At 31.1% G+C, this 59,509-nt stretch overlaps 4 protein-coding genes and 2 long non-coding RNA genes across 6 annotated transcripts; 4 read left to right on the forward strand and 2 right to left on the reverse strand.

Moving 5' to 3' along the window:
* Nucleotides 1-8,633: 8,633 nt before the first annotated feature.
* Nucleotides 8,634-14,325, reverse strand: LOC146918909 (vacuole membrane protein KMS1-like). Its single transcript, XM_085712138.1, has 8 exons — nucleotides 13,965-14,325; nucleotides 13,009-13,220; nucleotides 12,497-12,575; nucleotides 11,916-12,215; nucleotides 10,439-10,575; nucleotides 9,743-9,859; nucleotides 9,216-9,395; nucleotides 8,634-9,126 (listed from the first exon to the last, which is right to left on the reverse strand). The coding sequence occupies exons 1-8, from the start codon at nucleotides 14,020-14,022 to the stop codon at nucleotides 8,956-8,958; spliced, it is 1,254 nt and encodes a 417-aa protein (XP_085568264.1). The 5' UTR covers nucleotides 14,023-14,325; the 3' UTR covers nucleotides 8,634-8,955.
* A 5,722-nt stretch (nucleotides 14,326-20,047) lies between these two features.
* On the forward strand, nucleotides 20,048-20,758 carry LOC146918910 (uncharacterized). Its single transcript, XR_015010649.1, has 2 exons — nucleotides 20,048-20,290; nucleotides 20,467-20,758. It is a non-coding gene; the product is annotated as an uncharacterized LOC146918910 (long non-coding RNA).
* A 17,663-nt stretch (nucleotides 20,759-38,421) lies between these two features.
* LOC146918911 (photosystem I reaction center subunit II, chloroplastic-like) lies at nucleotides 38,422-39,263 on the forward strand. Its single transcript, XM_085712140.1, has one exon. The coding sequence runs from the start codon at nucleotides 38,466-38,468 to the stop codon at nucleotides 39,096-39,098; it is 633 nt and encodes a 210-aa protein (XP_085568266.1). The 5' UTR covers nucleotides 38,422-38,465; the 3' UTR covers nucleotides 39,099-39,263.
* Nucleotides 39,264-39,763: 500 nt separating this feature from the next.
* LOC146918912 (thermospermine synthase ACL5-like) lies at nucleotides 39,764-42,417 on the reverse strand. Its single transcript, XM_085712139.1, has 10 exons — nucleotides 42,165-42,417; nucleotides 41,525-41,591; nucleotides 41,327-41,421; nucleotides 41,137-41,239; nucleotides 40,969-41,057; nucleotides 40,720-40,876; nucleotides 40,534-40,609; nucleotides 40,365-40,423; nucleotides 40,129-40,265; nucleotides 39,764-40,036 (listed from the first exon to the last, which is right to left on the reverse strand). The coding sequence occupies exons 1-10, from the start codon at nucleotides 42,317-42,319 to the stop codon at nucleotides 39,964-39,966; spliced, it is 1,011 nt and encodes a 336-aa protein (XP_085568265.1). The 5' UTR covers nucleotides 42,320-42,417; the 3' UTR covers nucleotides 39,764-39,963.
* Nucleotides 42,418-55,318: 12,901 nt separating this feature from the next.
* LOC146918913 (uncharacterized) lies at nucleotides 55,319-56,200 on the forward strand. The gene is made up of 2 exons (XR_015011264.1): nucleotides 55,319-55,576; nucleotides 55,924-56,200. It is a non-coding gene; the product is annotated as an uncharacterized LOC146918913 (long non-coding RNA).
* A 2,041-nt stretch (nucleotides 56,201-58,241) lies between these two features.
* LOC146918914 (uncharacterized) lies at nucleotides 58,242-58,827 on the forward strand. The gene has a single exon (XM_085712133.1). It carries the CDS (start codon nucleotides 58,304-58,306, stop codon nucleotides 58,592-58,594), a length of 291 nt encoding a protein of 96 aa, XP_085568259.1. The 5' UTR covers nucleotides 58,242-58,303; the 3' UTR covers nucleotides 58,595-58,827.
* The last annotated feature ends 682 nt before the right edge of the window (nucleotides 58,828-59,509 follow it).

Below are 59,509 nucleotides of genomic sequence, written 5' to 3' on the forward strand. Positions count from 1 at the left end.
TTTACCCACTTCATATTAAATACACTTTTTTGATCTAAATCTCTTGTCTTTCTTACATTTTCGCCCTCCTTGATATCTAAGGATTGGTATAACCCCTCAAAAGCTTGAATTCTAGCTTCCCTAACTTCCTTTTTGATCTCTTTCTCAGCTCTTGTAATTTTTCCAAATTTTGGCATTTAATTTTTACACTTTGACCAACCTTTAAAACATACCCTTTGGATTTGCACTTTACTTTGAAAATTTTAGTTCCACCGCCAAGATTATCTGCCTCATAGATCCAAAACCTCTTGATTATCCCATTATCTCCTTTGCTACATTTCTAACCTCATGTGTCATCTTGTCTCATATATCATTTGTACTTCCTTGTAGCTTCGCACAAATTCCCTCTAAAATCTTGTGTTGAAAAACTCTTTGCTTTTAACCCTTTAAATGATGCCACTTGATCTTAGGAGTCTCATCGTAACTTCTTCTCTTCACTCTTACATTCTCTGTTTCAAAATGAGTGTCGTTTTAGCCAATTGCACACATATTAAGGAATTGAATGAAATAATCATTAGATATAACACTTTTACTAAATTACCCTTACTTTATAAGAAAAAAGACAAACTTATAAAGTTGCATTGAAAATTGTGAGAGAAAAGTTTGAGAGGGTAAAGTTGGAAGAAAAAAATTAAAGTTGTATTGGAAATGTAAAGTGACATTCATTTTGAAAAAAAAAAAAATTGCTAAAGTGACACTCATTTTGAAACGGAGGGAGTAATATTCTATGTGGGTAGTCAAACTCTCTCTAGTTATGATTTTACAGTCCAAACAAATCTTTATGTCTGATATCCTAGTAAAAAATAAATATTTTTGAGAACATGTCACTCCACTTTTCTATGTGATAAGGCGCTCATATTTTTCCTAAAGAAACTTTTAGTTATAGTAAAATTAAAAGCAAACAAAATGACTATAGGTAATGTTTTTAAAATATTTAGATTAATTTACCAGATTGGATATATGGTTCGGAAGATATATAAGGGTTAAATAAGTTTTTCATCCTTAAAAATAAAGCGAATTCTTATTTTAGTTGTAAAAAATAAAACGAGATGTTTCATCCTCACAAAAATTTTGGTCTTTTTTTTTTTTTTAGTCAAGTAGCCTATCGGCTATAGCTCACACATTTTTTTTTAGTCAAGTAGCCTATCGGCTAGAGCTCACACAATTAAATGGTCTTGTTTGTTTTTTTTTTAGTCAAGTAGCCTATCGGCTATAGCTCACACATTTTTTTTTTTAGTCAAGTAGCCTATCGGCTAGAGCTCACACAATTAAATTATGGAGAAGTGAAGTGTCTGGGGTTCGAACCTCGGCCCTTGCATATAATATGCAATATCCCTACCAACTGAGCTAATTAAGCTCACGGGGATTTTTTTTATTCTTAATGGATATAATTTTGACATATTTTTTACATTTCTTTAACATAATAATATGGATATACAAAGGTTAAACATAATATATGAGTATATGATGGACACATCTTAAACATAAAAAATGATAGTATATGAATATAAATTGGTCATTATGGACAAAAAAAAAATATGAGGATGGAAATATTTCGTTTTATTTTTTAAAGACCAAAATCAAAATTTGTTTTATTTTTAAGTATAAAAAAAATTATTTAACCATGTATACAATAACATTCTAACTTAAATGAATTGCAAGAGAATGTAACAATTTTTCGTGTCTTTTTTGGGTATGGTTAAAATGAAGAGCATGACAAATTAATTGAAGTTTTTTCTTGTTCTCAAATGCATAATTTAAAATTAGACTTACGACTTTGTTCAACCAAACAAAGTTAGACTTACGACTTAATTAGAGTCGGGCCAGAACTGACCTCTAGCTACTTAAAAAAATAAACTTGAATTCGAAGAGTAACATCAAGAGAAAACAGTGTTTTTTTAATTAATTTGTCGATACCGTGTGTAAACAAGAAGAAAAAGAAGAGTACAAAATAAGCATTTTCCAAATCATATACTATTAAGTATTAACTATATGCCAAGTTGTTAATTTGAGCTGCTAATGTGTCATGGTCAAACTCTGCAAGTGGATCCGTTTTCTACTGCCAAAACCTCTAATGACTAATCAGTGTATCACACACAATATTACAAATCTGCTGTTTAGTTTTGTGAACACCACGTGTGAAAACAAGTTGCCACCACAGCATTTTGTTTTGCTGACATAGGACACATATAATTCATACGTACTGTACTGTGTGTAGTCACAAAAAATACAAATCAGTGACCATAACAAATTATAACTTTTCTTTTCTTTTCATTTGTGAAATTAAAAATAGTTTATGGTCAAATTTCGTTTTTTAAAGAAAGCAAGATCATTTTGTGAGCAACAAACACAACACAAGATAGATAATAATACGACAATATGATGTGGCATATATTGCTTTCACATGTGCTTATATATTTGTCACCTAAAACGTGTGATCATGTTTGGGAGGCCATCTAGAAACACGGAGATTCTTAATTAAATTAAACAGTTTTCTAATCATATTGATGTTCCATCCACTTTTCTTTTCTTTTTTGATATCAAGTGGGGGTGAACAGGACCGTTCCTAGGAAAATGGAGGCTCGGTTCTCATAAACAAGAGAGGCCTCTAATAAAAATATGTATTTTTTTTTCCGGTTCTCATATGTATTTTTTTAAAAGAGAAAAAAATTATATTATTTGTTTTATTTTATTTTTTGAGAGGATATTTATAATGTTTTCTGTTAAACTTTGCTATTTTATACGATAATTATGTGCCCAAAATTACAAGTGCTCTAAAATAATAAAAAAAATATTGTTTTTATTTGTAAAGATGTAGTTTAATAGGTTGAGCAGTGAACTGAATTAAGGACATGTGAGTATTATGGAGGACATGTGAGTATTTTGGCTGTATTATATGCTGGGAAAAAAATATTAATGAAAGAGGTAAAAAAAAATTAAATGAAGAGAGTTGAACGAACCCATAACCTCTAAAGGCTTCTTACACAATACACTGCCACTAGGCCACTTCTGCACCACTGTAAGTTTAACAGCGTTATTAATATATATTCCTATTTTACATTCATGTTACAAATAAAAAATATATATTTGGCCCCCAAATTTTAGAGGCCCGGTTCAGTAGCGCTGCTTGCACCCCTAGAGTCCGGCCCTGGGGTGAAGTACATAAAATTGGTACCCCCGTTAAATCAGCGTAAAAGATTTCGCAGAACATATGTACAATAATTTGCTTCACACCAAGAATAATCCATCTTTAACAAGTGATGAATCTTTTATGCTGAAGTCCTTCAATTTATAGGACTACCCTATGTAGGTTAAGTTGAACCAGCTCAGCTTGTAGTAACTTTAAGAGGTTGAGTTCGAATTCCTTCATACCTGTTATAACATGATCATTATTGCCACTTAAATTAGTTGTTATGAATTAGAGGATTCCATGGTTCTAGATCAAATGCAATGGAGAGATAGATTGTATAGTTCTCTCTAGGAGTCATCACAAAGATGCAAATGAATAAAAGATGTGAAATACTCCCTCCGGTCCTAAATATAAGCAAATTTCACTTTTTAGGTTCATTCAATTAATGATGTATGTGGTTCATATTATGGACCACATACATCATTAATTGAATGAATGTAAAAAGTCAAATTTGCTTATATTTAGGACCGGAGGGAGTAGTACATAGGTGTAGCTTATTTATAGTGATTTGGAGTAACTAACTCCCTAACTAACTTTCTACTAGATTACTTGCTCTCCAAGTTATCTAGATTGCTTGTACTCCAAGTTACCTTGTCACTATACTCTAATAGTCCCCCTCAAACTCAAAATGGGAAAATTCACCAATTTTGAGTTTGAAATACAAGGAAAGTACAATGATTATACAAGTAAAATGGGGGTTAAAACTAGTAAATGACAAAAAATGAAATGAAAACAGAGAAGGCCCAGATTGAGGCCCAGTAAGATTCTGATGAAGCACTTGATCAATTGAGAGAAGAGATTGCCAAAGCAAGCATGATGATTTTCTGAGTCCTCAAAAACGTGATTCTCTTCACAAAGCTACTTTCTTCTTCTTTCTTCCTAAAAGTTGCAACCAGCTTGCACAAAAAGTGATTATGCAGAAAACAACTCATTGAATCAAGTAGCTAAACCATGAACAACAAATCCCAAAAGCGCTTTTATGTTGCTTCTGCTAAAAAAAATGATTCTGGAAATTGATTCTTGCCAAACGCTTGTGCAGATGTAGCGATCCAAACACGAATTCAACATCACTTTCTTTCCAAACTTGCATCTTAATTGAATCTGAAAAAGTAACTGAACCAAAATAGCTTTTCCCAAACCGTGTCTGGAATTGAAATGAAGAAGGATAACTGAGAAACATGCGTGCTTATTTCTTTGATATGTTGCATCGAAAAAGTGATTATGCCAACAGACTTAATCGAATAATGCTTCTGCAAACAGATGCCACTGAAACATTCTTCGCCAAACACAAAACACATCGCCAAACGCACGATTCTCTCAATTGAAGTGAAATTTGTTATCTTCGTCCAGAAAAGAAAAGCTTTAAACCTGAAATTTGTTATCTTCGTTGATGCTGGTGAAGTCAAGAACGCAAGGTGTTTTCTTCCTCTATCCCAAGGCATCCACCGTAACCGAAAAGAAGTGTGACGTAGGACCTTGTAAACGTAAAACAGCGAAATCGAAGAGCTTCCACCGGGATCAAAATCAACAATGAATTCGTCATGTAGATTGAAGAACTGAAACTGATTCTTGTTGTTATCTGCAGAAGCGATTGGTTCCTGTTTTCCGACGAAGCAGCAAACGCCGTAAACAGGTCCAGAGCATGAGAAAACCGTATTGATGATGAGATGCTTCGAGTTCTTGGCAACGGCTACAGAAACTGTGAACTCAGATTCGCGATTGTTCGAATTCTTGGATTCGGCAGAAACAGTTAACTCTGAATCACGATCTTGAATCTTCTGGTTTTCATCCGAAACATCAAACACAGATTCATGATCGATGCCACAAGAATCTTCCAGAAAACAAGGGATGTCACCGATCTTGATGGTGAATCCATCAACGACTGGTGCGATCCATGGTGAAGGAGGAGGAGGAGGAGAAACCGATTCACCGAAACTACCGAAAACGATGGAAACTTGTGAAGCTGAAGAACACAAGGTTGCTGATGCGGAAGCTTCAAGATCTTCTTCTTCATCACCATCGGAATCTTCTTCTTCATCAGAAACTGGATCAAATTCGCTATCTCCATAGCGCTCTGATACCATGTTATGAATTAGAGGATTCCATGGTTCTAGATCAAATGCAATGGAGAGATAGATTGTATAGTTCTCTCTAGGAGTCATCACAAAGATGCAAATGAATAAAAGATGTGAAATAGTACATAGGTGTAGCTTATTTATAGTGATTTGGAGTAACTAACTCCCTAACTAACTTTCTACTAGATTACTTGCTCTCCAAGTTATCTAGATTGCTTGTACTCCAAGTTACCTTGTCACTATACTCTAATATTAGTAATCCCTCCGGTTACATTTATAAGTAAAAAACTAATTTTTTAGGTTCATTGAATAACTATTGTATTTGACCTATATATAGATCGGATACATTATTTATTCAATGAACTAAAAAAAATGGATTGAATTAAGATAAATTAATCTATATTTATCCATTAGCCGTATTTTTTTTTTCTTCTTAATATGTGTTAAAACATAAAAGAACAAAAGATCAATAACTTATGGAGTAAGAAAGGATTTCAACAGCAAATTCCTTATAATGACAACAAATTTAAATATACAATATTTATAGGATGTTCGCATCAAATTCAAACCAACCAACTAGATTAACTTTCTATCATTTCAATTTGAGCTTTTACTATTAATGCCAATTCTCACCTTCCCTGACTATAACTACAACTACATCTAACAGATAATGCTGTGAATTAGTTGTACCAACACCGACCAGGAAAGTTAAAAAATAATGCAGAGATATAAACATTATCCATAATAACTGTAATAGTAGCAATAAAGCCGAAAATTGAACTTAAGTAATGATTTGGATTTTTTGCCATTTAGCACTCATTTCCCTTTTTTGGTATTCCATCAAAAGTCAAATGTTAAAATAAGTCAAATATTAATGATACGATGCATCTGAAACATAAAGCAATTTTAAAGTTGAACAACTATTTTATTTACAGTTGTAGTAAAAAAAAACTATTTTATTTACCATTTTTATTGCGAATTCACGGTAGTCACCCATAAAAGTGTTACGTGTTTTTTTATAAATATTTTTAGAATTTAAAATTCCCAAAAGCCACTTATACAAATTAAGCATAAAAATAAACTCTTGTTGAACAGTCCTAAACAAACAATTCAAAATTAAGATAATAATATGACCCCAAATATGAGGATTCACACTGTGGAGGCTGAGTATTTTGACTTTTTGTTTAATTTTAATCACTTTCAGTTCTTTTTAGTTTTCTTATTATTAATGACGTGTAAACCACTATAAGAAAATTGAAAAACAGAAAGTTGCTAAGTAACATTAGTAAAAAAGCATATGCATGTATAAAGTCCTCAAAATTGACCAGTTGAAAATTCCTCGTCCAAAACAATGGTAGTAGCAATATTCGAATTGGAAGAGCCTTTAGATATACTAGTATCTCCAATTTGGATAAGAGAAGATCCTAGTTGTAGTAGTTGTGATGGTAATGTCAATAAAGCATTGGTGCAAATTGGTCAAGTCATGTATTTAAAATTAAATTGTTGTTCACATGAAGAATGGGAAATTAATAAAGGATGTCACGGATAAATAATGCTCACATTGGTGCTAATCTTCCTACCCAAAAGTGTTGGTAACTTTTTCTTATCCATTAACTAACTTTGCCAATGAATGAATCAGTAATGAGTAATGGTTAATGCACAACACGTTTTCACTAAGTTTCATCTCACAATTCATCCACACATTAATTCCTACTCTATCTTTTTTGAAAGCTGTCTACACTTCATCATATTTTGGATAAGATTAATTATACGATCATTTTGGTAATTACAATAAGCCTAAGGTATTCCACTCTGTGACTAATTGGAACTCATTACTTTAAAGATAAATGCTAAAAAAATGTCTTAAAACACTTTTTTTAAGGGTTAAACACACATGTTAAAGAGCTAAATATAGTATATTATTTTATAATTGTGTGTTCACTTTTTTAAAAAGAATTAAAAAAAAAAGTTCATCAAAAAACTTATTTTTATGGTACATCATGTTAGCAAAATCCTTTAATATTTAACAGAATCAAACCCTAATTCTTTGTGAACATTAAATTAAATCGTTTAGCATGTGTTTGTTATTGGTTTTTAGTAGTAGTATTATATCAAAAAGTTAGCACTTGAGTTTCTCAACCAAAAAGAAAATAAAGTCAGCTCTTGAGTCATTATCTCGTCTATTGAAGCATAAATGGCATACAAGTATATATCTCATGGCCTAAAAAAACAATAAAAAAATCAAAATCAAAATTAGGCAACGCATGGCCTCAAGTGCTAAAATTTTTTTCCTTTTAAATAATTCATAGATAATGTATTAAGAAAAAAAAATACATATAGTTCACAAGGCATCAAAACAACAAAACACTATGCTACCCACAAGAACACAAACCAAAATTCAACACCAAGGAATGTATTAACACTTAAACATATGAGAAGTTGAATATTCCAATGATGAAAATCAAATGAAACATCATGATGAAAAAACAATAGCATTATGGTACACTTCTATATCGACAAAATTCAGATCAACCATATTGAGTGTAAGCGTTCACGCATTGCTTTACCATGATGAGTAACTAAGTCATTAAATTGAAAGTAATATAAAAAGCTATTATTGGGTAAAACACTATTAATATCCAACCAAAACAAAGCATCATACCACACCTTAAATTTATCACAAATTGATATTACTTTTACGATTTTATCCTTCTAGAGAGAAAATATGTTAATGTTCTCAACACAATATTGATTTTTGTTTGTAAAGAAATAAATTAATGTAGTTAAAATGAAGGAATGTCTCAGTTGTTTTCAAGAAAGAGAAGTAAACCATCAAACTAATGCAAAATGGTACAAATGCAAGAGTGTCTTTCATGTTTTATGTGATACAAAAGTATCCATAAAGTTGAAGGAAATTTTGTTATCATATAGTTGCAAGCAGACAATGGTGTGTGGGACACGATGGTTTATATGATATAGTGTTTGAAGATAAAGAACCAGCACGGGACACGTGGCACATTGCATAAAATGAGAAGTTTTAGTGTTCTAAACAGGTGAGGAAAAAATAGATGGAGAAAATGTTTGTTACTGACACAAAATGAGAATGTTTTGTTCGAAACTTAATCCGAGACAAGTACAAAATAGGGATTGCAAATTACCAACAATAACAAATATTTTATTTCTATACTGCCTACGTTAATGTGATAAATTAATGTTTTAATTCATCTTGTATATAACAAGTACATCTAAAATAATACCTCTCTAGCAAAAGTCGCTAAAAAAGAAATAAAACGATAGTTCTGGATGTTGTTAAATGAGAGAGTACAATCTTTAGTATATAATAATCTGCTTTCCATTGCAAAAGAATTATAGGAATCCCATGATTCCAAAATGTGATAGTAGCTAATATATATGAGGTTAAATTAAAATCTATAAATCTGATATCCAAACAATGGTTGCCCCCAAGTTACACTCTTGAAATAAAAGTGGCAACTTTTGTTACCTACTCTGTGTATTCACTATTAGAGAAGATTTTAAGGAGTAACTTCCAATAGGGGGCTTCAGGAATAGCTGAAATTTGAATCTCAACTTCGATCTTGCAGGATGAACCGCAAAAAGAATAATGCAACAGTTGCAGAACATCAAAGCATTTCATTGTGTATCTGAATCTGATTTTTTGGTTAATGCAGCTAGCTCGCTTTCCTGCTGTTTCTTCAAATGCGTCTGTGCAGTTGAATTCACTATCTTGATAAAGAAGTTCATGAGCATGAGCCACACCACAGTATTCCAGATTGAAGTAAAAGAGAAATCCCACTTTTTCCCCTGAAGATGATGATACATATGATATAACTTTTCATTAAAAAAAAGAAGTAGAAATAGATGTGTATCTAAAAATCAACGGGATTTGGTACCTTAGTATTTGGGGAAACTGGATGGGGTGCTTTCAGATACTTATCTTTCATTGCATGGAGATTAGCAGTGAGTTTAGGCAAGACGGATGCAAAACCAGGTATATGGCCGAGAACCCAAATAAATTCATTCTCTATCCAGTCGAGAAGTTGATTATTGCAAACTGAGATGATGAATATCGTCTGTTAAAAGAATATAACATTACTTGGTCAGTCAAACTTTTTGACAAAGAGGCTGCTAGCTTTGTGCCTGAGTCAATTTCTTATTCTAATGAGTGATGATAAGTAAACAACTATTTTTGTCCTCCAAAGTTATGAGTGACGTCAATTTGGTTCATATACAGACATAAAAATGGCCCTTCGGGGTCAAACTTTGACACAACTTGGTTTAATATGAGGTCAAAAATGGCCATTTTATTGCAATTAGCAAGCTATAGGTTAAAATTTGGAGTGATTGCAATGCAAATGAAAGACATCAAAAAGAATAGATTAGGAGGTGAGGGAGAAGAGAGATCCAACCCTATACAGACCTGTATGTGAGTTTTAATAATTGCCTTTCCAATCAAGGTTGCAAGAAAGAAATTCCAAAAAGGAATACCAAATTGTCCGCACATGATACCAGCAAGGTCAAATAGAGGATTTGGCACCTGAAATATATATTCAGTTATAAGCTTACATACTGATGGAGCATTATATTAGAGGTTGAACTGAACCTCAAACAAAAGAACTGCTAACTACAAATCTATTTGCTCAATCCCATATTTTATATTTTAGAGAACAGGCGGAACTAAAAAATGCTCAAAAGCACTGTGATGCTTAATAATTGGAATATTATTTACGTTCTAAGTTGTATGAAGATTTCAAACATAGTGAGCAGTTATAGTACTGATTGAGTAAAGATTTCAGCTGAAAAATGTAAGTTGTCCTACAAAACATACACTAAAGAGTATTCTACTTATATACTGAAGATTTTTTAAGTTTTAAGTGAAACTTCATATGTTGATTGGTGTGTTTTGAGTAGAAATTGTTTGCAACAATTTGTGAAAATTTTGAATAAAATACGAAATTTGAAAGTTTAGAATTGTTGGAAAGTGATGGAGGGGCTTAATAATAGCAGTTAAAAAGCTGAAGGGCTAAATTCATTCAACTAAGCTTAACTTTTATTTGCAGAGACTGTTTGACAAAGATAAGGTCATACTAGAATGAAGCATGAAGTGGATACTAACCGAAGCAAGCACTAGAATGGTAAAGAAATTCAAATGCTGTGTGTGTGAAAAAAACCAGCACTTGATTTGATTCAAGACTCCTTTATCTTCACTATCTAACTCTTCCATGGCATCCATTCTGCTCCCAGACAAACGTGCTACAGGAATGATTTGATGAGAGTTAGAATAATGTAAAAATCAAATCCAAACTAATACTGAAGACCAAATTAGGGGAATTGAACTAAAGCTTGAAACTATGGCCTTAGAGAAAGAAGGCTATTTTTGGTTTTGAAATAACAAAGCTTATTCCAACAAAACCCAAACTTGTTGCTTCCGCTCTTTCTACCCAGTAAAAAACCGCATTATAGGTATAATATAGAAAGCAATTATCCCAAATAACTTATCAAATCCCAAAAGTTTGATCATATTGTTGAGATGGAAGGAAAACATGATATATTGAGATAAAATCATAAGGAATGTCGATAAGATCGGATAGATTTTGAATAAGAGATCAATCCAAAGGCCATTATGACATAAAGTATAAATATGACTACTCTCACATACAATAACGTGAAAACATTATGCCACATTCATGATATTTTCTCTCTCCAACCACAGACAAGGCCAAACACTTTACTTTGTTTTATGCACAAATCACGTATTACCTAATTTACTTCATTATTTGCTAATGGATCCAAACTTTCAAACAAATCATGTTATTTTCATAACCAAGCCTCAAGATTAACTTTTTCATTCCTTTTTGAAGTACACTACGCAACATGATGCATTGTTTAAAGACCACATGAAAAATGTACAATCCCATGGGATTCAAAACAATATGATAATCTTTGGAGTTGAACACAATCATTTACTTGCATCATGTAGATAACCATGAGGATAAAAGCTTCCAAAGCAGGTATACACCATTGTTTTGAAAAAACAGAAGCAACAGTAAACCAGTCGTATATTTTATTGCTTAATAAGGATTTTCCTTCCTCAAAAAAAAAACTATGAAGAACTTTCCTTTTTCATTTTCACCTATAGAGGATGCAGGGCGTGTTAGGGTGAAGAACTTAATTAAGTGCTTATCAAATAGGCTATTACAAAGAGCAAATTAAGCTCTTGTTCATTAACTATTCAACGGAATTTATTGAAATAAGCTGAAAGTGAAAACAACTTATGACACGTCATAAACTATTCAATGTTATCCAAATACTAACTTGAGTATTAATGAATGTTACGAGATAAGGTCAAACAAGCTATTCCAAATATCCCTTTTGTAAATAACAGAAGTAAGTTTCAGAGCTTTGCACCGTCATATTAAAGCAGCAAGTAAAAATACAAGACAGAAGTGAAAAGTGATATTAAAGTATTCCAATGGTGAGCCTTTTTTCTGAACATTAATGTGGTACCGAAATCAAATTATCATGGCAAAATAATAATGACCTTGTTATATGTGACTAAGAAAATAGCACATGATAAACTAGTAAGGATTTACCTGCCCTGGAGATAAAGTAAGGAGGAAGCTCCCCTATCGCAGTTCCCAAACCCCATAGAACAGCCTCCATCTGAACTTGAGGCAAAATGCTGCTAAGTGGAACTCGTGTACCATATTCTGACTGGAATAAAGGTGGCCCAAACTGAGAACAATTTTTATCAAGCCATGAAGGACCTCTGTTTAACTGTATTGTATCATATGGAGCACTTTTCAAATCAACTCGGCCACACTGCATTGCTTTAATTGTAAACAATGCTATGTGGGGACCCAAATATAGGACAAATGTGTGCAAACCAGATCCTGAACCGAATAAATGGATAAGAGAACATATAATCATTTACCAAGACATATAAAAGAGGGAAAATGCAAACTCGATGACCAAGACAACATGGCATATGATGACAAAAGGAATGGTATGTCCTTACAAGAATGCAATGTACATATTGAAAAACTGCTGCTTTTTTTTTAAGATCAAGTCACATAAGCTACAAAAAGGACCGATCATTCATATTTCTATATTTTAACAAACCATTATCTGGATATGGAGATAAATTATTTTGGTGAACACCTATTGTACTTACCGAGACCAATTGAAGATGCAACCCCAAGGGCCACCCACCAGAGTCCAAAGCGGAAATATTCAAGAAACTCCTCAAGATGCTGCAAAAAGAACAAGCATTTATAGAATCCAAGTGAATATCTAAACAAAATGAACAAAACTATCTGAAAAAAAAAAAAATGAAAGTCTACTTAAATGGGTGTATTAAGATAGAAATTTAAATAAATAAAAAATTATCCAGGATCTACAGTTTCAACACTCAAAAGAATTTTCATCTTCATTACTCATTAGCTTAGTCTTCCCACAATAATATCAAATACTAATAAGAACACTTAGGCTGGTGACAAGTTTTCTACTATTACCACATTCTGCACATTTAGGAGAGTCTGAATTTCTAGATTAGATTACCAAGGTAGTCATCTGCATATAATATCCTAAACTAGTAAACAGAAATAAAGATAACTTGTTTCCAATCGAACACTTATTGGTACTGAACTACTATTTGTAAGTTACTGACTGAATACATAAAATTACCTTCTCATGAAGGCAACCAAGGGTCATAAGCACTACACCGAGAGTCCCTACCGCAACACTGAAAAGCATAAGCCACCCTCCTTTTGCCAATAAATACAACATTGTTTTCTTTATGTATTGAATAACAGCCAATGTGGAGTATTTCAATGTTTTGAAAGGTTGTGTTGTTAGAGTCAAATTTTCTAGCTCCATTTTGTGCTTCTCATGAAGCCCTACAGAATAAAGACATATCAATCAACATAATTTTACTTTCTGGAGAATTTTCAACCATAATGGCGAGCCAAGTTTGCAAATAGATTCAAAACTTCGACAATGACTAGCAAACTTAATGCTTTATCTTCAGGCCAACATTGATCATGTCAAAACTTGTTTATGTTCAAATTGTCAATCATTTCTGATCCTTACCTAGCAATTTTCCTTCTCCGCCCCCACCTACCTAGACCTCAACCTTTTTTGTGATGAAACATAGCAACAACTTCTATAACCCTTATAGACAAATTTAACCATAACACAGCCTATCATGATCTATGTAGCACAAACATTTCCTTTCGAAAGTGTGTTTGTCGTCAATGCATGTCAGTGTCAGACACCGTCATGCGTAGTTACATTCAATAACGTTCATTTTCTTAAATTATTATCGGTATCCGGTGTCCATGCATTCCTATGGATTTGGAGGAATACAAAGCTTCAAATGAACATTAAACTGAGAATCTGACAAATTTAAAACTAAAAAGTGGGTACTTTCCAATAACTATTATGAATAAAAACAACATTGAAAAAAACCAAAAACCTTCTTCCACCAACCAAAAACATTGATAAAACAATCCATTTGGCAGAAACAGATCAAAAAACCAGTTAAATTCCAAACACCACAAAATGAACAACTAAAACTAATTAATAGCAATAACAATAATATAACAGTGAATGATAAAACAGAAAGAAATAAAAATACTAACCTTCGATTGACATTTCAACGTGCCCAGAAGAAGATTGTGATAAATTTCCAGAACCCATTATTACTCACATGCTAAAGATCAAATCTTTCTTCTTGTGTATGCAAACAATAACCTTTCCAAAAAAATAATAATAAGTTTTGCGGCTTTCTAAAACGGTGAAAGACACAAGTGATTCAGTAAAGTTTCCTTGAATTAAAAGAGAAATGAAAATGGAAAGCGTTGTTTGGTTTTGGAATGGAAATTTGCAGATCTAGAACAAAAGCAACAAACACAACATAAGAATAAGATCATCGATAGATAGCTTTTGCGTAAAGATCGGGGGTTGGAAAAAAAGAAAAAAAAAACTTATTAGTTTCTGGTCGACCGACCCAACACGGCAGGCAACTAATTTAAATCTCCTAAGTTGATTTTGATGCGACATTAAATGAATATTTTATTCGTCCTCCGTCGACTAAGCTCATTTGATAACGGATGGTGCATAATGCATGGAAGGGTTGAAATTTGAACTCTGAACATCTCATTTATTCACATTTAAAATAAATTTCTCTTACTGCTAGATTACTTGAAGAAAAAAATGAATATTTTACGTAGTTTTATGAATGCAATATTGTTAAATCTATTAAACAAGAGTTTTGCAACCATTGAGGTTATACCCGATTTGAATGATTAATTTTTTAGTTTTTACATTTGCACGCTTATAAGATGATGGATTCTCACAAGAAAAATGAATATTTCGTACAAGTGGATATTAATTTATGTTCTCTCTGATCCTTATTATGAGAAACTTTAAACGCGAGTTTTCTCTTTGTTAAAAAAAATTAAGTTTTTATGTGTAGACTCCTCGTCAATGTTAATTTGTTTTAGGTTTTGATGAAGAAAGTCTAATGCGCATAAAAATATAATTTTTAACCAATACTAGACCATTGACCCGTGCTACCGCACGGGTCCTACCACATAGAAGTTAATCGAATCAATGAAAATAATGTAACCATACATAGCCGATAGAAGTTTTATATCATACATAACAAAATGAAATGGTAGTTTACAAAATTGAATAAAATTGAATACGCCCTCCGGTCACTAATATAAGCAAAAATTAACATTTTAGATTCATTCATTAAATGATGTATGTGGACTATAATAAAGACCATATACATCATTAATTGAATGAATCTAAAATGTAAATTTTTGCTTATAATAATGACCGGAGGGTGTGCTTGTTAACAGAATTGCACATAGCCCTGCACTGCTCGATCTTAAGTCACATCATAAAGAAAAACGGGGAGCATCAAAAAAAGTGTCATTACCGTAAAGAATGGAAACAGAAAATTTAACAAAAAATATACTGCATCAATTTTTTTCGTGATGCAATATTTGTTGTTAAATTTTCTGTGCATATTGATGCAAAGCTTTTCCATATAGCGTGACAAATGTGTTTAATATATTTTTTGTGGTTATTTTTTGTTATTGGAGCATATTTGATATATAACATATATAGCATAGTCGATTAACTTCTCCGTGTATTAAGTTTTTCGTGACCAATTGATATAAGTACGTCATAAATGCTTTTAATAGGTAGTAATTGGTAAAGTAATTAGTGCATAATGCATAAAAGCAATTCTTATAGGAAAATATGCAAGTTAAAAGTTTTCAATTGTCATTAACTACGCTCGTAATTGTCATTAACAGTGCGTCATTCGTTGTTAATTGCATTAAAAGTGTATTATTCGTTTTTAATTAGCATTAAGTAAGTTATTCGTTTTTTAATTAGCATTAACTATATTCTCATGGAGTAATTCAAATTTGATTTCTCATGTGACGATATACCTATTTTGTCGGTTTCTAAGAAATAAATATGTTGATCTCTTAAGACCTTATATTGCAAATCAAATGACCTTTATCGTCCATGGTTTGAGACATGGTCACTACATAATTAATCAAAGAGCCATGATGACTATTATTATTATTTCTACAAATCGGTGACTGTATTTTTTTTCACTATTTTTATTCTAGTTTTAGTATTTGTTTAGATTGCAACAATAAGATTAATAGATGAACTTATTCTGGTTTCTTTAAGAAAATATAATTAATATGGTTTTCAATCGCAATATATAAAAGTCTACAATAGATGAAAATAATGAATCAACCAAAACATAGCATTCTTCAATTGAAAATAATAAAAACATATCAAATAGGAATTACATGACATTAGATAGCACGTAATCAAAACCATCAGACAACTAAAAATCAAATGTGCAAAATAGGAATGCATTGGGGGGCCAAAGTTTTTGCTCCAAGCCTTAATGCCTTCCACTCGTACAGATTCCTTGCGATGCAAAACATTTTCCAATCCCCTCCAAACTTGATTTCGCCCTTGTCAAAAAGAATGACCACATTGAACAACCAATGATGTCCGCTATCGTCAATAATTGCCAACTCTTTGCAATTCTTGTCAACGATGCTATCAAATACTTTAGCATAGGAGAAAGTTTGTGTAAAATAAGAAAACAGACACATATGAGATCTTATAAATAAATCGACATTGACAGATAACAAACTGAAATATGTGACTAAATCTATAAAGATTATATACCAGTTGATCAGATGTTACATCTGCAAGTGTTAACCATTTGGTGACACTAAATTTAAAACAGTCGCATGTGTGGGGATAAGGAGCGGGGTAGTCGATCTGGATAGATCAAGGTGCTGCATTAGGACCGTAAATTAATTGTTCTAGCCTTAATCGTAAAGGAGGGAGATAACTCGGATACTTGATTTCATAGTTATGGCGATCGTTGTAACATCCCAGACGAGTTTCAGGATTGCCGACTGACCCCACAAATCAACACGAGTCTTTTCAGCGTGTTTTTGTCCTCACTCGCACGCTTATTGGGAAACTTCCCACTAGGTCACCCATCCAAAGACTACTCCAAGTCAAGTACGCTTAACTGTGGAGTTCTTATGGAATGGGCTACCAAAAAGAAGATGCATCTTGTTGATATAGGTAGTACCAAACAATTCTTATAAGTATTCCTTCAACCATGTAGTCCCATACCTACACGGCCTCAGGATCCCTCTCATTCCGATGTGATTCGGTTCCTCTAGAAACTGTCGGGAGCTGCTCATTGTCGTGCCTTGTGCACTGGCGATCACTCCCCTGCTCTCGTCAGCCGTGGGTGTTACAATCGTGAACCCGAATCACAAAAAGTTGAGGGAAAGCATAGATCAGAGATATCCAGCCACCATGCTCTAATTTATAAGCCTTGTTCAGTTCTTCTATTCCATGAGAGAAATACAGCTTTCCATCATATTTATCCACGACAACCTCAAATTGATTGAGTCCTGGATCGATTAAAGTGACATACCTATTCAACTCATTGTCTATCTCCTTGTTGAGAGCTGTACCCAATATCAAATGCGTCTGTATTGGATACATATATAAAAATAAATCAATTATGCTCTTTATAGCAACTAAATAGAAAAATATTTTCTTTCTTCTATTTTACTTTCTAACAGTATGATTGAGTTCCAGAATTTTTTGTATAAAATACCTCGTTTGGGTGGCACTCCACATGATATGTGTGCCACTTTAGCTTCAGCAGTTGCATAAATGCAGGATCTTCAACGTGATACTCCCATAGTGCAACATCTGCGAAGGAACAATGTTAATATATTATTGCTCTTCCATAGCTACGGTATATTTCACTCATCAAAAAATAAGAGTAATCAGATGATATTAACATAAAGTTTCTATCAAACAAAATATACATGAGCATGAGTATAGAGCGAAATCCGTGATATATTTTGCTGTCGTAAGGTCTAACATCATAGAATTACAGGATCATATGTTTTTTTAAGGCTTTGATTCGAAAATATGCACCAAAGTTATAAGGAGAAGACAACATTTTATAGAATGCTAATTAATGTGAATGATCATTGTGCTTCTATTGGTAGTAATTCCCATTCATTGCAAAAATTAAAAGCAATTAATTACCAACCTATTTTATAGAAATATTTAAAGTAATTCCTATTTAGTCGAAATACTTTTTTTTTGAGAGAAGTCGAAATACTTTTTGGACAGTGGCATATCGTTTTATTTAAAGCAATTAGTTATAGCAATTTAATTATAGTTAATGGCATATAATTTCGACTGTATTTAAAAAATGGATGTGTGAAACATTGTAATGTTAGTACGAAGAACACTTTTTGATTAGTAATTAGTTAGAGGATTGTTGACCGACTTTATTTGCATTAAATATGTCTTCAATTGCATTAACTAAGTAATATGAGAGAAAATTTGTAGACTTTGAATCAACGAGTGTGATCAAGTGTGAAAATAGAGGTTGAACGGATGGGATTAGATTAGTCATTAGTACATGTTCAGGAAGGAAAAATGCTAGGGATTAGGGCAAAGAAGGGTGAATTAGGGCAAACAGATAGTCAAGCAAGTCCAGCTTTTATAATAAAGGATAAAAATGATGGTAGGAGATGATAATGGTAGGAGGTGGTAATCTTTAAGAGTTATGGTGATTTGATTAGCATTAACTACGTTTTCAATGGCCATTATGACATATCTGTATGAGAGAGGAAATGAATAGTTTGAAAATAGACTTTGAATCAACGGCTGAGATTAAATTAGCAGTGAATTTGAATCAACGGCTGAGATTAGATACATGCTTAGGAGAAAAAAAAGTTAGTGATTAGGGCAAACATGCTAGCTAGACAACTCTAGCTTTTATAATAAAGGATGAGACTTGTGTTTAAGATTTTGTCTAACATGTTATCCACGTGGACAAGTCATTGTATTACTTAATGTGACACATCATTATCTCCAACAAAGCATTTTCGTCAGCCTTCTCTTGTACTACCCCAAAGGTTTTTGATTGTGAAGGGTTGTTGTAGTATTTATTATCCTTTACCTCCATAATCCTCTTACCAGAATGTTTGAGCAGATTGAAGAACTCATAAGCGTTGAAGTTTCCATCTCAACTTAAGGAATTTGAAACAATTTTTCAGCATTGTCTATCAATCTACCGTTAAAACACTAAGATAGATTTTCATATATGTAATCATTCCATAATGTTCCATCTTTATGGTTTTCCACATGTATTCCAGTTCGGATGGGATTATGCATATTGATTGTAACCTTGCAAAAGATCTCCGTCGAATTGTATAGGTGGTTTTAGTTTGTATTTTTTTTTTTGTGGTGGCCGGGGATCAAACCCTAGACCTTGTATATTTTATGCATTTGTCCATACCCACTGATCTAAGTTCACGAGGACAGTTTCTCTTTAAAGACTAGACATCTTTTTTCGATTGCCTTTTGAATTGTATCACTTGATGAACACAAGCATTACCGTGATGACCAAAAATATTGTGAACTTTACAATACTTCCTTCCTTGAATTTGTTCAGATGGACACATCTTTATATAATATAAAAGAATACTTTTATGAGTCAAACTACACATGACATTACATTTTTCTTCTAGCATTTATTACTTCTCCAATACAATTCTACAATGTTTCTATACACATATTCAAATTTCAATCTCAATTCAAAATAAATGAAAATGATATACACCTTTACTTATCTTTTATGGAACTTTAATTTCACGTTGTATATATGGAACTTTTATTTTGACCATATATATATATATATATGGTTTTGTTATAAGCCACCCTTTGGTGGTGTCTTTTAACAAGTCACACCTTAAGGTGTGATTTTCACTTTTTAGTTATAACTTTGCTAAAATACACCTTCATAAAAGGTGTCTTCTATCATAACCCATATATATATATATATATATATATATGGAACTTTTGTTAAAAATGAAAATGGCATTTATAATCAATTATTGTTGATTTTTTTCCGGTATTGTTGATTAAGTAGATGGAGCAAAACATCTTCATCATTGATTATTTTCTCAACCAAAATCAAATCAAATATATTTTGTTTTATTTTTTTAACTAATCAAAGTTAAACAAATCATCATATGTCTTTATAGGTAGAATTGTATTGAGCCAATCAAATTATAGTAGAATGTCACTTTTTAAAAATAAATCAATTAGAGTGTAACACGTGTCACCTTATAGGTTGTAAGTCAATCAAACATTTTATGATTAACCAATTTTGCATCATATTTTTTATTTGTTCATGATTGTTCATGATGTCGTTTGCTTTTATTATTTTCCTATATATAGCATATGTTTCTTTTATCCTTTTCACTTGCACATTTCTTCCAAATTGTGCTGTGAAACTCCAAAAAATCGTCATGACACTAAGATCTGATAACATCTGTGAGATCAACTCAATCAAAGAATCAAAGTAAGTTGTTCGAATCATTCATGTATTGTTTGTTTATAATGTCAACGGTCACATACACCTGTTCTATCTAGATATGATTCTCATGAAGACTTTTATTTGTATATAATGAATTTATTTATTTTTTCGACATTATAAATTAATCTAATTTTTGTATTTTTTTTCTTTGTACTTTCAAGGTAATATAATTCATTCCACTATGCGAAGAAGTTGTTATACAAATTTGGGCAACACCTACAAAAGAGAAAGGTGTATTCTATGAGTAACTTTGGTGGCGATGTAAATCTTGGAATGTATCGAACAGAAACAAAACGAATACAAACTCAATTGTATAAGTTTCTCAAGAATTTTTATATTTTCATTTCAATTTCAATCCGGATCAGTTATAATTATATTGTGATAGACAAATTGTGTATTTTGCAATCTCTTCTTTGTCGTTTGCTCATTTTAATAATTTAGTGATATGTAAAACGTATGTCGAACTAATTTAAATGATAAGCTTCTTATTTTAACTTATAATGTAATTTATAATCTATTAATATGAATTTAAACATATTTAGCATATTTTATTCAAGAGAATTGTACGGTTCAATGTTTGGCCGATAATCCATCCCTCCCTAACTAATTATAAGCCCTATTTGAATAATTTTCGTGTCCTTAAATATAAGCTCATTTACAATTTACTAGGTGCATTTTTTCCTACTATCAAATATACTCCTTATTAATGTTATTTTTTGTAGAGAATACTATTTGAATAACTTTAAATCCGTCATTGATCACAATTAATTTATATTGATTTTTAATATCACTATTACACATATATACAATGGTTTCTAAACGCTCTTCTACCATTGTACTCTTTGTGATGTATTTTTCAAGACCATCCTATATGATTGGTGCAAACAAAAAAATGGTGAATTTATGATTGGGGCAAATTGGTTCTACTCTATACGGTTCAATGTAATAGATTTATGAGTTTCCATATTCTAATCATTCCCAAATAATGTAGAATTTCTCTTTAATTTTTGTTATGGTTAGTGAGTAAATTTTTTACTTTCGACAAATTGAATTATTTAGATTGCATAAGATATTAATCGATACACATATGCATTACATAATATTTGTATTTGATTGCGCACATTTCTTAATAATATTTTATTTACAAAAGTTATTACCTTATTTACTACCAAATTTTTGAAATAATCTGCACACAATATATTTTTTCCTTACATACATACATCATAAAAATAAAAATAAAATCATAAAAGAGGTTTTTTTATAAAAAAAATGTTAAAAAATATGCTATTTTTTTTCCGTACAAAACAATGTTAATTTCTTCGGTTTAAAATTAAAATAAACCAAAAATACAAAGTGCAAATTAATTGAAATAATTCAAAAGAGAAAGTGCAAGTTAATAGCATTTATGTACCATAAGACCATTTCATTTTTTTTTTTTGAGTCAACTATTACGTTTTAAATTAAGTTGTTTGGTGTGCAAATGAGAAAAACTAGTATGGATACCCGTGCCAAGCACGGGCTAGAATTCAACCATACTTAAGTGAAAAAAATGTTGTATGCATCAAGTGTAAGTTACATTTCAACATTGAATAAAAGAGTGGAGGTTGGACAACATATAAGTTGGAAGACTCGTATACTTAATACCTTAAATATTCAGTGAAAATGTAATATCATTCTCACTTGGATGATTGCTCCAGCTCCAATGGATCGATCCACACCACCGTGAGTTCCCCCATAAATTCCAACGGTCGTAACAAAACTCGGTTCGACTTTGTAGCAGAAGCGCGAGTGGGAGAGTTGTTATTGTGTCAAATGTGAGTAAAAGTTCAACATTGAATTCAAGAGTAGATATTGAGCAACATAATATATCTAATGTCTTAAGATTTAGGGTGAAGATGTGGTGTCAATATCACTTGTGTGGTTTCTTTTAGTCTAAAGTGATGATTAAACTAAATGTATGATCCCCGGTAGTAAGAAAATTATGAACTATTTTGTTTTTTTTAGTTTTTAGTTGTCATGTATTTCTTTCAAATAATTCTTAATTCATTCTTTCAAACATTAATTTTAAATGAAACATGAATTAAATTTGTATGAATAAAAGCTCTCGCCAATTTGAGATTTTGAATGAGTCGCTTATACACATTACTCATTTATCTTTTAATAATAATACTTAATAAGAATGTAATTTCTTCAACAAATGAGTTCCACAAATAACTATATTTTTATATTCCAACAACACTTATTTATTTTAAAATAATTTATTTAATTAGATCTGTATAAAAGTGAAGAGAGTCATTTCATAAACATTATTTTCTATTAGGCCCACCACTGTTTATTATGGTGTTAACCCTATGGCTTTAAAGGTAAAGGGGTCCTAGTAATCTTAAGTTAAGTCGGGAGGTTAGTAAAGTTTGACCATTAACTGTTTCACCTAGAATCAAACTCATGTTCTCCATAATAATTCGTCGTTGATGGAGCTAATTAACCACATGAACAAAATTTCTTGTTTTATTTATTTAATTTTTTGATTTAACATCGTGGTGATTTTGTTTGAATCTACAACAAATACTAATCAACATTTATTTATCCTCTAAAAAAATTAACATTTATTTATTCAATATTGGTATTAGCATTTTCTTTCTATTTTCATAAACTCCTAAAACATACAACACTCATGACATTCATATTTAAAAATGGTTTTTATAATATATCGTTTCCATTTTTTTTTTGGAGAGAATATCGTTTCCATTTATATAAATTAGAGCAATTAGAAAAATATACTCATAAGATATTTTGTATTTTTTCTCTCAAATTAAAGCAATTAGAAAAATATACTCATGAGATATTTTGTATTTTTTCTCTCAAATACTCCAGCGGTTAAATTCATACAATGAGGGGCATAAGTTTGAACATTGACACATGCATATCAATATCAATGGAGCTTCCAACCGAGTTGCAATTATAGGACTGTAAAATTTATTAGAGCATTAATATGAATTATGAAATTAGAATTATTTGAAATATTTTTACTAAAAAATCATTGATTGTAATGTGATTGAACTCAAGTGGTTAGTGAGTTCCAAATTAATCAAGAAACCCGAGTTTGATTTTTCAGTAGAACAATCTTTCGATCAAACTCCGGTATACAAAGAGTCCTTTATAACAAAAATATTTTTTTCACAAAGAAAAAAATTCCTATTTTGAGAGGTAAAAATTAATTACTTCACAAATGTTTATAATTTAAATTTAATTTCAATTGAATACCGGTATTAATCATATTTATGTGGTTAAAGGTCACTGCATGAAATATAATAACAATATAAATATAAATATAAATTCCATATTAATAAAAAATGGGAATACAATCTTGGTTTAATTTCAAAGTAACTTTTTAAAAATTAGCAACAATTTGTCAAAAAAAAAATTAGCAACAAATTTGCTTAATTTTTTTTTGTAGCAATTCTCATGGTCCAAGACAAAAAATTGTAAATTATAATTAGTGATGATGGTGCTATGAATAAGAAACTTCTATAATAAGCTGAAAAAATTTAATGTATATAGTATAATATTTAAGGCTTTAGTAAAAAAATTAAGACATTTTTTTACAAAAGTTTAAAGCATTGTTGTATATACTTAGAAATATTTTATCACAAATTAATTTTAGCATATGTGGTCATATCAATGAACAAAGTTCATTTGATTAAATGTCATAATATTTTCGAATGAAATTCAAGATGATAAAAACAACAATTGGGACAAAGACTGTCACTGAAATGAATAGAAAAGACCGTGTTGGCTCTTTTTTTGGATTCGATTTATGTCCCTAATTTTTTATCAGGTTAGATTTACGTCCCCTACTTTTTTTTCCATAAATTTTATTTTTATCTTAAAAAAACTTGTTAGTGTAGATCCTTAAAATGTCAATTATTTTCTATTTTTAATTTGCAAAATGTCTATTTTTTAGGGAATTAGCAAAATGTCTTGAATACTATTTAAAATGAAAGACATAAGATTTTATTGATTATCATAGTTTAAAAGTTATATATTTAATTAAGAAAAAAGATATCCTATAAAACAAATGCTTTTTTAATGTTAAATGTTAGTAATTAGTTGTTAGATTTTTTTTCTTTCCCGAAACAAAATTAATTGTTTTCTTCTTCATCCAATTTTTTACCAAAAACTTATAACATCATGGAAAAACACATTCAAACCAAACCAATAAATACATTGAATTAAACAATTGATATAACATTAAATTCTTGCATGGTTTTCCATCTTTTGTAGAAAAATAAAAGAAAAAATGTCATGTCAACATGCTATGTTGTGGTTGAAAGTTGAGTGGAAAAACATACATTTTGCTTGTTATAAGAATTATATTTGTTGAAAAAAAAATTATATTTAGCTTATTGTTGAAAAATACGTGTATGATTGAAACCTTTCATGATTTTGTTAAATCTAATTGGTCAAAAATTAAGACAAAGGGTGGATGAATCCATTTGATTGGTTGAGAAATCAAACAATGATAATAATTTGATGGTTGTCAATGAAACATGTTTTTTTTTTTAGGGGGCAAAGTGCCATTGAAAGATATTAATAAGAAATCAAAAATTCATTTAGTTTTGTCATTATAAGACTTTTACATCTTTCCACTTATAAATAAGGTAATTAATAAAAATATTAATGCAGTTTTAAAGCATATGTGATTATTAATTTTAATAATAGAATGAATGATGGATACAAAAATATAACGTTGAATAAAACATAATATTTTTTCACTTAAAAAACATAATAATTTAATAATCTTTAATTAGGATATTAATTTTAAAAATAGTATAAACTCATTTAAATATTTAATTAGGATGAAGGAAATAAAATATAAATGATTGTATGGTTTACTATTTTTTTGAAAATGCATTTAAAATTTTAGGGTAGCACCTTGCTCCTTTTTAGTTAAAGAAAAAGGAACTTTTTGACTCAAAAAACAAAAATCAAAGGTGCCATAAAATCGGTTTTCTATTATGTATTTCTTATCTTTTTCACTCCAAAGTTATCGACTCAATCAGTTTTTTGAAAATATGATGCATTTCTTCTTGTCTGTTGACTGGTTTCCATCTCAAGCATAAAGTAGCAAAAAAAAAAAATCAAAAAGCAAAATAACATATAAAAGAGCAAGATATTCAAAGTAAAATAATAACATAAGAAACATAAGAAAAATTAAACAAAAAAGAATAGATAGATAGAAAAAGTTGTGAGTATTGAGGGATTAAAATAAAACAAAAGGGGGATGAAAGTGATTATATTTGAACGTGGTAATAGAAATCCTTCGTATATATTCTAATTTATATGTGATGCATTTCTTCTTTTCTCTTGATTGGCTTCCATGTCCAAAATAAAGATCCGAACAAAAACAAAGAACATATAAACACCAAAAGAAAATTGAAAAGAGAATATGAATAAGAAACATTAACATAAGAAATCACATAAAAAGGAACATAACAATAAGAAATGTTAAATAAACAATAAAACAATAAAAAATAAAAAAATAAAACAAAAAGATAATGAGGTTGAAAGCAGTGATTTTTTATGGGAGGAAGAGGTAGATGAAAATAATAAAAATTCAAATTGTCTATATATAGGGAAAAAATCATATCATGATCAATTTTGATTGGTTGGTGAAAAATAAGTGAGTCATGATTCAAGTAGATGAAAATAATAAAAATTCAAATTGTCTATATATAGGGAAAAAATCATATCATGATCAATTTTGATTGGTTGGTGAAAAATAAGTGAGTCATGATTCAATTTTGATTGGCTAATAGAAAATGAATGAGTCAAGATCCATTTTGATTGGTTGATGGAAAAACATTAAATGAAATGGGGAGTATGAAGATGCCACGTGTACTTTTACTCAAAGATATAAGCTTTTGTATTATACTAGTATGGATACCCGTGCCAAGCACGGGCTAGAATTCAACCATACTTAAGTAAAAAAATGTTGTATGTATCAAGTGTAAGTTACATTTCAACATTGAATAAAAGAGTGGAGGTTGGACAACATATAAGTTGGAAGACTCATATACTTAATACCTTAAATATTCGATGAAAATGTAATATCATTCTCACTTGGATGATTGGTCTAGCTCCAATGGATCAATCCACACCACCGTGAGTTCCCCCATAAATTCCAACGGTCGTAACAAAACTCGGTTCGACTTTGTAGCGGAAACGCGAGTGGGAGAGTTGTTATTGTGTCAAATGTGAGTAAAAGTTCAACATTTGAATTCAAGAGTAGATGTTGAACAACATAATATATCTAATGTCTTAAGATTTAAGGTGAAGATGTGGTGTCAATATCACTTATGTGATTTCTTTTAGTCTAAAGTGATGATTAAACTAAATGTATGATCCCCGGTAGTAAGAAAATTATGAACTATTTTTTTTTAAGTTTTTAGATGTCATGTATTTCTTTCAAACATTAATTTTAAATGAAACATGTATTAAATTTGTATGAATAAAAGCTCTCGCCAATTTGAGATTTTGAATGAGTCGCTTATACACATTATTCATTTATCTTTTAATAATAATACTTAATAAGAATGTAATTTATTTACTGTCAAAAAAAAAATAAAAATGTAATTTCTTCAACAAATGAGTTCCACAAATAACTATATTGTTATATTCCAACAACACTTATTTATTTTAAAATAAATTATTTAATTAGATCTGTATAAAAGTGAAGAGAGTCGTTCATAAACATTATTCTCTATTAGGCCCACCTCTGTTTATTATGGTGTTAACCCTATGGCTTTAAAGGTAAAGGGGTCCTAGGAATCTTAAATTAAGTCGGGAGGTTAGTAAAGTTTGACCATTAACTGTTTCACCTAGAATCAAACTCATGTTCTCCATAATAATTCGTCGTTGATGGAGCTAATTAACCACATGAACAAAATTTCTTGTTTTATTTATTTAATTTTTTAATCTAACATCATGGTGATTTTGTTTGAATCTACAACAATTAATAATCAACATTTATTTATCCTCTAAAAAAATTAACATTTATTTATTCAATATTGGTATTAGCATCCTCTTTCTATTTTCATAAACTCCTAAAACATACAACACTCATGACATTCATATTTAAAAATGGTTTTTATAATATATCATTTCCATGATTTTTTTGGAGAGAATATCCTTTCCATTTATATAAATTAGAGCAATTAGAAAAATATACTCATGAGATATTTTGTATTTTTTCTCTCAAGTACTCCAGCAGTTAAATTCACACAATGAGGGGTATAAGTTTGAACATGGACACATGCATATCAATTTCAATGGAGCTTCCAACCGAGTTGCAATTATAGGACTGTAAAATTTATTTGAGCATTAATATGAATTATGAAATTAGAATTATTTGAAATATTTTTACTAAAAAAGCATTGATTGTAATGGGATTGAACTCAAGTGGTTAGTGAGTTCCAAATTAATCAGGAAACCCGAGTTTGATTTTTCAGTAGAATAATCTTTCGATCAAACTCCGGTATACAAAGAGTCCTTTACAACAAAAATATTTTTTTTCACAATGAAAAAAATTCCTATTTTGAGAGGTAAAAAATTAATTACTTCACAAATGTTTATAATTTAAATTTAATTTCAATTGAATACCGGTATTAATCATATTTATGTGGTTAAAGGTCACTGCATGAAATATATTAACAATATAAATATAAATTCCATATTAATAAAAAAATGGGAATACAATCTTGGTTTAATTTCAAAGTAACTTTTTAAAAATTAGCAACAAATTTGCTTTATTTTTTTTGTAGCAATTCTCATGGTCCAAGACCAAAAATTGTAAATTATAATTAGTGATTATGGTGCTACGAATAAGAAACTTCTATAATAAGCTGAAAAAATTTAATGTATATAGTATAATATTTAAGGCTTTAGTAAAAAAATTAAGGCATTTTTTTTACAAAAGTTTAATCAATTGTTGTATACTTATAAATATTTTATCACAAATAAATTTTAGCATATGTGGTCATATCAATGAACAAAGTTCATTTGATTAAATGTCATAATATTTTCAAATGAAATTCAAGATGATAAAAACAACAATTGGGACAAAGACTATCACTGAAATGAATAGAAAAGACCGTGTTGGCTCTTTTTTTGGATTCGATTTATGTCCCTAATTTTTTATCGGGTTAGATTTACATCCCCAACTTTTTTTTTCTCCATAAATTTTATTTTTATCTTAAAAAAACTTGTTAGTGTAGATCCTTAAAATGCCAATTATTTTCTATTTTTAATTTGCAAAATGTCTTTTTTTTTAGGGAATTAGCAAAATGTCTTGAATAATATTTAAAATGAAAGACATAAGATTTTATTGATTATCATAGTTTAAAAGTTATATATTTAATTAAGAAAAAAGATATCCTATAAAACAAATGCTTTTTTAATGTCAAATGTTAGTAATTAGTGTTAGATTTTTTTTCTTTCCCGAAACAAAATTAATTGTTTTCTTCTTCATCCAATTTTGTACCAAAAACCTATAACATCATGGAAAAACACATTTAAACGAAACCAATAAATACATTGAATTAGACAATTGATATAACATTAAATGCTTGCATGATTTTGCATCTTTTGTAGAAAAATAGAAGAAAAAAAATGTCATGTCCACATGCTATGTTATGGTTGAATGTTGAGTGGAAAAACAAATATTTTGCTTGTTATACGAATTATATTTGTTGGAAAAAAATTATATTTAGCTTTTTGTTAAAAAATACGTGTATGATTGAAACCTTTCATGATTTTGTTAAATCTAATTGGTCAAAAATTAAGACAAAGGATGCATGAATCCATTTGATTGGTTGAAAAATCAAACAATGATAATAATTTGATGGTTGTCATTGAAACGTGTTTTTTTTCGAGGAGGCAAAGTGTCATTGAAAGATATTAATAAGAAATTAAAAATTCATTTAGTTTTGTTATTATAAGACTTTTCCAACTTTCCACTTATAAATAAGGTAATTAATAAAAATACTAATGCAGTTTTAAAGCATATGTGATTATTAATTTTAATAATAGAATGAATGATGGATAGAAAAATATGACGTTGAATAAAACATAATATTTTTTCATTTAAAAACATGATAATTTAATAATCTTTAATTAGGATATTAATTTTAAAAATAGTATAAACTCATTTAAATATTTAATTAGGATGAAGGAAATAAAATATAAATGATTGTAAGGTTTACTATTTTTTTTTGAAAATGCAGTTAAAATTTTAGGGTAGCACCTTGCTCATTTTTAGTTAAAGAAAAAGGAACTTTTTGACTCAAAAAACAAAAATCAAAGGTGCCATAAAATCGATTTTCTATTATGTATTTCTTATCTTTTTCACTCCAAAGTTATCGATTCAATCAATTTTTTAAAAATAGGATGTATTTCTTCTTGTCTATTGACTGGTTTCCATCTCAAGCATAAAGTAGCAAAAAAAAAAAAAAAAAACCAAAATAACATATAAAAGAGCAAGATATTAAAAGTAAAATAACAACATAAGAAACATAAGAAAAATTAAACAAAAAAGAATAGATAGATAGAAAAAGTTGTGAGTATTGAGGGATTAAAATAAAACAAAAGGGGGATGAAAGTGATTATATTTGAACGTGGTAATATAAATCCTTCGTATATATTCTAATTTATATGTGATGCATTTCTTCTTTTCTCTTGATTGGCTTCCATGTCCAAAATAAAGATCCGAACAAAAACAAAGAACATATAAACACCAAAAGAAAATTGAAAAGAGAATATGAATAAGAAACATCAACCAAAGAAATCACATAAAAAAGAACATAACAATAAGAAATGTTAAATAAACAATAAAACAATAAAAAATAAAAAAAATAAAACAAAAAGATAATGAGGTGCAGTGATTTTTTATGGGAGGAAGAGGTAGCTGAAAATAATAAAAAATCAAATTGTCTATATATAGGGGAAAAATCATATCATGATCAATTTTGATTGGTTGGTGAAAAATAAGTGAGTCATGATTCAATTTTGATTGCTTAATAGAAAATGAATGAGTCAAGATCCATTTTGATTGGTTGATGGAAAAACATTAAATGAAATGGGGTGTATGAAGATGCCACATGTACTTTTGCTCAAAGATGTAAGCTTTTGTATTATATAAAGATAAAGATATGCTTGATGAAAAACAATATGCCTAGAATATGATTTACTTCATATGGATGCATTCATAAATTAAAATACTCTGTAAAAAGTAATATTTTAATATAAAAACATTAATTGATTTTGTAAAAAAAAAACATTAATTGACTAATTTCAAATTTTTAAGTGTCCATATGTACTATTTCATGTTTACTTCAAACCAAATCCAAAATACAACCATGTTATATAATTTATAAACATCATTATTGCAATTAATTTTAATCAAGAGCAATGCGAAACAACATGACACTGATTATCCTCTAAAAAAAATGACACTGATTAATCACAAAATTCGACGACGGTGTAACAACACTTTCCATACATGGGTAACGTGGTAAAAAAGAAACGTTTTAAGGGTAAAAGGTTAATAACAAATCAATAATAAGTTCATTCGTTGGTTTTTGTGAGTAGTAATAGTTTTTAATTAACCGTAGATAAAACATCAATAACAAATCAACTTGGCTTGATTCGTTGTAAATAGAAAAAATTATGTTCTAAACACATATACAAAAAATCGATAAAAATTAAAAGTTTAAGAATAGTTAAAAATAATGGCTTTAGCACAAATTAATTTTTTTTTTATTTGGACAAAAAAGGTAAGTTGTTAATTTTATAGGGATGAAAAACATATTCAACTCTACTTTTAAATCCAATGTTTACAGTATAATATAGATTCATCAACAAAAAAATAATAATATAGATTAATTGAAAAATAAACATTCATAAGTACACTATAAAAATCGAATAAACACAATATAACCAACAAATAGTTAATAATTGGCTTAATTGCATGTTTGATCCCTTATGTTTATTTTAGTTTTTAAGTTGGTCTCTTATGTTTTAAAAGTTTCAATTTGGTCCCTTACGTTTTAAAAGTTTCAAGTTGGTCCAAAATGTTACTCACGTTGAGATAAGTTAGTCCCTTCCGCGACATGATATTGAGTTTAAAAAAACAAAAAATATTAAAAAAAAATGTTTTAAAATTGATTTTCTATATAAGTTAAGTTCCATCACCGCTATTGTCAACCTGAATCTTTAAATGTTAAGTGATGGAAGGGACTAACTTACTCCAAAGTGAGACCAACCTGAAACTTTTAAAACGTAAGAGACCAAATAGAAACTTTTAAAACATAAGGGACCAACATGAAAACTAAGATAAACATAAGGGTCAAACATGCAATTAAGCCTTAATAATTAATGTATAACTAAATAGAAAAATAAATTAATAGTAGAAGCTTGCGCAACTATTATTTAGTTAAAGGGAAATGCTAACCAATGCCCCCTGGGCACTGGTTAAGAATATGAAAAAGGAAATTATATAGCAGTTAATGCATTAAAATTGTGTAATTAATTGATAATAATGTCAAAAGCACCATCCTTTTGTGGTAATAATTCCCTTTTATGATAAGCTTAACCGCTGCACCCAGGGCACTGGTTAGCAGGACCCTTAGTTAAATTACATGGTGGTCATCCAAATAGTTGACACTACCAGGATAATATTAATGTTTACAGTAATATGTTTTCGTTCACCTTGATATAGTGGTGGATCGTTTTCTTCAAAAAAAGAAAAAAAGATAGAGGTGGACCGTCACCACTCATTCTTATTGGTGAAAACTATAATTGCAATGGTAGTCTGATGTTAGGTTCTGATTATGCACCAACAATTGAGTTTAAGAGTCAAATGAACATTTTAAATACAATATTTCTTTATACAGTGCGAATGTTGACGATCAAGATCTTAACGTGTCTTTGGTTGAGAGCTTAAAAAATACATTGATGAGCATAATGTACTCGCAAAAATGATTTTCTATGTTATAGATCACGTCGAACAAGAAGACCCGGCCAATTTGTATTTTAGATTATTATCAATCTTTCAAAGGGTGCTAGAATGCATAATTTACTTATGTTATGTGTGATGATGTTGCAAAACTAATAATCAACGATGGTAATGCAGTTGAAAAAGGTCGAGACATTAATATTGAAAGTGTGTGTGTAGAGTTCAAACAAATATATGAGACATATATTTTATTTGTGCCACTTCAATATCCATTGTTGTTACCTTTATGGTTAAGATGAATATTATGTAGATATAAAAATTAGATTGGAGGACCACAAGAATGTTGAACATAAAGGAAAAGGGTTTCAATGAGGGGGTTTATTTCATATTGGATTGAAGAGAGACATGTTGAGTATGGTAACACCACATTCAACCAAGAGCAACCACTTAAATGAGGATAACACTAGACATGACAATAAAACTCATACTCGCGGTTACCCGTCCAAATCAACCCCGATTTGACGAGTTTTCCCCTTTTTGACTGGGTTTGGCTATGAGTTTGTGTTTTCCCCGACTTCAAAACATGGGTATAACATAGATATAGGTACTCACCCCGAACCCATACCCAAACCCATCCCATTGTAGAAAATTACTTTATCATCCATTGATATTTGACATTTTATAAAATTTGCAATTGATATTTAAAGAAGCAACCAACTAATTCACTCAATGAAATGTTAAAATAAACATATTATTGGATAATGCATTACAACATTTTCCTCGAGGTTAAAAAAACTTATTTTTTATTGAAAAATAATAATTCATTATGGGGACAGAGATGAGGCGGGGATACCAAACCCGTTGGGGACGGGGATGTGATTCAATTCCTCATCCCTGTTGGGTATGGGTAAGGTAATGAGTAAGTATATGAGAGCCAGGGATAGGGATGGGGAAGGTAAAACCCGTCCCCACCCCGCCCCAATGCCATGCCTAGATAACTCTATATCTTCACCCAAAGGCTTAAGACATTAAGTATATGAGCCACCTCACTTATATGTTTCTCAACATTTACTCTTGCATTTAAAGTCGAATTTTAACGCACACTAGACACATTAACATATATACATTAAGTATGAGACTCTTTGTGTCAATGGTCCACCGCCAAGAACCACTTCTGCTCCCCTCCAATGTTGAACCGAGATATGATACCACTTTAAGTCCTTCTTTGGTAGTCAACATTAACGCAAATCGATACATTGCAAAAAGAGCAACCACATGTGAGAATGATACTGCGTCTTCTTTCAAAATATTTAGGCTTCATTATACGCGTTCATTTACTTATTTGTTGTACAACCTCTACTCATTTATCCAATGTTGAACTTTAACTAACAATTGATACATCACAATATTCTCTCCCTCAAGTATGTGAAATTTTAGCCCGTGCTTGGCACGGGTGTCCATACTAATGTATTATATATACTTACAATAGTTCACAATAATGACTTTGAAAGAGGAAAAGAAAAACAACTATCAACAACAAAGCAAAGAGTTTACATAGAAGAAAATATGCTTAAATGCAATTTTGATCATTCTATTTACATATTCTTTAAATTTTAGTCCCTTTATTTCTAAAGCCGGTTATCCTATACTCCCTCCGGTCACTAATATAAGCAAAAGTTAACTTTTTAGATACATTGAATAATTAATGTATCTAACATATAATAAAGACTAGATACATTAATTATTCAATGTATCTAAAAAGTTAAATTTTGCTTATATTAGTGACCGGAGGGAGTACTATTAATAAAGTCAACAAAAATTTTAATCCCCATCAATTTAAGTGATCTAATATTGTCATTAATGATACGCCGCTAACATGACATTAGTGACTTGGAAACATGTCTTTCTCGTCATTAATATTTGATTTATTTTTAATTGTTAGTTTTACAAATATGATTTTTATATATTAAAAAACAATTTTAAAACAAAATTAAGATTCCTTCATCATCAACACCAGCCCATCATCATTGGTGCCAAACCCAAATTCATCCCCGCCATTATTAAAGTAAAATATCATGTCATTTAGCAAAATGGATACACCAAAGATAATTCAACTCAATGAAGTGAAGGCTTCAAATCACTTCTGAGATGAACAATACCAAACAACACCATTCAAATCCATCACTGATTTTACCCTCGTTCTCAAAATCAATAAAGAGAAAAACAAGCCAAAGATGCAAAGGAAAATGAGAAATCGAACTCAAAGTCGGTACAGTGAAGATTAAAGAGGGTTCCTGATCTGTTTTTATTCTTCCAGATTTAGGTTTAGAATATGGGTTTATTCATATTCATGCTTTTTTTCACAATGATAACATGGGTTCATCAACACATAAGAAGAACATGATGAAGATCTTCTCAACCAGCAAGCTTACTTTATTGTTGTTGATGGGTTTATCATCAAAGCAGAGGAGCCTATTTTTTTTTGGTTGTTATTTAGCCTTGAGAAAGAGATATATTTGGTAGTTGGAGGGTAATGATAATGATGACATTGTGTTTTTGATGATGGTAGTTGGAGCTTAAAGTGCGGTGATGCTAATGATGGAGAGAACTTAAAAATGATTTTTTATATTTTGATATATTAATAAGATGAATAACAAAGTTAATTTAGCAAACAAATTACATGGAAGATTTCCTAAAAAAAACATGGAAAATATTTATTCCAACTCATAGATGTCATATCAGCTCCACATCATTAATGGCAGTGACATATCACTTAAATTGGCAGAGGAATTTTTTTTTGTTAACTTTTATTAATAGAAGGATAAAAAAACCAGTTTTAAAAAAGGAGGGGCTAAAATTTAAACAATATGTAAATAGATGAGCATAATTGCATTTAAGCCAAGAAAATACAATGTCAAACAAAGTTGTTTGAATTGCTGTTGTTGGCGTGCCTTGTACTCTTGTAGGTGTTCAAGGTTGGACTCCAGAAAAATGCTACATTATTTGCTACCATGTTGCGACGTTTCACACCGATGTTGAACGGGATGTAAGTCAGAGTGTGATAAAATGTCCAGGTTGGAAGGTAAGTTTCACGTTATCAATTTTATCATGCATGCTTATGAAATTTGTAGAGAGTACATACATTAATCTCATTTTCTTCTAGTATCACTTTGTTGGTGGCATTTAAGGTGGGAAAGTAATAAAGTTTACCACCATGCAGGACCAACCTTAGGCATAGTCCGGGGGTTGTGGCGGCCTAAGGCCCATACCCGTAAGCGGCCCAATATTTGTTTATAGGGGGTGTATATATCAACACTATTTTAAAGGGTGTATATATAGCAAAAATCACAAAGAGGGACCAACCCTTTATAAGACTTTAGCCCTTCATCCTTTTTATCTTACAACTCAACATCATTTCATTTTCACACCCCCAACCCAGATCTTTCATTTTCACACCCCCAATATTTGATTGGCCAAAACGCAAAACTTAAAAGTAAAACGTAAAAAGCGGAACCAACACTTAAAACGCAAAATCTCTACTCCTTCTAAGAGACTATTATTTTTTATTTTTTTAAATTATTTTGAGCACGTTTTTTGTTGTTTCAAATTGAAGCGAATCTGAATTTATATTTATATTTCATAATATAATAATATGACTTTTATCATTAAAGTTTCATGCTTATGACATCAAATTTGATATTTTGTGATTTTTTATAAGCAACATACCAAGTGATAAAAGGTTGTCATGTTACTTGGTATGAGTCATTAAAAAAAATGTTGCTTGGTTTGAGCACCATAGGTAAGTTTGTTTTTAACCAATGAATCAAATAAGGAACATGGTTTTATCATAGACAATCAACACTTAATTTTTTTCTCTCTGTCTTCCACCTTCATTCTCTCTCCTTCATGTTCCACTCACCACCACCAACATCGATCCCATTTTTCTAACTTAATTGGCACAGTGGGACACGGAGGAATTCAAAATTGGGTTCAAAATACTTTTTTTTTATCAATTAGAAATTTCTAATATTTTTTTTATAAAAGAAATTCAAAATACCCCATTTTTCCATTTAGACAACAAAAATAATCCACTTCTCCTTAAAAAAAAGGGAAATGTTAACTTGTGCCCTCAAGGCACAAGTTAATGATTCAAAATAGAAATATTCTATTGTAATTAATGCATTTGACTTTAACTTTTTTACTTTTCAATAATTGAATGCACAAAATTTAAGAAAATGTTTCCATTTTTGGGTTGCTTAACATGTGCCTTAAAAAAAAAATCCACTTTCTTACACTCACACAAATCAAATCTCTTGCGTTTTAGGCTTTGTCTGGGAGTGTGAAGGGGAGAGGAGGGAGAGCTTAAGGGGGTGGAAAATATAGAGCAAAATGGATAAATCTTTCACATTTTCTTGAAAGAGTATGATAAATCTTTCACATTTTCTTGAAAGAGTATATTTTTGAAGAATGATAAACTAATGCTTATGATTCATATATTTTTAATATTAAGAATATTATAGCAACATTGATTATATTTGAAGAATTCGTATAAACCCTCCAAAACTCTCAAAAACCTTCCTTCAATCCAACTTTTTAGTTTCCCCAAATGAAGAAGGTTTTGTATTATGAAGAAAAATTAACCCCCCAAAGCCCTCCCCTTCCAATGTTATCTATTTCTTTCACTTACTTTTTTTTTTCTTTTTCAAAACCTTCATCTCTTCCCCTCCAAACTCGCAAACAACAGTCCAAGTGCTTTTAGTTATTATGCTCTTAAAAATCATCGCAACAAGACCAGATATATATATATATATATATATATATATATATATATATATATATATATATATATATATATATATATCGGTGATTAAGAACAACAATGGTGACTAGGCTTCTAATTTTCATGTTATTCACCGTGAACACTTAATTTATATCTTATGGCCACATAATTTAAAGTTAATTTGAAAATATGTTAATCAGTGTGCCGCTTATCTAACAATATAATATATAAATGAAATAAGGGATTTTTCAGGGTTGTATTCCAGTTATATCTTCAAATAAATTTGTATTTAAAAACGTTATATTGTTGTGTTATTGAAAAAAAAAAATTTAAATCATTTTTGTTATATTGTTGGTAAATTATGAACATAGTTTGTTATCATTTAAAAGTTAAAAACATTTACAAATATAATTTTACTTAAAATCAAAATTTTATAAAAAAATATTGTTTATAATTTATACGTGTCAACGCAGTAAAAGAATGGACAAACTCCCATATTAATTAACTATATTTAGAAAGTAAAATTTAACTTATTTTATAGTGTACAATATTGTTCCTATCGTAATGAGGGTAATTTATATTTTAACTGAATTTAAGTATTTTTTATTTAAAAATATTAATAATATTAAAAAACAATGTTTAAATATGTTTTTGGTCTTTATAAATATTCCAAAATTTTGGTTTAGCCCCCTAACAAGAGGAGCTAGAATCTCACATCGTGACATATATGATTACCTCAAAAGATGTTCACATTTACTAGAGATGTTCACATTTAGTATTCTACCACATCTCAAATATGATTACCTCAAATTAAGAGAATTTGTGAAAAACAAAAAAAAACTAATATATATATATATATATATATATATATATATATATATATATATATATATTATGAGTTTAATTAATATACTTTATCAGTATTTTAGTTGATGTAACAACACATCAGTATATACATGTGTTAAATCACTAACAGAATATACTAATGAAATTTTTGCTTAAAACCACAATGGAAACATGTAATTGGATTGTAAAGTACATAAATCAACCAAAATTAAAGGTGCATCTTATTAACTAGTAAATTGTATTTTTTTTTTTTTTCTATCCTTGACCAGAAAACTACAAATGCAAGATGAAAATTGAAAAAGATGTTGGAAGTTTTGGGTTAGATAGAGACATCGAATCAAAATCAAAAAATGTAATTGGTCCAAACCATATCACCTTATCCATATACCAAAACTCACACCACACATTCAAATGCTAAAAATCCATACAAACTTTTGTATACTTCATATTATTATTATTCATTGAACTCTCTCACTCACACAAACAAGCATCACAACTCTTCTTCAACATTCATCAACAACATGGCAATGGCAACTCAAGCCTCTCTCTTCACTCCACCTCTCTCAAGCCCTAAACCATGGAAACAACCATCAACTTTATCCTTCATCTCTCTCAAACCCATCAAGTTCACAACAAGAACAACAAAAATCTCAGCTGCAGATGACAAAACAGAAGCAGCAGCACCAGTTGCAACAAAAGAAGAAGCTCCTGCTGCACCAGTTGGTTTCACTCCACCTGAACTAGACCCAAACACACCTTCACCAATCTTTGGAGGAAGCACTGGTGGTTTGTTACGTAAGGCACAAGTTGAAGAATTCTATGTGATCACATGGGAGTCACCTAAGGAACAAATCTTTGAGATGCCAACTGGTGGTGCAGCCATAATGAGAGAAGGTCCTAACCTTCTTAAGTTAGCAAGGAAAGAACAGTGTTTGGCTTTAGGAAATAGATTAAGGTCTAAGTACAAGATTAAGTATCAGTTTTACAGGGTTTTCCCTAATGGTGAGGTTCAATATTTGCATCCTAAGGATGGTGTGTACCCTGAGAAGGTTAACCCTGGTCGTGAAGGGGTTGGTCAGAATTTCAGGTCTATTGGTAAGAACGTTAGCCCAATTGAAGTTAAGTTTACTGGTAAGCAACCTTTTGATGTGTAAGGGTTGACACTCATTGATGATGCTTGCTTAATTGGGTATGTAATGCTTTTATAATCACATTTATTCATGTGAGAAATGCTAAACAATTTACATGTATTTACTTTTATGACTGTCTTGTTGAACATATTTTGGTTTTGGAATGAATATTAATCTTCTTTAGTTTTATTAGTACTAGTATATGCAGCACATAATAGTATACAGCATACTCTTTTATTCATGTTATTTTTATAGATGTAAAAGTGTGATGGGCATGCATAGTTTAAGATCGAGCTCGATTACCGAGTCTAGCGCAAATGGTTAGTTCACAATGTATGAGTGTTAAATTCAGGAGTACCGAGTTCGATTACTAGCTTGTTTGTTTTTGCGGCAAATTGGCAAGAGACGTGCAATTGTCTTAAAGCCACTTTTCCTAGCTTCTATTTTATCATGGTAAAAGGGTTGTCAAACACGAGTAAAAGTGGTTGGTCGCCAAACCAAACATTGGCTACCTATGATAACAAAAGTTTAGGGCTGATGTTGCGAGTTTAATATCGGTCAAATACTTGGGCAGTAGTATTTAATGTACCATAATAAACAAAACAAAATCACTTTCCACATTTTTTCTTAAATTAAATATATTAGAGTAGTGGTATAGGTAGAGAGCATATCCAAATAGAAGCACAAGATAGGAATCATTGGTTGTTCATTGATACAACACTTACAAGCCTTTTTTTGAGTGGTGAAAGTACAAGCCAAGGGGTAAAAAAAGAAAGTGAAGAGCAGAAAGGAAATACATATAATGAAAGAAATATCTTGATTGAAAGCCTTTGTTAACTTGCATTGTGTGTCTTTTTTGCTTTACTTTTTGTTTTGATTTGAAGCTTGGTTATGCATTCTTTCCATGACCATATATGAACCTAGCTGCTCCCTCTGTGTATACATGAGTCTCATTGTTTAGCCTGTCAATAGTATCATTCAATGTCTATCAGAATTAGAGCAGAAAATTTGATTATAACAATAAGATTATAGTAAGTTTTAGCCATTTGCTTACGAGTTACGAACAACTTTGCTCAAAGTTGATGATGACACAAATGTTTTTCCATCAAGATATCTATTCTCTTCAACAATCCTCTGTCTCATTCTGATATCTAATTCTTCAGCACTAAGGTCCAATGGAGAATCTGAAGCCTGTTATAGGCCAAGGGAAAAAACATAGAATACTTAGATTTGGTCACAAGAACTTGTCAAAACTTGAAAAATTTAATCATCAATAATATATAAATTTACCAGGACCCATCCCCAAATATCAGCATAAGATGGGATATGAGCTGAATAAGGCACCACATCTGCAAACATGAAGAAAGTAGGTTATTAATATAATTAATTTGACTTAATTAGAGCTTAAAATAGCATTATTAGTATTATAACTTTGTCTAGAGTCTAGACAAATACTCACACTTGAAAACTTGTCTTAAGGTGTTGTAAATACATGAGAAAACTTCTGTGTGGCTGAATATTCCAGCAGGCCCTGCCTGCATAAGAATAATAACAACAATATTACATTTTGTATTCTGTTTCTTTGACCTTATCAAGTTTTTTAATACATATTATTGACACAAGTATATCCTCCTCCGCCACCTACCTGTGTCACAAATATTCCACCTTTCTTCAGTTTTGGCTTGAGAGTGAGCTCATAAAAGTCTTTGGTGTAAAGTTTATAGCAAGGACCTCCTTCTATTGGATCAGCCAAATCACCAACTATTACATCATACCTCTCTTCTTTGCCTTCTAGTTCAGCTCTGTAACAATCAAAGGTATAAATGTTAGAAATGATCATAATAGCAAAACTCAACTACCTCGCGTAATATCATATTAATCTTAGTAAAGTGACCTCGCGTCGTTGATGACGACTTCAAGTCTCGAATCATGGAACGCTTCCTTGTTTACAACTAAGTATGATTTGCAAAACTCAACCACCTCCTGTTTCCATCAAACATCAATAAATTAATTTTTACCACTTGAAATTGTAAACAAAAATAAAAAATCAAAGTTAACATACCTCATCAATGTCACACATTACAACTTTGTCTATAGTCTTGTGCCTGAGCAGTTCCCTTGCAGTAGATCCTTCTCCTCCTCCCATAATAAAAACATTTTTTGGCCTTGAAAATGGAATGAAAAACAGATAATGAAAAAATGTTCAAGTGCTGGATTGATCATCAATCATTGAAGAAGAGTAAAGGATATACATAGGATGGTGAAGAAGAGCTGGATGAACAAGACATTCATGGTAGATAAATTCATCTGTCTCTGCACTCTGAAGCTTCCCATCAAGTACTAATGCCTGCAAAAGTATGTAACATAGTAGATAATTAAGTGGCTTGTTAATTTAATTTAATAATACTTTTCTTATAAGTAAAGGTAACTTTCTGTTTTTATATAAGAACCTTGCCAAAGGGCTTTGTGTCCAACAATGCAATGTCTTGGTACTGGCTAGCTCCTGTATGCAAGATGCTGCAGCCCCACCAAAACAAATAGAATAAAAAGTTAGAATCATTATAAAACATTTAACATAAATTTATATAATAGTGCTAAACATTGTATTGAAAAAGAGCAAACATATATATCTCAGCGTTTCATTTTAGTTGTGTTGTGTCTGCCTTTTTCATAGCCAAATAAAGGCAAAAAGAGTATTTAACTTTTACATTTCTTTACTTTTTTTTTTCTAGCTAAAAAAACAAAAAATGGACAAAATTTTGGCGACAAGAAAACTAGACATTAGACGCAGACTAATATTTTATTTTTGTCTCACTCAAACCCAATGGAAAAGCACCTTCTTGTTCCTTGGCTTCTATTATCTTTTCATGAACCTTCTAAAAGAAACAACATGAACATGACTGAACAACCAAAGAGCCGCCATATATAAAGGAAGATAGTAGAAGAACATTGTCTTTGATCACTTTATTATTTATGTAAACTATAATATGGTTTTTTTTTTGGTAGCTTTTTCATTCTTGGTTGCATAAGATGAATATAGCGAGTGAATGTATGACAAATAAATAGATAGTATAATATTAGTACGTATACCTATTGAGAGCAAAGCACCATCTAAGGTTCTCTTCAATCTCTTCTTCATACCAACAGCTCTTCCTATAACCATTAGGTGGTGAATGGCTTTTGTCATTTCCTCCATTAATGCCATTGCTAATACCATTTCCATTTGTGTAAGCTACTTCACCCATCTTTTTTCCTTTGATCACAACTAAGAAGAACAAGAGAAAGTGTGAAAGAAGAAGAAGACGAGAAAAGAGTAGTTTGTTGTGATGTTATGGATGGATATGAGAATGAGAATGAGAGATCGTATATAAGAAGGAGAAATGAAAGGGAAGTAATTATTGATAGCTGGGAAATCTAGCAAAGTGGAAGTGCTTCAGACTTGAAAAAAGCAAAATAAAATCCTCATTGGTTTTCGTAAAGTACAATACATTACACACTGCGTGCGGGATATCTTAGATTGATATTATACCCTCCCTAGTTAGGACCGTATCTTATCTTCATTTCTTACTAGTATTACTTTCGGTTTAGTACTGTTTTAACAACTTGTTTAAGACTAATTAACAGTACTACTATAATATTTTATCAAAAGCATAATGTCTACTACTAGTAGTAATATACTAGTAATCAACAATTTTAATATTTTTGTTTTATTTTATGTTTGAATTCATTCATAACAAACACTACTTTAAACACAATCATTATCATTTGTCTGTAATTAGTAAGAGCACGATATAAAATTAGCAAGAGCAAGTGCAGTGTTTTGCATTGTACATGGAAAGAAAAAAGTCTGAAACACTTAATTGGTGGGGTAATTAAATCAGATGGAATTATTTGCTTAAGACATATTATTATATTGTTAATTTGGAGTATAGTATAATGAGATAAAATTTAATTAGTACTTAAAAACAAAAATGCCTGGTATTTAAGATTTGACAGCGTGGAAGTTGTTTGTCCATATAGCTTAGGCATGCGAAACTATAAGAAGGCAGGCACGTATTGATGGTATGCATGATGATATGTAATGATGCTAATGCAGCAATTTGTCACGCAGATGATGGAGTGGAATGGATATTCATATTAGTTTTAGTTATACTAAGAAGTAGTAGGAAAAAGATAAAATAGGATGATTAATATATAGCGGGGGTGACAATTACCGAAAATTGGGGTAAATTCTTAGTGTTGGAAAATGTGTACAAATAAAATGTTGGATTTGTGAGTGAAAAATAAGTAGAGCGTGCATAAGATACAATCATATATATTCTCTTTGTTGTTTCAAAAAGCTACTATGAAGAGAGAGCTGCGCGTGCCTATTCATCATCACTATCACCATCACCATCATCATCATAATTCAAACCCTAATTCATGATATTTCTATTTCAACCCCACCGTAACAAACTACTAATATTAACCATTCCCACTGTTCTTGTTTCTTCCCCTTCTTATGTGATCATGTTGCATTCGACATGTTCACTTTGTGGGTCCCAAATGTTTGTTTTGTTTTGTTGATGTAAGCTTGCCATCAGCATGATGGATGTTTCCACATATAAATATATCATGTTGTTGTGTTAAGTTCCTAACTTAGAAGATCTGTATGGAAAAATAGGCGTTGAACAATTATTTTGAGTTTGCTCAACTTATCTATATTTATTCTTTATTTATGAGATAGATAGACAAAATTGAAAAAATAAATGAGATCTATTGGTGGAATCCACTTATTAAAAATAGCAACTCGACTCATTAAACAATATATAAGATGATGATTCATATATCTAATATTTAAGGTTTTGAGTAAAGTACAATGTCAAATTTTCTCTGAGTGATTTATTTTAACCTTTCTTTGAGTGGTTTCTTTTAACCTAACGTGACAATCTCCAAACTCATCTCATGACCTAACATCGATCTTAGCACCAATGATGTAAATGTAATGATCGCCCAAACTCTCTCATGACCTAACATAACTATTAGTAGACATTAACATTACAAAGAGGGGGTAATGGTAATGCTGTTGCTCATGCTGGCCGGCCACAACCATGAATTGAATTCAAATATTGAACATCGATCTTGGTTGGGTGGGGATAAGGTATAGGAGTTATCATGAATTCACTTTCCTCTTGTGCTAACTGATCATGCTCCCAAGACCTCTTAAAATTTTAAAATTAAATGTCCCATTATAGTTTTATCTATTTCTTTTAATAAAAAAGTACTCATTGAAATATCGCTCGCATTCATAGCATAAATCCATCTAGCTTCAAATGTTAATGTGTGTAACAAGAGTATTATCGTTATCGTTATCCATAATAAATGGGAAACTGTGTTTTTCTTCGTCTAATAATTAAGGCGGGAGGATTATAAGGCTTTGGGTTCGATTTGCTAAAAAATCGAATGTTGAATTAGACAAAAATATGTATCTTGTTAGATTTATAAAGGCTTAATAGCACTTTTGACCCCCTATGTTTGACAAAATTGCGATTTTGGCCCCCTATCTTTGAAAACTAAAAAACCGCCCCTTATGTTTCGTTTTCGTTGCACTTTTGGCCCCCATGGTCAATTTTGACCTGGTCCACGCTGACATGGCACCCACATCACTTATATGAGGGGCCAAAATCGCAACTTTTGCAAACATAGGGGGCCAAAAGTGCTATTAAGCCTATTTTTTATTTTTTTAATTCATTTTCTTTTTTTTCCATTTTTTTGTTTTGAAAAAATTTAAAAAAAGAGGGAAAATTAATAAAAATCGAAAATAATGAAAATTTTTTTAAAAAATTGGAAAAATTAATAAGAATGAAAACAATCTAGAAAAAAAAATTTCGCATGACATGTGTGTATATACATACCACATCATTAAATCATTTTAATAATAAAAAAAACATTAAAAACTGAAAATCTTTTAAAAATAACAAAAAATCAGATTATTTGTTTAAAAAAATAAAAGATTGATTTTTTTAAATTTTAAAAATAACAAAAAATCAGATTATCTTTTTCAAAAAATAAAAGAAAAAAGCAGAAAAGACATTTAGATTTTTTTTCAAAATTTAAAAAATTAGAAAAAGTTCGGATTTTTTCGAAATTTAGAAGATATTTAAAAATACTGGAATTTAATTTTCAAAATAAAAAAAGTTTAGATTTTTTTGCGAAAAAAACTGGAAAATATTTAAAATTTTAAAAATCTGGATATATAATTTTTAAAATCCAATTACAATATGAAAATTAAATTTTGAAAATCATATAATCTGAAGAAAAAAAAATCAATTTTAGTTCAAAAGAGATTGGAAGAGCAACTTGAGGTACTCAGTTTTTAAATTTTAATGTCTCTTAAATAAGACACTTTTTAAAATTTTACACGCATTAATAATTCTTTTTACAAAAATATTCCTATGTAATTCAAGCTTCTCAGATTTTTTCCCTAAATTTTTAATTAAACTAAAATCAATTTTTTTTTTCAGATTATATGATTTTAAAATTTAATTTTTCTATTGTAATTGGATTTTAAAAAAGTATATATCCAGATTTTTAAAATTTTAAATATTTTCCATTTTTTTATTTCGCAAAAAAATCTAAACTTTTCTTATTTTGAAAATTAAATTCCAGTATTTTTAAATATCTTCTAAATTTTGAAAAAAAATCCGAACTTTTTTCTAATTTTTTAAATTTCGAAAAAAAAATCTAAATGTCTTTTCTGCTTTTTTCTTTCATTTTTCAAAAAAAATAATCTGATTTTTGTTATTTTTAAAATTAAAAAAAATCAATCTTTTATTTTTTAAAAAAAATAATCTAATTTTTTGTTATTTTTAAAAGATTTTCAGTTTTTAATGTTTTTTTTTATTATTAAAATGATTGAATGATGTGGTATGTATATAAAAAAATAATCTGATTTAGATGAGATCAGGGGGGTTTTCGAAAGAATCTTCATATTTCAGGGGTGGAATTGAAAGAATCTTTTTTACAGGGGAGGAAAATGTAACGCCCACTTTTTCATAATAGTTATTTGAATTGATTTATTAGAATATTATGTGAAATATTATTAATATATGTTATATTGGTTAAATATATGTTAATAGTTATTAAATAGGTATTTTTCTAAGTGGGGGAGAAATATTATTATTAGTAGAAATACTTAATTATTAAGAGAAAGAGTAGGACTGTGGTGAGAAGAACAATTAGGGAAAGAATAAAATCAGTAAGTGGGAAAGAAAAACATAACGCGTATAACTGAGAAAAGAGGAGAGAAAGCAGAGAAGTCAGAGAGAACCCTAATTGGACGAAGAACGCGGTTGTTGGAATTCAGAAAACTAATCTAAGGTAAGGGTGGGATTCCTTTCAATAATCTTGATATGTAATTCTGAAAATTGGTGAATTGTTGTTCTTGAGGTTAGGGTTAGAGAAGTTATGATAATTGATGAATTATGATGAATTATGTTGTTGAATGCATGGTTATATGTTGTTTTACTTGCTATGTTGTATATAGAATCTGTAAACATTGTTCTAAATCATTTTGGGGGTTTGGGTGATTGAAAATTGGTTTTTAATAGTGATTCTTAAGCGAAAAACGCATTGATAAACTGATTTTTGAACTGCTGAGAAGCCCAAAATCGGCCACCGAATTGTCAAAATCGGCCACCATTTTCTGATCTAAATTTCCAGTTTTAGTTCTGGAAAAATCGGCCACCGGATTGTCAAAATCGGCCACCGATTTTCTGACAGGCCAATCTAGGAAATACTCACATTTTTCACCCGTTTCTGTTTTGAATTAGCCTTCGGTGTAAACATAAAAGTTGTAGATAATTGAGTTAGCTTTCTAATGGCTTTGGAATGACTAGAAAATTATTTGTAGATTTTGAGTTATGATGAAAATAGTCCAAGTGAGTCTTCAGAAAATTTTAAGAAAACTTAGCATGACTAATCTCTAGTTAGTCCAAAAACTTATGGTTGGTTTCCCAACTTCAAACTTAAGTGTTAGTGATTTAATTGAGGTGTTTTATGGGTGATGACACTAGGTCATATGTCACTTTTGTATTGTTTTTATGTAATTTCTGGATCGAGTTCAGGTGATTATGCATGTTTAGAAGCTGAAAAAGGACCTATTTGCAATGCTGAAGATTTGACAAAATCTTACTCCGATTTCACAGATCGTAGTACGATTTTGATGCTGAAGTGAGATACTTGGTCTCGTAAAAAATCGTACTACGATTTTGAGGCATCTTACTCCGATTTGAGTGGAGCGTGGGAGTTAATGATGAGTTTAATGACAGATCTTACTCCGATTTGGGGGCAATCTTACTCCGATTCTACGCAGATCAGATCTTTTTTATATAAACCCTTTTTTTTTTGTTCTGAAAAGGGGGGACTTTTTTGGAGATTGAAAGATACTTTTGGAGCTGGAGATCTAGAGCAAAGGTGGGAAACCATCAAAACTCATGGCCGGTCCTTAATTTCATGTAATGAATTTTATCTTTTCAATAGTTATTTGTGCTTTAGCCATGAGTAGCTAATTCCATTGTGATTAGGTCTTAAGATGAATCTGTAATAGCTCATTGGATGTAACCTGAAACTCTTTGATCTATGAATGTCAATCTAGTTTATTCAGTATAAATTGTTCGTAATGCTTTTATGATTCTGACCCAATATAATTGATTTTGGAGATTATATGACTATTGACACTAGCTTATAACTCGGACTTATTTATACTGTTTCATTTAACGGACAACCTAGGAATGGAACGTTGTTAAATGATGACCTTGAAATTAACGTACGTAAAACCTTTGATAATTATAGGTTCACCTAAGGGATTAGGGAATTATAATTAGAAATGAGGGTTTAGGATCAAGGGATTGACCTAAGCTATTTTGTTAATTTGTCGTTAACTTTGTGACATGAATGAACAATAGATACAGGTTGCATATTGAGTGATTTACAGATGATTCGAAAGACTTAATCCGTTCTCAAATTATTTTCTAAACCAAGAGTTTATTTTCCGCAATTTAATTCTTTTTGCAAATTCAACCAACTGCCTCAAGCACCCCCCCAATTTAAGTACATCTTTATGATAAGGATATTACTCGTTGAGAAGAAATAGTCCCTGTGGATACGAATTATTTTATTACTTCGATATAAATTAGTACACTTGCTAATTATTTATCAAGTTTTTGGCGCCGTTGCCGGGGACTGTTGAATCATTTCAACAAGGCAATATCGTTATCATTAGGATTTGTGCAATTTATTTTCTGTTTATAAATTCTGTTGTAAGAAAAATTCTGAATCAGCTTTCAAATTTATTTTGAATTGTGCAGTGCTACTAAGGTATCGTTTGCTGTTTATGCGAGGTAGAGTACCACGAGGAGAATTGTTGTACGATCAAGAGATCGAGAAGACCGCAAGAGCAAATCGGAAGGCTGTCCGGTTGGCTCGATCAGCTGAACCTAGTTCCAGAACACGGCACACAAGTCCTACACCTGTTGAACCCGAATTTATCCCTTTACCAGTACCACCACCTGTTACTGTTGTCATGGGGGAAAATCCACCCCCTCCCCGACCTATGATGGGAGATTACGGGTTAGCTACCAACCGTGGGCGTTTAACTCATGTCTTTCAGCCTGCTAACCCTGTTGCTTTTGACATAAAAAATTCTGTTTTGCAAGGCTTGAGGGAAGACCAATATGATGGGCGTGATAGTATGAGCCCTCATGAGCACATAAGCAAGTTTTATGAGACCTGTCAGTTTTGTGTCCCACCAGCCAATATCACTGAGAGTCAAAAGAAACTGAGACTTTTCCCTTTCACTCTAACCGGTAGAGCCAAAGACTGGTTGCTGTCCATTCCTAGTGGAACCATTCAAACTTGGGACGAGTTAGAGCTTAAGTTTTATGAGAGATTTTTCCCCATGTCTAAATATATGGAGAAAAAGCATGAAATTACAAACTTCAAGCAAGGGGAGAGTGAAACTTTATATGATGCTTGGGAGCGGTTTAAACTGCTTCTGAAAAGGTGCCCATCCCACAATATAGATGAGAAATCATCTCTTCAAATTTTCACTGAGGGGTTATCCAATAATCATAGAATGTTTTTAGATGCTTCAGCTGGTGGAAGCATGAGATATAAAACCGACCATGAAGTTCAAACCTTGATAGAAAACATGGCCCAAAATGAGTATAGAGTCGAGGGTGACAAGAAGAAAAGGGGTGTTTTTGAAGTAAGTGACCATACCGCTCTGCTAGCTAACCAAACAGCTATGAACAAGCACCTAGAAACCTTGACTAAACATGTAACAGCTCTCGCCTTGGGACAAGCTCAAAATGCCCATGTTCAGCAAGTGCAGCAAATACCTGTTCAAGTTTGTGATTTCTGTCAAGGAGATCATCCAAATGGGGAGTGTACCCTTGAGGGATTTAGTGAGGAAGCAAACTACATGGGAAACTACCAGAAAAAACAATCCTTACTCCAACACCTATAATCTAGGGTATGCCAAACATCCAAACTTGAGCTATTCCAACACAAACACTTTGAACCCTCTTCTTCCTAATCCCCAACCTCAACAACAACAAAGAAAACCGTCGGGCCTTGAAGAGACGATGAATAAGTTCATGCAGATGACTCAATCCAACTTTGAACAAATGAAAGCAAGTCATGAGGCTGAAAGGAAGAATAATTAAGCCTCACGAAAAATGTTTGAAACTCAGATTGGGCAGTCAGCAAAACAGTTGGCGGAGCAGAACAAAGGAGGATTTTCTGGCAACACTCAAGACAATCCTAAAAATGAGAGTTGCAAAGCTATTGAATTGAGAAGCAAGAAGGTGCTGCCTCCTGTGGTTCCTAAGGTGACAAAGAAGAGGGAGGAAGAAGTGTTGGAGGAAGAAGTGTTGAAGGAAGTTGAAAAAGAGGGTGGAGTTGAAAATAAAGAAATCAATGAGCATGGTGTAGTCGAAAAAGAAAAGAAGAAAAAAATAGAGGGAGAAAAAAGTGAGCGATCGATTGATGTAGACTCTATTTTGAGAAAGACAAAGAGCCAACTTCTCGCGGAGGATGGGAAGGAGCAAGTTATTCCTTCCTATGTTAAATTGCCTTTTCCTCATCTAGCAAAGAAGAAGGCGAAGGAGCAAGTTTTGATTCTGACCCAATATAATTGATTTTGGAGATTATATGACTATTGACACTAGCTTATAACTCGGACTTATTTATACTGTTTCATTTAACGGACAACCTAGGAATGGAACGTTGTTAAATGATGACCTTGAAATTAACGTACGTAAAACCTTTGATAATTATAGGTTCACCTAAGGGATTAGGGAATTATAATTAGAAAAGAGGGTTTAGGATCAAGGGATTGACCTAAGCTATTTTGTTAATTTGTCGTTAACTTTGTGACATGAATGAACAATAGATACAGGTTGCATATTGAGTGATTTACAGATGATTCGAAAGACTTAATCCGTTCTCAAATTATTTTCTAAACCAAGAGTTTATTTTCCGCAATTTAATTCTTTTTGCAAATTCAACCAACTGCCTCAAGCACCCCCCCAATTTAAGTACATCTTTATGATAAGGATATTACTCGTTGAGAAGAAATAGTCCCTGTGGATACGAATTATTTTATTACTTCGATATAAATTAGTACACTTGCTAATTATTTATCAATGGGTATTTGACTTATGTTCTATTGATCAAAACTTAATTGCTATTGAAGGATGTTTTGAACTTTGAGAGGAATGTAATTGATTTTATATATATGCTATGTTGACGATTTTCGTTGTTGACGTTGTTGTATCGTCTAATGTCGAAGTTGGGGAGTGTGTCATAATTGTTTTAGGCACATATGTTGTTGTTGTAGGTGCTGTTGTAGTTGTATGTTGATATACACTAGTTGAGTCCATTGCATTTAGAGTTGTGTTGTTGCATAGTTAGCGATGGGGGCTTAATGCCTGACAGGTCCTTTATGACCTTAGCGATGGGGGCTTAATGCCTGACAGGTCCTTTATGACCTTAGCGACGGGGGCTTAATGCCTGACAGGTCCAATTATGACCTTAGCGAAGGGGGCTTAATGCCCTGGTGGTACCACATGCATAATGAAGTTGTCTAAGTTGTTGTTGAAGTTGTAGTCGCATTGTTGAGTTGTTGTCGTCGTTGTTGCATGGTCGAGTTGTCGGTGTCGTGGTTGATAATGAAATTGTTGTTGTTGCTGTTCTTGTTGCTGAAGATGATTATGTTGATGCTATATGTATTCTTTTATGAGAAATGATATTTTGACAACCACTTTTTGACAACTTTTGGACAACTTTCTCTTTCATACTCACATGATGTTGTTATCCTCTCTCTTCCTTTTTCTTTCACCATTGTTTTTGACCAATAAGAAGTGAGAAAAACAAGGTTGTCAACAAAGTTGTCATCAAATGGATGTCAAAATATCATTATTATTCTTTTATATACATTTCAATGATGCCTGTTGTGATATGTTGTATTTTCATTAATTTGATGAATTATATATTATTATTATTGGATAAGTTTCTCACCCCTTCTGCTTGAAAATGTTGCCCTTCGTATGAGTAACTTGCAGGTAATGATGGCTTGTAGGTTTGGTCGGCTCAAGTGTCTAGGGCTCTGATACATATTAGGATGGGGATTCGTCGCGAATGTTTTCGTTTTCTTCATTTCTTTTATGTATCATATTTTTGGGAAAAGACTTAATAATGGAGTTTATCGTTGTTGAAAATAATGTTGATTACGTTGAGGCCTTTGTGCCAAGATTTTCCTTTATGTTGGATTTGGTTGAAATTGTATTTCCTAAAGAATTATTCCGCTGCAGTTTTGGAGATATTTAAAATGTTGATTTAAATAAATAGCTATTTTCTATTTATGAAATTTTGATTAGCAGTGTGACACTCCATTGTATGGTTTACTCTGATTATAATAATTAATATTACGTTGTTGGGAGAACGGGGTGTTACAGAAAACCGGAACTCGCCTAAATTACAGGGGGTAAAGACATATTAACCCTTTTTTTATTTTTTCAAAAAAAAAGAAAAAAAACCGAAAAAATGATTTAATTTTTTTTCCAGATTTTTGTTTTCATTCTTATTAATTTTTCCAATTTTTTTCATTATTTTCGATTTTTATTAATTTTTCCTCTTTTTTTTTAAATTTTTTCAAAACAAAAAAAATGGAAAAAAAAAGAAAAAGAATTAAAAAATAAAAAATAGGCTTAATAACACTTTTGGCCCCCTATGTTTGCAAAAGTTGCGATTTTGGCCCCTCATATAAGTGATGTGGGTGCCATGTCAGCGTGGACCAGGTCAAAATTGACCATGGGGGCCAAAAGTGCAACGAAAACGAAATATAAGGGGCGGTTTTGTAGTTTTCAAAGATAGGGGGCCAAAATCGCAATTTTGTCAAACATAGGGGACCAAAAGTGCTATTAAGCCATTTATAAACTAATCATAAAACTGAACAAAGCATGCATGTAGTAAGGGATCAAATACAAATATGAATTAGTGTCAGTGGCGGATCTCCATGGAGACCCATGGGAGCCACTGCAACCCCCCAGCGTTAATATAAATCTCTGCGCTGGATCCTTTGGCACCCTTCTTTTCATTTTTCTTAGCGAATTTTTCATATTCTTTTCAAAAAAAAAAAAAGGTCCTAGTGGGATTGGGGATTGGAACCGACATCCCTCTTGTTACAATCAAGCAATTGTACCATCAGACCAATTTACAATATTAATTATATTTTGAAACTATTTAATATATATTCCACAATTATTTGGCATAAAAAAAAAAAAACTCAAGATCCGCCACTGAATATCCATAACACTAGTCTTGAACAAAAATTACCAAGAGTCAATAGCGGATGTAAACATAGTGGAAAAATCTATTCATTTGGCCAACTAAAGGCACCGGCCTTGCACAAATGTGCATACATAATGCACTAATAATATTTGTTTTTATTGATTTTTTTTTTAGGAAAAATTAAGGTGCAAAGACATCACATTGTTGACACCTCAAAATTAGCCTCTAAAATTTGCAACACCCCCAATGATGTTATTAAAAAAAAGTTAAATATTTTTGGTCTCTAAATATCTTAACTTTTTATTTTAGTTTCCAAAAAATTTACCTTCGACTTTTAATCATTTAAAAGTTTTTCGTCCACACTTTTTTTTCTTGCTTTTAAGTCTCGTCATGTGTACATTTTAAATTTTTGAATAATTTTTTTGTAGAAACCATTATAATATTCTAAGAATCTCACCCAAAAAATAAAAAAATATAACCAAATATAAATTAAATATGAATTTTTAAGTGCTAAAAACATAAAAATTCATATTTTGCTAAAAAATTACAATTTTTTTGGGAGAGAATATTATAATATTATACACATTTTTAAAAAAATTCATTCAAAATTTTGAATTATATACATGAGTTGAGTGAAAAGCACTGACCAAAAGAAGTGACAAATTTTTTTTAGGGACTAAAAGTCGAAGCAAAATTTTAGAGGAACTAAAATAAATAAAAAATAAAAAACTCAAAAAGACAAAAAAAAACATATTTAACTCAAAAAAGGAAAAGATGTAACAAATTGAGGAGACATAGACCAATCTCATTCACAAGGCTAAAAAAGTTTAACGTTAGGGAGACCAAGTCTATTGTGGTAAAAAAATCATCCTTGACAAAATAAATAAAGACATTTTACCAAACCAAACCTTCGTAAGATAAACTAAGGCTATGTAGTTTGTCAGCACAAACATTTTTCTCCCTAAAGCACATTATTTTCTATTAACATTGTATTTTTACTATTAACATTGTATTTGCACCAAAAACACATTATTTTCTATTTATTTGAATATTTTATTTGCCGCACGGATGTAAAGTCTAGTATGCAAATAAATAAAGACATCATTCTAGTTAAATTCATACAATTTATCCATTAATTGTGAAGGCTCCAAAGAACCAAATTATCAATTAGAAAAGAAAAGAAAATCCAAATTATCATTCTTGAAAGTTGAGACTACTAGATGAAAATCACACTCTAGCCACAAACTATACAACCATAGGTAGCTAACGCATGGACTCCGTTAGCAACACCTAGGGGTGGCAAACTAAGTCAAAAGTGCCAACCTGACTCGGTTAAGATACTAATGGAGTAATAGTCATTTTAGCCATTGATTTGATCGTGTAATGAGTAGTCATAATAGTTTTTCGATGTATCAAAATTTTAAAATAATTCTTGATTGTACACTATATTAGTCAAAATAGTGTTGTACGTTAAAAATATCGCTAACATTGTTATATTAATCCCTTAATATACTTACTCATTATCATACCAGTCTCTATAAGTACTTACTGTCATTTCAGTCCTTATATAAAAAAAGAGTTCATCTCAACATTGAGAGGTTATTTTAACATCAAAAACTATTTTGACTACCGAAATGCACAACATAATCAATAACTATTTTAAAATTTCGATACATTGAGATACTATTGTAATTACTCATTACACATTCAAACACCAACATAACTATTATCCCTATACTAATTTAGGCGGTCGAATCGGGTTTTTCTACGTGGCCGCTAGAGGTGGTAAACATCATTGAAGCCGTTGAAAAAGCGAGGCATGGTCGGTCAACCCACAAGTTAATTTTAATAAAAAAGGCACTATTTTAAATTGGCCTCACGGCCTCGTTTCCGACGGTTTAAAACGAGGTCAAACTTAAATGGATGAGTTATCCCATTTTGCCATCCCTAACACCACCACCCGTGTTAAACATACAAAATTAATTTTAAAAATTGTTTATAGCATTCAAAGATACCTTAAATAGATTATATTGTATGTAAATATCAATTAAAAACATCAATTTTAATCGTTTTAGATAAACGTTAACCTCTACGTCTCGTATTTTGTAATATCATACAAACAAACCCTATAACCCTTACTCCAGTTCTCATATCTCAGAAAAATTCCAATGTCTGTTGCGGCGAATTTCAAATAAAAAGATTTATTGACCGTCTAACAAATTGTGTCTATCATTTCAACAATAATGGTTGGACAAACGAAAAATATGGAAGAGCACAAGCATTTTTCCTCCCTATTTTTAAGTGATTAATAATAAACACCAAATGAATCATGAAGCCCAAAATTTTAGCAATATACGTTGAAATTGTCATCTCTCATGTATTATATATACCTACAATAGTTGAGAAATAATTACTAGGAAGGAGGAAAAGAAATACAACTATCAACAACAAAGCAAAGAGTTTTACATTTAATCAATAAATTAAAATGGCAAACAAAATTGTTGCATTGTTGTTGTTAGTGTGCCTTGTTGTTGGTAATGTTCAAGCTGGTCCCAAAGAAGAAGCAGAGTGCACCAACAATTGCCGGCGTGAATTGAGTCCGAACCATGGCTCCACCTATGTGACAATGGCATGTGCCTATCGCTGTGCAAATATTGCTGGTATTTTAGGTATCATTTTTCTCATGTATTTTTTTGTCTATCATTCACATTTGATTATGCTCAATTCATAGACAATTTCTTAAAGAAATAAAAAAAGAGAATTATAAATTAGTAAAATAAAATAGGACATTAAAAGCAACATCATGAATTATGAGTATAATACAAAATTACTAATGGTTCTATTTTTACCATGACTCTAAACTTTTTTTTTTTTGAAGAATCCATGACTCTAAACTTGTATGTCCAAAATTTAGATTTAGTCTTAGATCTTGAGACCTAATCAAAAGTTTTGGTATTGTCTCGCTTGATGCCCTAGATCATATTTTAAAATTTTAAAATGTTTGTTGCACTTGCAGCTACTTCTAAAGCCGAAGTAAAAGGCGGCACAAGGAAGAATGGTCCACTTGAATCTCCAACAAGTGCACTCAAGACCCAAAATTAATTGAGAAAGGCAAAATAAAAGGGATCCAAGAATGAGATAGTTTCTTGACGAGGATAATGGATTCAAGGAAAAACACAAGGATTTTTCATCAATTATTATGTATCAATATCAACTCATGTCCTCATCCCCATCCTCTTCCCCTTCCTTGTCATTTGTTACCATAATAAATCACATTATTTTTATTATTTTGATTGATCCTCTTTTTATCCATCTTCTCCTTTATTTATATTGTCACAATTTTTAAAATTAAGAAATCAAATCCGTTAAAAATGTATTCAATCATAAACAATCATACCTGAATTTTAATAACAAAATATTAATGCAATTGTGTGACTCTTACGTAAATAAAAAAAATTCTAATATCTTTTTTTTTTTTATAAAAGGAGTTTAAAATACCCCCATTTTCCATTTAGACACCCCCAAAACATCCACTTTCTCACGGTTGCACAAATCAAAGCTCTTGCGCCTTAAGTGGTTTTCGTTATTCACTATGCTGTTAAAAATTATCATCACGTTCATTTCCTTCGTCACACTGCTTGCAACAAAGGTGGTAGTCTAGGCCACTAATCTTCATCTTAATCACTGTGAACATTTAATTTACATCTTCTGGCCACATAATGTAAAATTAATTTGAAATATAGTTTTAATTTGACTTATGTTGTCCAAGTGGAATGTTGTTCGATTATTTTAATTATGGACTAGCATAATCAGTTTAATTTCACCTATTACTCAAATTAATTAGTATATTGATAGAAAGATCGTTTGTAACCAATCTTACCAAACAACAATGGAATTTCCTAACAACCAAATTAGAATGAAGTATGAACCCCCTAATGTCTTATAATTCAATATAAAAATTTCTTATAGTTCAATATACAAAATAAACACAATGATACCCATAGAGTTTGGTTAGGTATGTACCCCAATTTTGTTACACTTTACCATTTCATCAATGTTGGATGGTTCAATCATTCAACCATCCAACACTATGTCATATTCAATCCACCAATTTTGTTACACTTTACCATTTCATCAATGTTGTAGCTATGAAGTTGGTTGTTTCTTCTATTATAGACATATAGGGGGAAAAACATTTTGTGCAACGGTCATGATTTAGGTTTCACGTTTTCCATCATGTGAGCACACAGGGGCAGGAGTAATAACTCTAAATAGTAAATATAAGATTCGTTGAATAAATTATATAAATTAAGAAAATTGATAATAATATAAATTGTTAAATTTGTTAACAATATATATTGCTTTTGCATATTTACTCTTTATGTTTAAAATAATACACTCAGTCTTTGTGAGCTTAGCTCAGTTGGTATGGACAATGCATAAAATATGCAAGGTCCGGGGTTCGAACCCCGCCACCACAAAAAAAAATAATACACTCAAATTTAAGTACCAAAACTTTACAAAAAAATAATACACTCAAATTTAAGTACCAAAACTTTACAACTTTACAAAGTTGAACACATAACTTTACAAAGTTGACACATGAGATAACATTGCATACAACACAACATACCCCAAACACATATAATGACAACCAAAGAATAATTTATTTGCCATCCAAAAAAATATTTCCAAGCAAAATATATTTTATTTCTTTTTAAAAACAGTTTTTGAAAAATAATTAATTTATAAAAATATAATTTTAAAAAACAAAACAAAAGCAAATAAATCAAAGGCCTAAAGAGAAATTTCAAAGATTATTAGAAATCTTTCTGAATCTAATTAGTTTGCATAGTTTTTAGGGTAAAATATGCTTTTCGTCCCTGTAATTATAGGGCATTTGAATTTTCGTCCCTGAGCTTACTAATCCTCCCATCTTGTCCCTGTAATTATTAATCATTTGAATTTTCGTCCTAATCTCGTTTGATTACTGACGTGGCATGTCATTAGTGGATGAATCAACAAATATCATGTAAATTGACCTTTTTGCCCTTATTGTTTCCAAACATGTGCAAATTACCAACTTACCCCCATCTTCTTCCCTCATTCTCCTTCTCTTCTTCCTCTCCCCTTTCCCTTTCCCTTTCCTTCCGTTTCACAACTACCACCACCCACCCACCCATCCACACCCATTTCCACCTCACTGTTACGATTTTTTCTTCTTCCCTTCTTCTTCATCATTGCGACTTCTTCCAAATTTCCTTCATGCTTCATAACAACAAACCCAAAATCCTTCATTCATTCTTTTAACCCAAATCCTATTTCCATTATTCCTTCATTCTTTCAATCCAAATTCGAAGGCGACAGAATCGAATCAAATCGAATTTGCGATAACGATGGCATTGAACAACGGTCTCAGATCTGCTGCGAAGCTAATTGCTTCTTCTGAATCCTCCATCTCCAAATCAATGAGTAGAGGATTTCATTCAACTGGTGTGAAGAGGATGGGAGGCGGACATGGCCATAGCGAGCCAGAGTATATGCTTGCATATCACATGTACAACTTGGACAAGATGAAGTATCAGGGTTTGAAAATGTCTCTTGCTGTGTTCACAGCTTTCAGCATTGGTGTTGCAGTTCCTGTGTATGCAGTCATTTTCCAGCAAAAGAAGACAACATCTGGCTGATTCATCTTATACTCCATTTGTAACAATAATCAGGTGGATTTGGGGATCCTAGACTAGCATATTGGTTTTGGTTATTATTGTCGTATTACTTTGAACTTTGTTCATGTTTAATTTTCATATGGATTTTCCATATATCTCTTGTAATAATCAATTTCTCTGTATTGCCAAATATTTGTGCTTGGACATTTTTATGTATTGAAAGGAAATATAGACTTGGAATGTCCTGTTTTTCAGGTGGTGGTTCTTCAGTAGTTTGATGAAGCTGGTTATTGCAGGTTTGCAATCAACCCCTCATTTGTTTCATTCCATGCAATTTGATTCCAAAGAGTACCAAAAAAAAAACAATCATTCTTTCAATCCAACCTGATGGTTTTTGCTGCTGCTGCTGTGTGGTCTTCGTTCCACTCCTTCTCCTCCTCCACCATTGTCGACCACGGATTCCGGCGGATTCGAATTTGTGCGAATTTAATTCTGGAAACATGGGATTTAATTCGATTTTGTGCGAACTAGAGCTTCACCGCACGAAAAATTGCTCCGGCAGCGTACCGGTGACCAAGCTTCATTAAGGGTATTGCTTTGTGAAGATGAAAGAAGAGGGAAGATGAAGACAGGGGTAGTTTGGTCTTTTTGCACATGTCCAGATTCATTAAGGGTAAAAATGTATTTGCAACTGTGTCTTGCTGACGTGTCCTGACACAAACCCAATCACTACTTGCCACATAGGCGTCACATTGCTAATCTGTGTCCACCTCATCAAAAAAATCTAATTAGGACTGATTCTCAAATGATTAATAATTACAGGGACAAGATGGGAGGATTAGTAAGCTCAGGGACGAAAATTCAAATGCCCTATAATTACAGGGACGAAAAACATATTTTACCCTAGTTTTTATAATATTAAACAGCACAAAATAC

Source organism: Medicago sativa, chromosome 5 (genome assembly GCF_051527215.1).
Source record: "Medicago sativa cultivar Bolivia chromosome 5, Bolivia_mono, whole genome shotgun sequence".
In the NCBI taxonomy this organism is placed as follows: Eukaryota; Viridiplantae; Streptophyta; class Magnoliopsida; order Fabales; family Fabaceae; genus Medicago; species Medicago sativa.

Excerpts from the sequence above, each read along its gene's own strand:
- LOC146918909 (XM_085712138.1), bottom strand. The coding sequence starts at position 14,022 with ATGGGTTCTGGAAATTTATCACAATCTTCTTCTGGGCACGTTGAAATG. Across the intron at positions 13,221-13,964 it reads CGTTGAAATGTCAATCGAAG|GGCTTCATGAGAAGCACAAA; the intron begins GTTAGTATTTTT and ends TTTATTCTGTAG. Across the intron at positions 12,576-13,008 it reads TTGGTTGCCTTCATGAGAAG|CATCTTGAGGAGTTTCTTGA; the intron begins GTAATTTTATGT and ends TTCTTTTTGCAG.
- LOC146918911 (XM_085712140.1), top strand. The coding sequence starts at position 38,466 with ATGGCAATGGCAACTCAAGCCTCTCTCTTCACTCCACCTCTCTCAAGC.
- LOC146918912 (XM_085712139.1), bottom strand. The coding sequence starts at position 42,319 with ATGGGTGAAGTAGCTTACACAAATGGAAATGGTATTAGCAATGGCATT. Across the intron at positions 41,592-42,164 it reads TGGTGCTTTGCTCTCAATAG|CATCTTGCATACAGGAGCTA; the intron begins GTATACGTACTA and ends GTGGGGCTGCAG. Across the intron at positions 40,266-40,364 it reads ATATTTGGGGATGGGTCCTG|GCTTCAGATTCTCCATTGGA; the intron begins GTAAATTTATAT and ends GGCCTATAACAG.
- LOC146918914 (XM_085712133.1), top strand. The coding sequence starts at position 58,304 with ATGGCATTGAACAACGGTCTCAGATCTGCTGCGAAGCTAATTGCTTCT.